Genomic DNA, 72089 nt, shown 5'->3' with positions numbered 1-72089 from the left:
CACTACAACATAGATCTCCCCATTCTCTCCCATGTCTGTTTAGTCAATGCATTCACATTCGACCCCAAATCCAAAATAACTTGATCCATTTCATATTATTCTATTTGTGTAGTGAGCCTCATCTCATGCCCTATTCTTGCCTTATGCTTAACAATTTTTCTGGCTACGTGTGGTCCTTCAAGAGAAATTTCTTTACTGGCACATTTATTTATCAACTCCTGTAATCCTTTCATGGATTTTCTATCGTGAAGCAGCTTCATACATGTCTCCAAAAACGTGGTAAGCATGGAGGGGTCCATTTCTTTAGACAATTGACCTTGACTTCCTGAGGTAGAGGCCTCAACAAAGATTTCTTTGCTTCCATGAGCATTTCTTTCACGCGCTCCAAATCAAACCCAATCTCCTTTTCTAGGGCTTTGCAGACCCACTCACTTTCTTCATGCTAATTTCCTTTATCCTCGCTAGTCGTCATTCTGCTTCGCAACACGATATTCATAGTGGGATCCTCGTCGCGAGGTTCAACCCTCATCATCTATAGGTTCTGGGTAGGCTTCTGAGGCTGCGCCCTCTTCTCCTACATTCAAGCTATCAATATAGGGCAGTCTTCTATCGTGTGATCAAACTGAGTATAGTATCGGCATGACAGGTGCGTTGGGATTGTACACTCACATGCGTAGTGTCTTGGCACTCCACAATTGTAACAAATGACTTGTCCCCGACCTCTCATAGGTCCTCCTCCTCCTCAGCCTCATCTACATCCTTGATATCCTCCGCGCACTCCCCCAGCACCTTGATCCAGAGGTCGAGTTTCTATTTTCATTCGATAAGCGGGCATTCTCTCCATCATTAACTCATAGTTACGATAGTTGCACTCATCTTGACCCCCCCTGATTTATAGAAGTTGCAGAAGATTTGCGGTGTCTGCACAAATTTCTGCAGCAAGTGGCAATTGTCTGTTACATGTTTCCCAGCTACCTGACAGATAGTGCACCACAGTGTGGAAGCTATACTTGGCCCTGCTTGAGCTTCCAACCTCAGAGGCATTGGCCCTCCTACTACAACATAATTCACAAAGACAACACAATGATCTTTATCATGCCCCTCACTTTTACACTTCAGGCACCAAACTTCTTCGCGCACCTCTGGCCGAGTTGCTCTATCCTTCTTCAAACTTTGAAACTCTAAGCAAAGATTCTGCAACTCCACATGAATCTATTGTACTCCCAAAGAAGTGTCTTGAGTCAGTGTCTCATGCAGTCTCATTGCAATTTCCAGGGCTTCCACCTGGGTCCCAATCTTTTGCTGTGATAAATCAACCCTTAGGGGAGGCAAGAGGGAAGCTACAAACCATTTGCAGTGTTTTCCATCCGTAAGATTCATGTTAGCTTCACGGATTTGGAATTTTAATCTTTGATCCAACTCCCAAGGTGTTTTTCCAGGCCTCATCATGATTTTCTTGAATCCAATGATTAATTATGATTCAAAATTGGGCCTATTGAATTCCTTATTCATCATAGTTTGAATGTTTGCTAATGGAGCTGTCGGGTTATCGGTACAATACTTAATGTACCATGTTAGCACGCGATCCTGTAGAGCTGTAACCAACATTTCTTTCTTCATCTGATCATTTGTAATATTCTGGGTTGTCCATATTGAATTCTCCATATTGAATGGTGGCGGTGTGGGTGAAGGTGTATGTTGTGGAGGTGAAGATGGAGGTGGTGTGGGCAGATGGGGTATTCACAGGAACCCTTGCCTTATTAACTGAACAACGGTCTGCAGTGAAGCTTGTGCTACTACTTCATCATCACTCAGAGGAGGCTCAATTAGCGGCCTATATTCAGGGCCTGTTCTCCCCCTATCCCTAAATAAATTTTCACTTAACATAGCTCCAAACATCAAGGTAATGGCATAACCCTCTTTTCACACAAGAGCATTTTAATCCAAATATTCAAAGATCTTAAATACTTACCTTGTAGTCCCTTGAATAAGCGTCACTCTGCTTCGTTGTAGCTGACTGAGGTATCGACCGCGAATTCTGTCACAAATCCTCCTATGACGTGATCAAGGCAGTGATTGACAATGCACGTGATCTTATCTTCAGAGGCTTCCAATCTCTGCACTAACTTTGAGATCCACACTATTGGACCATTAAGCCTCCACCTTCCCTGGTCGTCTGCCAAATAAACTATCCACTCATATAGCTCGATCGTGAAGGAGAAAAAGAAAATTTCATGTATCTCTGTGTACAGATACCTATCCAACCACTATTCTTTTGTCAGGCACGGATTTTTGTTTTCTTGCGCCGCGAATTCGTGGATCTTTCTATCCAACCACTCCTAAATTTATTTCTTAATTGGATTCTAGTGATGTGACATCACACATCTCTTTATGCAAATCCCGGTCCCGGCAAAGTAACCATTTGTTGGCTTAGTGGGTCCTGACCTAGGTTCAAAGTTATTTTTGCAAAATAAATCCCTACACTATTGGCCCTTTCAGCATCAACACGTGGAGCGCAGACTGAAGCCTCACCCGAGCAGTATGGGGGGATGCTGGAACCAAGTTTTCGAACCTAGACATGAGCATGATTTTTTTTTACACGCTAAACCTTTCTTTGTGCAGATCGATAAGCTTGTAGGGCTTATCGATATAACTTCCCTTAATCAAATTCTATACCTTCGCGATCGTTCACGACTGTCTTTCACAGACCTTAAACAAGTGAATCAACCACTTATGCACCTCTGTGATTACCCTTAATCCCGTATTCATGTAGATCAGTTTAAGTGTTTGATAACTTTAACATGCAACAAGATATTCTTCGCGCAAGTAGTTACTATTACTTGCATCCATATAACAATATAAATCATGTAAAATCGCATGTCAATACAGTATTAATTCATAAACCCATCATTCACCATAACATAATAGCACATTCATTCATAACAAAAGGAAATAGATAAACACGGGAATTTCTGGAATAATCTCTTTATTAATACTTCAATTCTGCTTACAGACTCAAGACCTCCCTGCGCACTCAGTTGTAGGGGTCCACACACTTAGCTATGAACTCTACTCTAGGCATCTGTGCACATAGCTGCATAGCCTCTCTTCTACTCTAATACTTCTTCACTTTTCTACCTACTGACCCATTACATTCATCTTCATCATCTTCCTTCCATGCCTTAGACTCTCTAAGACTCTCCTACTTATACAATCCCGTGGTCTGCGGACCATGGGTAGGTTTATAAAAGCCGACAAAACTTTCATAAAAGAAGGGTAAAACCCTTTATGACACTTTACTATCTACACGCTTTGCAACCACAACTTGCAAAGACTTTACATTCTTTACAACAAAACTTGGGCTTTTGCCCCAAAATTGACCCTAGGGGACTCTGTCACAACAGTTGGTCACCCTTGTGCCAAATAGTGATGCCTTGAGGAGAACTTAACTTAGAGATTATTTCACACATTCAAATTCAAATTACATTCTACAACCATAAGTGAAGTTCATTCTCCTTTGCATACACGGATGAAAAATTAGTGGTCAACCCTTCCATATTTGACCACTCATAATCACAAAAAATCATGGAGATATGCACAACACAAGGGAGTCGTTCTGTAATACCTTCAGACCCTCAACCCTCCCCTCTTTGGTGCTCTATTTTCCACACACAACCAGGACCATTCTCGTTTCCATCTAGCCCAAAGAAAATGTGTTGCAACACATTCATTTCCTGTCACATAAGTTGTCACTCACAACTCTTAACCAATCATAAGTTATGAACCTCTCTAGGTTTTATCACCAATCCTTTTTCCAAATAAACTTTTCTAATTGAGGAAAAGATATTTATGATAAGTAATAGGAGAGAGAAAAATTAGAAGCTTAAGAATGAAGAAGAAGAACCCTTTGATTGTTCCTCCCTATTATTTTTTATAATCACACCTTGATCCTTCATCTTCCCAAAATTTTAGCTTCTTTGGAAATCTAACCATCACATAAAACATAAATATTCACCAAATGTATATTTTTTTCTCTTAATCCAACTTTTCCTCCTGCCCAAGGCATCATAATCTGTTGGTCATCTCCTTTCTTTAACTCTAGCATTTTTACTTTAAAAACAAACATTACATCATATAATAAAGTTTGATATCATATCATCAATGATGGCACCCCAACATTATATGTTCTTAATTCTATTAAAAAAAAAATGGTAATGAAAGGGTTTTCACAGAGGCACCTTGATCTTGAGACTATAAAGAAAGGTTATTCCATCTCTAATAGGCATGGCTAGCTTCATCCATTAATAATCTCAGCGTATCCTCAAAATGGGATTGTGTTTCCTCTTGTTTATCCTTCCACATTAGGCCACTTATTGATATTCAAATAATATTTTATGTGTAGTCAATATGACCTCTTCATTAGCGACTTATACCCTAATTGAAAGAGGTGTATGTGGTTCTTCCTTCATATATTTCTTTACTTCATCTGCCCTCATTTCCTCTTGTCTAAGCCAACATGTTTGAGCCATGAGATGCACAAAACGTACATAATGATTGGGATCCAAAAAAAGGGATGTGATAGTACAAAATTATGAAGATAAAACTAACATATCTTTTCTTTCACCTCCATATTATTGGTTTGATATGCTTGAATGAATTCCTTGGGTGTTTGGATATTAAATTTCTTTTGTTGAGTTAGACTAGAGATTTTGTGTTTGTATCATTTCTCTTTGAGGACAAGTGCATATATTTTAATAGGTTTCCTATAACTCACAATATCCATGGATATGTGGGCCATTGTTCCCAAGGAGGTTTCCATGGTTCTAACCTTATAATCCTTGGAAGATATTATCCTTTTTTCTCTTTCCAACTCCCATATTGGAAATCGATGCTTTTTTCTAAGTTGCTCTCTTTTATCTACCTCTTGCAACCTTAGCACCACCATGTATTCTCTAAGCTACTACACTTCTACACTTGATCTTGAAGCTTTACCATATCTCCTACCCCTTGATCAATTTATATCCCTTTCCACTTATGAGACTCTATCTTGGCTTTCTCTATTTCCACCAGTGCATGAGGTAGAACATAGTCATGTTAGATTATTTATGTCGTTGAGGTTTTAGGTGTCCTTAACGGTTCTTGTTATGCCCTTGTATTTTTGTCTTCCTTGGGTATGTTCTCTTCACTACAAGATTCTAGATTCTCCTCTTCACTAGGAAGTGTTTCTACAAGCCTTGATGATTCTTCAAGGTTGACCATTGTAGGAGAGGGATCCACATTCTAATGGATAGTCTTAAATTGAGGTCTTATTCTCCTATGGATTTAGGGCCAAATTCTAAGAACTTATATTTTCTTCTATTATTTAGGAGTGTGCATAGCTTTACTAGAGTTACATCTACTTCCTTTTCTAACACTTCTAGTTTGATATTTTTCTTCTTTGGTGAAGACCCTAAACTATTGGGCTTCTCTTTCCCTCTGCCACTTGCTATGATACTTTTCTCTTTCATGTCTTATTGTGCTAATATAAAATCCCATTTGTGTTCCAGGTTATACAAGGTGTTGTATAAAATCAACTTGATGAGTCCACGATGATCCAAAACCTTATGTTTTCCTCCCTTCAAGATTAAGCTAATTTCATTCAATGATTACAACATGAAGTAAGGAAAATTGGGATTATTTGTTGGTTCAAAATGAGATAAGTGTCTTAGTTGACAAAGGATCCTAGAATAATAGGAATAAACCATATTGAGTATTCCCTCATATGAAATGTATTTCAAAAAATGATATGCTACCTCTTTCCAAGGTACAAGAAAACTTTCTCTTCTTACCCCATTCTTGTCTTTTGTGCAATCCTCATGGGAAAGAAAGAAAACTATTCTTGGATAGAGTTTCCTCTAGCATTTCTTTCTTGTCTGAAGTCATCTACATTGGGAGCCTGGATACCTTGCTAAATACTTCTTTGTTCACAAAAATTTCTAACCCTCTAACTATAGTCACATATTCCCAGTCTCTAATATTTTGAAGATTTAAAGAAAATTTCCTTGCAACATCATCAACATACCCTCTTAGCTTATGAAAAGACATCCAATGATTTCTCTAGAAACTTTTCACTACCTTTGGGTTTTGATAAATCCTAGAGTGTTATGTAGATTCCCTTCTGTTAAATACTACCATTGCTACAAAAATTTTGTAGTTTTTTCTTACAAAGATTTTACATTTAGAAAAATATCACCATACGAGATCTCTTGTAGGTGAAATTTGGTGCAAAGGATTTTTCTTTTTAAAAGAGAAATTAATCCTACACATTAAGGGTTACAAGTTTGGACAAGAGTATCACCACAAAAAATGATTAGCTTTTTTTGTAGTGAAAATGAGAAGGCAAATTTATAAATGAATATGGTAACAAATGTTATCCATGACAACTCACTAAAATTAATTTTAGTTTTATTAGTCAAGGTTCTCCACCACTGACCTTTTCATCTATCTGTTGTTTTTCTGAAATAGGTTGTTGTGCTTTACATTTGAAGATCAAAGAAGGAAGGATAGGTCTATTCTAACTGTTTTGGAGAAATTCCCATATTCTCTAAAACCCATCCCTTTCATCCTTTAATCTTACGATTCATTACTCATAAACCCAACTCTAGCCGTAATCCACTTTCTAACTCTAGTCGCATACTCATTCCTACTCTAACCAGATTCACCCGCATTCTAACTCTAGCTAAAACCCATATTCCATTTTCCTTTGTAAAACTCTAGCCGCATTCCATTTTGTTATAACACTAAACTCTAGCCGCAATCCATTATATATATATGTGTGTGTGTGTGTGTGTGTGTGTATAACCCACCACTCTTTTAAAGGTTGGGACCCGCAGGCCACGTTTCATATATCACATCAGCCCTTCCATTCCCTTCCCTTCCTTTATAACATCTTTGCCCATATACTCCCTCCGCTTGCAATTGCGATATTGTATATCGCAATATCACAAGCCTGATGTTGATCTCATATCATTACCACTCCGCCGATTATCCCTCTGCCACCGATTGCGATATCGCATATCGTAGACCCATCGTCGATGCGATATCGTAAGTCCTTCCCTCCGCTGATAAGTCCCGCTCTCTGATTGCGATATCGCAGAGTTATTTCCATCCCGCCGATATCGCAAAACCCGTTCGTCGATTGTGATATTGCATCACAATCCACCCTCTGCTGATTTCGATATTGCAAGACCTTCCTTTGTCCATCGATTGCGATAAGTATTCCACCCGCCGATTGCAATATCGTAATCAATGATCACACAATCTTAGTCCTGCTCCGCCAAAGGTTCTTCCCACCTACCAATTGCAATGTGCAATACCCTCCTTGAATGCAATTTTTTTATGTGTGGCATCCTATAAACCATCACGTCCGACTTATTGGAAATTCACTATTAAATCAGTGTTAAGGATTGTCCTCCTATGTTGATATTGCAATAACCACAAGCACAGATCAACACTTCATTATGATTCCACTCCATGAGATAGCAAGACTATTTCTTGGCTTTTCTTTAGCGGCATGATTATTAAACAGAGCAGAGAAAAGAGGCAATGATACACAAGGGTAGCATGGTTTTTAAACAGAGTAGAGAAAATAGGGCATGAGACACAGTGGGATAGTAATGGCACTCATAGCACACCTACCAGTAAGATAAACGCCCAGAAACAACACAACAAGATTCAAGGGGCCAGATGTATGGATTTCCATAGATATAGTGCCACACTACAACAATTTTCTTAATTATTGTAACAGTTCATACAGACTTCCATTTTGTATTCAAACTTTGTTATAACATAAATCCCTTAGAAAGCTCAGTGTTTTATTAATCGGATAGAATAGATCTCGTAGTGGTAGATTGGATCTAGCCCAAGTGGTAGATATGTAATGGGATACCTTTCTCTATAAATATGTAGAATTTCTAATTTTCATAGGGAGGATCAATGTGGGGAGAACTACTATTGTATATGTTTTTAGTTAATAGAAATACAGTTGTAGCAACTCTGTTTTGACCTGAGATTCATTTGGTTTCAGTCTCATCCTATCATGCTCCTTTCTTTCTTATTATTTTTCACAGCGTATTGATTACTTGGAATTCAATTTGTATTGTTCCAACTTCCTTTAATTTGTTGTGATTACTCTGAATGCCTTATGTTCAGTTTTTCTTAGTATCTTGATTACTTGGAATTCTATCAAACAACTCCAACTTCCTTCAATTTTCTGTCATTACTATGAATGTCCATTTCCACCTTAGTAAACCAAAGATATGTCAACTTCCATAAAACAATGTTGTTTTTTGTTGTTTTTACTGACTCCATGCCCAATGGTGGCTACCCTCACATTCTTTCACCTGAAATATCAAAATAGAAAACTAGAATTATCCATCTACATTCTAAAAAATATTGAGAGATCCCTCTCAGATTGGAAGGGCTAACTTCCAATCAAAACCTGGTTTGAAATAGTTACTCCGAGGTTGAAGGGTTGACAAAGCCCAACCCCACCAATCTGGTTGATAACATTTTGGTGCGTCTACTGGGAGCCGAAAAGATCCTTTTCGTCTCTTCTTTCTGATTCCTGAGGGTAACAGGAAATCAGAAGTTTCTGAAGGTTGTGATATTACCCTGGCGACTCCACTCTTAAAGGATATTGAAGATCAAAGCTTCATGGTGACTCCACTGCTTACATATCAGTAGCTTGAAGAAATTCTAAGATGAGTTCTACTGCAAGAAGAAATGTCAGGTATGCTCCTATGGATCGGTCTCACATCCATGGTTTTCCAAATCCTATGCCTTGTGTTGATTGGTTAACTCATCTTCCCATGTTCAAAGATGAAAAGGAAGATGATGCTGGTTTACATTTGGTTAAATTCCATATACATGTATGTAGACTGAGTGTTGAGTTTCTTGAGGATTGTCTCATGAAGATGTCTAAGACTACCCTTGAAGACAAATCTAGAATATGGTATGAAGGGTTGCCATCAGGAAGATTGTGTTCTCTTAAAGATTTCCATAGAATATTTTTTGAACATCATGGGAAGTCTCATCCTTCATCACCACTGTTTCAAGATTGTTGTAATGTTTGGAAAAGTTTCATTCAATATCGCAATAGTATGAATGATGATGTAGAACATACGGATGATGAGGAGTTGTTAGAGGCACTCTATGAATTTTCTTCTCAAGCTAGTTATCATGATTATCAAGAAGTTTTCCAATAAGAAAATGTCTCTTCTTTAGTTGAAGATGAAATGGATCAGCAATTTGACAGTCAAGTCATAGTTCATGAAATCCATGAAGATTTACAGCCCTGTCAATCTATATACAGTCAAAGGTATGATTCCTTTTCTGAGATTTTATGTCAAGAAGAAACTCCTCAAGATCAGGTTGTTGAAAGACATGCATGAAAATTATGAATAGTGAGGTAACATGTGAAGAAAGTTGTCTACCTAGACAAGAACTTATTTCCATTGAAGATCATAATGATGTTGTTTTGGTTGAAGTGCATGATAGTTCACTTTTAGGTAAACCTGAGTTACATGAAGAGTTGAATATACAGGTTTTACCTATTCTATTTGAGGATCATAAAAATGATATGGATGAAATGCATAAAGTTGTTTGTATAGGAGCTGTTAGTGTTTAGAATCAAGATGACATTCCTCAAGCAAAACTACCAAAGGTTATATCTGATTCATTTGCTAAGAAAAAGAGTAGTTTTGATACACACAATATGGATGTCATGTTTGAAGATGTTCAAGGATGCATGGATGTTTTTGTTGATTTACATGGAAGGGAAAAGAAATCTATTGTTTCCTTTTTATTTGATGATGCTCTTGAAATTGAAGACATAGGACAACATAGACCATCAATTATGAATGGATTCAGTCCTCATGGTATTATTCATCAAGAAAAGGTGATTTTTCATGATTATCAAGATCCTTTGGTAAGTCTATTACAGTCATTAGTGAAGGTGAAGTCTCTTCCATTTATCAGCTCAAGTGATGGATTCAATTTTTATTTTGAGTTGCCAATGGATGGTCCACTTGAATACAGTCAAGGAACCCTAGTGTTGAATCTACTCTTTGACTGGTTGTACTGGAGGTTTCATATTGCTTGAATTAAATAAGTGGATTTTCAGATGTTAGAGTAGGACATAAATAAGCTTGTTGTGCAATTATTTCCTTTAGCTTTAGGTTATAGTTTTCAGTTGTCAGATCTAGCTAGTTTGTAGTTTTCTTTTCAGTTTGGTGCAATGGGTTTGGATGTAGTCTTCAGAATGGGATCAACCCAATGGCTAGGAAATTGGTCTGTTGGTTCTTAGCTGCACCATAGGGGCACAACATCCCCATTGGAGCCAATGTTATCCATGATAACTCACTAAAATAAGTTTTAGTTTTATTAGTCAAGGTTCTCCACCACTGATCTTTGCCTCTATCTGTTGTTTTTCTGAAAGAGGTTGTTGTGATTTACATTTAAATATTAAAGAAGGAAGGATAGGTCTATTCTAACTATTTTGGAGAAATTCCCATATTCTCTAAAATCATCCCTTTCATCCTTTTTTTTTACCATTCATTTCTCATAAAACTAACTCTAGCCGTAATCCACTTTCTAACACTAGCCACATACTCATTCCTACTCTAACCACATTCACTCGCATTCTAACTCTAGCCAAAACCCATATTCCATTTTCCTTTGTAAAAATCTAGTTGCAAACCATTATCTATCTATATATATATAACCCACTGCCCTTTTAAAGGTTGGGACCCACAGGTCACGTTTCATATATTGCATTGGCCCTTCTCTTCCCTTCCCTTCCTTTATAACATCTCCGCTCATATACTCCCTTCACTTGTGATTGCAATATTGTATATGCAATATCGTAAGCCCGACACCGATCGCATATCATTACCACTCCACTGATTATCCCTCTACTGCAGATTGTGATATCGTAGACCCGTCGTCGATAAGTCTCGCTCTCCGATTGCGATATTGTAGAGTTCTTTCCATCCTGTTGATATCGCAAAACCCATCCACCGATTGCGATAAGTATTCCCCCCGCCGATTGCGATATCACAATCAATGATTGCACAGTCTTAGTCTTGCTTCACCAAATGTTCTTCCCTCCTGCCGATTACAATGTGCAAGACCCTCCTCGGATGCAATTTTTTATGTGTAGCATCCTATAAACCGTCACGTCCGGCTTATTGGAAATTCACTATTAAATTAGTGTTAAGGCTCCTCCTCCTTTGTTGTGATTGCGAAAACCACAAGCACGGATCAACAAATCAAATCAACACTTCATTTTTCTTGCACTCCACGAGACAACGATAGTATTTCTCAGATTTTCTTTAGTGGCATGGTTATTAAATAGAGCATAGAAAAGAGGAAGTGATACACAAGGGCAACATGGTTATTAAAAAGAGAGGAGAAAATGGGGCACAAGTCACAGTGGGACAGTAATAGAACTCATAGCATGCCAACCAGCAAGATAAATGCCCAGAAATAGTACAACAATATTCAAGGGGCCAGATGTATGGATTTCCATAGATATAATGCCACACCACAACAGTTTTCTTAATCATTGTAACACTTCATACAGATTTCCATTTTGTATTCAAAGTTTGTTATAACAAAAATCCCTTAGAAAGCTCAATGTTTTATTAATCGGATAAAACATCTCTCGTAATGGTAGATTGGATCTAGCCCAAGTGGTAGATATGTAATGGGAGGCCTTTCTCTATAAATATGTAGACTTTCGACTCTGCACAGGGAGGATCGATGTGGAGAGAACCACTGTTGTATATGTTTCTAGTTAATAGAAATATAGTTGTAACAACTCTATTTTTACCTAAGTTTCATTTGGTTTCAATCTCATCCTATCATGCTTCTTTCTTTCTTATTAGTTTTCACAGTGTATTGATTACTTGGAATTCAATGTTGTATTTCTCCAACTTCCTTTAATTTGTTGTGATTACTATGAATGCCTTATATTCAATTTTGCTTAGTATCTTGATTACTTGGAATTATGTCAAACAACTCCAACTTCCTTCAATTTGCTATCATTACTATGAATGTCCATTTCCACCTTAGTAAACCAAAGATGCCTCAGCTTCCATAAAATGTTGTTTTTTTTCGTTGACTGACTCCATGCCCAATGGTGGCTACCCTCACATTCTTTCACCTAAAATATCAAAATAGAAAACCAAAATTAGCCATCTGCATTCTAAAAAATATTGAGAGAGCCCTCTCAGATTGGAAGGGCTAAATTCCAATCAAAAGCTGGTTTGAAATAGTTACTCCGAGGTTGAAGGGTTGACATGACCCAACCCCCACCAATTCGGTTGATAACAAAAAAAATGAGAGTATGCTTTGAAAATATTGTCACAAAAAAATAGACTAACTTACTTCTTTGACACTCTATTTCCCCTCTAGAACATTTTTTCTTCCTTTTTTTCATTCATGTAGTGCTCCATATAGTTGTTATTGTCTCCCTATAGTGTGAATGTTTCCTTGTAGGACTAAAATCATTATAAGGTGCTTCTAATAATTCAAAGAAGAATCATTATTGTGCATGTGTCTTGAGTGAATGAGGAAATGGTGGTAAATTTTTAATTTGGATCAACATGCAATGATCATCATCTCAGTTGGATATTAATATCATGTTGTCAACATCTCAACAGCCATTTTTTGATGTCCACCTTTCACTTAATCTTAACTAATGCCATGGATGTTGATATTTATTTAGGGTGGCTCATTACTATGGTCAATTCCACTAATTGCAAGAATATTTTGGAATCAAATCCTATTATTCTCACCCACACCCAAAACACACACACACATGATTCAAGGCCCACCTCAGTGATATCATAATAGAAAGCATAATCTTTCTTTAAAAAAAAATTAATCACCAACACACCCTCGCCCAACAAATGTGATCAAGGCCCACCTTAGTGATATCATAATAGAAAGCATAGTTTTTTTTTGTTTTTTTTAAACACCATTATGTTATGATCCAACCTTTATAGTATACAATATATTGTTTCCATAAAATTAGGGGAGTTGAATGAAATGAAGAGATTCATGCATAAGGTGATACCATTGTCAATATTAGAGCATTAAAGGTTTAGAACTAGTTTTGAAACATATTGAAATTGTTGTTCTACACTTTTGTTGTAGAAGTTCGTACTACAAGGGATCCTATAGAGTTGTGATATTTGTAATTTTTATTGTTGTGTATTTTTTGGACTTGGTTAGTATCATGACCAAAATATGGTGTGATATAAGTGAAAAATGATTCAAGTTGTATTTTTTTTAGTTCCTTTAGGTTTCTTGAAGAGTTACATATTTTCCATAGAAAACACTATAGACATGTCCCGAACTGAATGATGGAACTCTTGGAGTTTAAGAAAATTGATAAAAATTAGTTGAAATGATAAGGTATGCTGATGGTTGAGATGTATAAGGAATAAAATGGTACAGTGGAATGTGATATAATGTTGATAATAACATTCTTGAAAATGAGATTTAATATATAGGTGATATGAAAGGATTTGTAAAAAAAGTGGAGGCTGAAGTGCATTATTTTATTATCACCAGGTTGGTTGGCGGCTAGTAATTCTGAGTTGTTGTCATCTGTACCAGGGTTGTGTTGTGGCGCTCAACTTGTTTATGATGCTTGTACCTTTTTGTTGATTGCTGTTGAAGTTGTTGTTGTTTCTTATGGCCATGAATTTCTTCCTTTGTATTGAAGTGCTTTGGAATTTTGCTGTGCAAGTTCTTATGAAGTGAAGGTACCTACATGTAATAAGAAAAAAATGTGTTTTTTTCTTCTTCTTCTTCTTTTTCTTCATCTTTTATTATATTTATCTTAAAGTGATAATTCCATTTTTGTTTTTCACCATTGTTGTCTTGTACCAAGCCCAAAAAAAATCTTAGGGATGAGCCACGTCGTAGCCTTCCATGTAGTGTGATATGCTCATGTTGCTTTTGTAAGTCTTTTGGGCCAATCCTTGTTTCTCATACTATCTATCTTTGTGAGGATCTTCTCCAACTCCTTATTGGTCACCTCAACTCGTCCACTAGTGTGTGGGTGGTAAGGAGTTGATTTTCTATGGTGAATGTGTTGTTTCACCATGAATTGATTAATGAGATTTGAAGTGAATTAGGTACCATGGTCAATAATTATTTCCCTTGGAAATTCAAATTTTTAAAATATTTTGTTTATAAAAAACTTTGTTTTGTTTCTTTTTTTGTTTTGTTTTTTTTTTTGGTATCTACTTTAACTACCTTGAACTAAGATGTATCTATTTTTCCCTAAATGAAATTCTATAAGTCCCATAAATTACACACTCTAGTTATTAAAATGTTTTAAAGAAAATTGTGTTTGCCATGGCATCTCACTTCTTTTAGTAGGTTTCCCCATCGTTTAACATTCATTACAATGATAAGTATATATATGGCCATCCTTATGTTGGGTAGGACAAAACTAACCAACCTACCAAATCTTGTAGGTTGCCTTTTTTTCACATAGTGTCCTCGACATGGCTCATCATGAAATTCATGGAAGATATCATTCACTTCATCCTCCCTCACACATCTTCTTAAGATCTAATCTAGTCCATGCTTGAATAGACATCCTACAATCCATGTGTAGGATGAAATTTTCCTAAATTTTTTTTACCTCTCCCTATATGGAAAACGGTAATGGAACTTCACTATTGTTAGATAATTATCTATGTCAAGAAACCATGGGGTATGTACTAATATGAAAAAGAGTCTTTCATCTAGAAGCTAATCATCTATCATATCTTTATCTATAGGATTTGTTAGCCTTGGTTAAAAATAATGAAACAATATTTTCGATTCTTTGCTTCAAAACTATGGTGAGATCAAATTGTTATAATAGTAGAAGCCATCTAATAATGATGGCATTAATATCAGGCTTCTTCATGAGATATTTAATGGTGCATGATCTATGTGCACAAATATGATGTAAAGCGTAACATAATGTCTTAATTTTTTAATAGCATAAATTTTTGCAAGGAGTTCTTTTTCAGTTACTCCATAGTTTAACTGTATTGGTCAAATTTTTGATGATATAGTAAATTGCATAAGGAATTTTATTTTCTTGTTATCTCAAAAATACTATTGTTTTATCTGAGGCATCAATATGGATATGGAAAGGAAGATTCTAATTGGATCCTTGTAAAATAAGTGTTGATGTAAGCTTTTTTTTATGCAATCAAAAACTTTTTGGAATTGTGGCATTCAATAAAATTTCATGTCCTTGGTTAACAAGGAAAACAAGAGAGGGGCCAATTTGATAAAATATTTTACAAATCTCCTATAGTAACTTGCTTGGCTACTGAAACCTTCGACATATTTTTTTTTCTGAGGAATGGGAAGATGTTTTATGATATTCACTTTGTTTGGTTCTACTTTAATTGCTTGTAAAATAAATGATGTCATAGGGCAACTCCTTCACTCATATGAAAATTCCATTTTTTATGATTAAGGGAAAGGTTCATTTCTTCACGCCTTTGAAGAACTTTATCAATATTAGCGAAGGTCTCCTGGAAGTAGTTTCCATAAGGTGTGAAGGAATCAATATAGAGTTACACAATGTCATGAGTGAGATATGAAAATATACTAGTATATCTCTTAGGAAAGTGGTAGGAGCATTGCATAGACCAAAGGGAAGAACCCTGTAGGCAAAGTTTCCCTAGAGATAGGTAAATATAGTTTCATTTGGTCTTCCAAACATATTTTCATTTATTTGTATCCACTACATCCACCTAAGAATTAAAAGTATTCATTTCTCACTAAGACATCTATTACTCAATCAATAAATGGAAAGGGAAAATGGTATGTCCTAGTGGATTTGTTAAGATCTTTATAATATAAACATACTCTAAATTTACCATTATTATTAGGGGAAATAACTAAGGGTGATACCCACTCAATATCAGAGATTGGGTAGATGAACTCAACATCTAAGAGTTTTTGTAGTTCTTCTTTGACAATATGTTTCACTCCAGGGTTCATCCTTCTTTGATATTGTTTGATAGGTTTGAAATATTCCTTAATGAAAACATGGTGGGTATAAATGGATGGATGGATTCCCTTCGTCTCCTTATAGTCCCATGTAAATAATACAACATAATTATTAAAAATAGTCAACTGCAATTTATATTCTTGATCAACAGTAAGGATTTTGTTTATTTTCATAGTTTGAGGGGAAGGTTTCTATGGTTTGGTGGTAGGTTTATTAGATTATATTGTGAGAAAATCTTCCTATAAATCCATTCCTTAATTAATATATAATTCAGGATATTTTTCATCATTTAGGCCACTTGATTCCACAAACAATAAGGTATATATTTTGCAAAAACTTATAATGAAGGTTTCTTCATCCTCCTACCTTTTACTTAAATATTTTTGAATTGTGCAAATGGGATATGTGGAGGTATAAATATGATATTCTTCTTCTTCCTCCACCTATATTATAAATGTTATTTTAGTTATGTTTGAGCATAATGGTAAAGTACAAGTTGCTTTTGGGACTCCCCTTTGGTGATAGTCATGTTGCCTACTCTAAAACTAATGTAAGAATTTATTATTGCCATCCAAGGCTCAACCAAAATGAGTGGATATCCATTAAATTTGGTTCTTGGTTGGAGTACTAAAAACCTAGTGGGATACTCCCAAGAATCAATGGAGATTATGACATATTCTAACATCACTTCGTGCTCCATTGTTGACGTATCAACAAGTTGAAGTACTATAATGGTTTGTTTTAATGAACCATGAAGGTCTAGTTTCAACATTGTTTCTTTAGTCATGAAATTTATTGTAACACCTATATCAAAAATGGTATTATTGATTGAGATTTGGTTGATGTGAGAATATACGTTAGGGCTTCCTCGATCCAAACACTTAAGAAAAATCAACCTGCCAAGCATAAGGTTTTCTAGTTGTCCTCTGACATTTACGGTATGAGTATCTTTCTCCTTCCTCCTAGGCCTTTTGAGATATTCCTACTTGATGTACTTGTTGTATACGGGAACATCCTTGATGGATTGTAAAAGGGAAATTTTGACACACAAGTTATTAATCTCTACTAGGAGTTTAATTTATTCTGGTGTATATATTTTCTTGGTGGTAAGATTTTAGGATAAGGTGGAATTTATGGAATATCAAGTTGTTGAAGAATGGTTCCCTCTCTTTGTTCTCCTAGATATTCTATAAGTCTATGGATAGGAGGATCATGTGACATATTTCCTAATCTCTTGGAAATCCAAGGAGTAGGTCTAATAGGAAGCGTCATTATTGTAAATAGCTATGACTTGCTTGTTGTTAGGATTAGGGGTAGTCTGTGTAGAAAGTTGAGGTTGTTTTGGAGAAGTAGCATTTTGAGTTATACTGACCTATTGAGGAAGAGGATGCATTAAAGTTAATGGTTGATTCATTGGGGTCTCCACTCTTGTGGATGGACGTTCCATTGTTCCATTAAGGGTTTTGATTCTAAAATGGTTGGTAAGGAGGATTAGTAGGCTAGCTTGGGCACTGACATTAGTTAGGCATATCCCAAGAAGGTGGATTAGGTTGATATGAAGGTTGGGATGGAATTTTTGCATTATAACTATGAACATTTGTGGAGCATTATGGTTCATAACTTGTTGGAATTACATTTTTGCTAATGGTATTTATTTATTAATGAAGTATAGTGATTCCCCACTTCCTTCTGCTCCTTGGTACATAGTCTTTAGACTTCAAAATGAAGGGAAATGGCCAGTTGAGTGAAGTTCTTCATAAGGATTACATTTTATATAGTATTAAGTGGGTATTAATTACAAGAGATCCTTCTTGTTAATTTTAAGACAAAATATAGCTAATTCCCTTTTACTTTTTTCTACTTCTTCTTTGCCCATAAATTATCCATCTCTAAAGCTAGTGAATGAAAAAAATTTCTTTCATACATTCTAACATTCCTTGTATCTTATTTTTTGTGATTGTAGAAGAAGAGGAGGAGGAATTTACCAAATCTTACAATTCTTTCCTTTTTTATTACTTTCTTAAGAGTGGTTTTGAAATTTTTTCTTGATGTCTCCATATTCCAATTGGTATATATCCCCATTTGACAGGAGCTTTAGTGTTTCCATGGGTTCTTCCCTGATTCCCCTAAAAAAAAATATGTTTGTATTCATCCAAATTACAATCGTGTGTCCTCTTGTAGGTCAGCTGAAATATTTCTTCATAAACCTCTAGGGATTCAATTTCCCCTTCGATCATTTTCGAAATCTTATATTTGGTATCTCTAGCTCTATAATAGTTCTTGTATTTGTTGTTGGGAGTTCTTTCATTTTCTCTCATTTAGAGATTCTATTATATTCCAAGCTTGCGAACAATCTTAGATTTGAATATTTCGATGTGGAGGGAAAGAGTTGTTGAATTTCCATGATCTTGGGTCTAGGATAGAATCTTAAAAACTTTGATGCTACCAAACTAAGAATATCAACAATACTACTTTGCACAATGGAATATAAACAACAGTAAATCACATATGTACAAAATATGGATAGCTTTTGATCCGAATGGAAAATGGCATCAACCCATGGTATTCATCCACCCATGTTATTGTAAGTGACATTCACCCATGGTATTTTCCCATGGTATTGTGACATCCACCCATGGTATTCATTCACCATGGAATTGCCCGTGGTATTGTAACTGAAAAATACTATAAGTAACAAGTTGCACTTTGTAAAAGGACAGTTTGTCCGCCACAATGTAGCTTTTACAGTTATTCTCTGTTTTAATAAAAAAATTCTTTGTGGTTTTTTTTTATTGGGAATTCTCCTCGTTTTCTTTTTCCATTTCAATTTTTTAGATCTTGGGGGCCTTCCCCCAAGATCTGGATCAGTCGTTTCAGAGAAGGTTATGATTCCATGGGAATGAGGGTTTGATGCATATTCAGTTTCAAATTTTGTAGAAATATTCAACAAACTTTAGGCATGTGCTACGTCCTCCACAAAGCATTTTCTTGGGCCAAGTGAGAAGAATTTTTCTTTTTTTGTTTTTTTGCAAGAATGTTTTTGGGCAACAAGTTTGTAGATCAGATATGAAATTTTTGGTGCAACATTTAAAAGAAAAATAATAGATCTAGATTTCTTGTGAAAGAAATACCCAAATTCAAAAAAAAAAATTGGCTGAATCGGAGTCCGGATGAGGGAGATATCATTGATTTAAAATCAACTATGTTGCAAAAATGTTTCTGATGACAATTTGTGGACGACGATTCTCCTATATATATTTTTTTTCAATTTTGGTGCCGAATTTCAGAAATGTGATTGTAGATCTGAGCTCCTCTAGAAAAATCTATCAATTTCAAAAAAAAGGGTCGAATAGGAGTTCGGATGTGGGAGATCTCGATGATTTAAAATCAATTATCTTTTCAGAACTTTTGTGACGACGGAAAAGTTGCAGTGGGAATATGATATTCTAGAGTGTCCAGATAAGGATTTACAACATGTGGGAAGATGCAAAATGGTCATTCTGTTTCCAAACACAGGTTATAATAAATATTATGAGTTATATTGACTGAGTTATGTCCATTTTAATTCTAGAGCAGCATTCGGAGTAGGTTCCCTTTGGAGATGTGCCCTCCCACCCCACTTTAGTAGGCACTTGCTTCACATTCATCAGTATTAGCATAGCATCATTTGACTTGGGTTCTTTGGATATGTTCCCTCCCTCCCCAGACTATGTAGGCACTTGATACTTCATCAACAACTAACATCAAGGTTATGGGTCAACTACACAAAATCCTTGTCATCAAAGTCCATTTGCTAGGCCACACACTGTTAGTATCACAGATAGTCACAAGCATTACAGGGTATCTCTATCCTTGGATTTTCATTTGTCATGGTTATGGGTCATCCACAAAATCACACTTCATCGAATTTCATTTGCTAGGCCGCACACTATCAGTATCACAGTTGGTCACAAGCATTACAGGGTATCTCTATCCTCGGATCTTCGTTCATCATGGTTATTGGTCATCCACAAACCCACATTTCATCGAAGTCCATTTGCTAGGCCACACACTATCAGTATCACAGTGGTCACAAGCATTACAGGTTATCTCTATCCTCAGATCTTCATTCATCATGGTTATGGGCTAACCACATAAAACCCTTCTCTTCAGTAGCTCTTCATATTCAACAAAGATTTCGCAGGAGGGAACTTCACGCAATGGGGACTATTGCTTCTTAAGGAGGGAGGAATGATCCGAATGGAAAATGGCATCAACCCATGGTATTCATCCACCCATGGAATTTACCCATGGTATTGTAAGTGGCATCCACCCATGGTATTCATCCACCCATGGTATTGTAAGTGACATCCACCCATGTATCCATTCACCCATGGTATTTGCCCATGGTATTGTGACATCTACCCATGGTATTCATTCACCCATGGAATTTTATTGTGGTATTGTAACTGAAAATACTATAAGTAACAAGTCACATTTTGAAAAGGACACTTTGTCTGCCACAATGTAGCTTTTATAGTTATTCTCCATTTTAATAAAAAAATTATTTGTGGCTTTGTTTATTGGGAGTTCTCCTCTTTTTCTTCTGGCATTTAAATTTTTTAGATCTTGGGGGCCTCCCCCCAAGATCTGGATCAACTTTTTACAATTTTCAACCCAACCTTCTTATATTAAACAACATATAATACAACAATTTAGGTCTCCTGTACCAGGGATAATGGCCCTCATACATCCACTAGTAAAAGATACAAAACGAGTTTTGGTGTCAATTCATCGAAAACTAATCTACCCTTAACAAGATACTCTAACCATCTGGATATCGCATGCTCTCTCAGACCCTCTCAATCATACCCTATACTTGCCTGATCCTTCGGCTCCCAATCTACAACTCCTGCCTCTATCAATGCTCCAAGTCCATCTGGTCACTAAACTTCGGCTATCCAATCTGCTCACTAGTTTATCGTTCGTCCATCAACGCATCAACACATCGAGATTCCTGTCGAGTTGTTCATAGCTCCACTTGTGAAAAACTCTCAATCTTCCCATTGCTACTCCTCAGCTAATCAGGGACTTCAGCCCACTATGGTCTTCCTACGCTCCTCTAATTAATACCAACATAGGTCACAGAGGGCTGCCACCTATCACTGCAAAATTTCCATCTCCCACAGTGAACATGGGCTAGGAGGACTTCCCATCATCTGATGTAGAAGTCCTTCTCCACACACACAAGTCTCAGGCTATTCAAAACTTCCCCTGGCTAATTGGACCCTTGAACTCAACAATTGCCACTCTAGAAACTACTTTTTTCCATCTAAGTGTTGGACACCAAGCTCCTACTTGGACACTATCACGCTATCCTCCAGTAGATCATAAATTCCGAATCACTATCCAAACTTGGTCCACTCTCATGCTGCCCTCCAATAGTCCACAAGTGACCAATCCTCATTGTAACATTTTCCTCTAGCTAAGGCATCTTGACACCTAGGAAACCCTCCTCTTAGCTGCCAACATACTCTAACTGTCCAACCCTTGGAAACCCATCCAACTAGCTATCAACTCTATCAAAACAAATACATTTGCATGTCCTTAAGGGTCGATGGCTTCCTTTTCATGGTTGCTGCTACTCAGTCATTGCTCAGTTGTTGTTACTCAATCACTGCTGCTTTTCAATTGTTGTTGCTACTCGATCGTTGCTACTACTCGACCGTCACTCATCTGTTGTTACTCAGTTTCTACTACTACTTGGTCGCTACTACTACTCGGCCACTACTGCTACTTGGTCGTCGTTCAGCTATTGTTACTCAGCTGTTGTTATTACTCGATTGTTGTTGTTAATCAATCGTCACTCAATTATTTTTACTCATCTGCTGCTGCTACTCGACTGTCACTCAACTGTTGTTACTCAGTCGTTGCTGCTACTTTCTTGTCCCTGCTACTCAGATGTATTTTATCAAGAGATAAACACACTTTTGGATGTGTTTCAAATCATCACAATCACCTCATATTTATACAAAATAGAAGGGATTCTTCCAATGTTATCGATGGGCTTGTCCAGTTGTCAAGGAGCCTTATTTACTCAAGCCAACCCTAACTCATATGGTGCAAATGCACTCCATAACTTCAAAAAATCATATCTCCATTTCTATAATTTAGAATTGGGTGATATTCATTGCATTGGATTCGTCTCGATGAGAGCTATCATCCTCATCCATCACATGTTGAAATGTACTTGTGGTTTTGGCCCAAATCACGATGGGTGCAAAACCCCAAGCTCGTGTTTCAAGCCCACAAGGCCACTTGTGGAGCTCCTTCCTTCAAACCCTCAATCCACAAGGCTTGGAGTACCTCCAAATATACAAAAATCAACACTCCCTCTTAGTGAGGGAGGTACTTCCAAGACTAGGAAGTAACCATCATCATCAGCGACACTATCCTACCTGGCATCCATCACTTCACATACCCTATAGAATGAATATGGAAATCTTGGTAGTGCCCCTATCTCATCACATCCAAACCTGAAGATTCCAAACATCCATAGGACTGCTCCCTCTAAGGCTAGAATCCCTCTAAGCCTACATGATCTCCACTGGCTTAGTCCTACAAGCACTCATCCTCTTGGATCAAATACCAATTGTGCAAATCCCTCTAATCTCGAATATGCAACACCATGATCTGATGAAGACTCTAGATTTCAAATTTGTAGTCCAATACATGAAGCCATCTCGATCAATCTGATCTCATCCAAGCCAAAGAAACCCTCGAGTTGTCCCAACCATCCATGGAAAATCAATGGAATTCCACGATCAACAATCTGCTCTACAACAAACTATTGTTCAACAGACTCAACACCAATCCACCAGAACTCCCAGCCAATCTTGCTTCCAAGCCAGTCAAGACCACATCCATGCCTTTAGTTGAAGTCTCTGCTCCATGATCTAGACACCCTCAACTCCCTCTGAGTTTCTTTGTTGTGCACACTCTAATTCACTGTCCATCAAAGTAGCTCAGACATGCTCTGATACAATGTTGAATTTCCACGATCTTCGGTCTAGGATAGAATCTTAAAATATCTAGTGCTACCAAACCAAGAATCTCAATGATACTACTTTTCAAAATGAAATATAAACATCAGTAAATCACATATGCATAAAATAACAGTATAGGGATCTCGTACCAGGATAATGGCCATCATACATCCACTAATACAAGATACAAAATAGGGTTTTGTGTCGGACCATCAAAAACCAATATACCCTCAACAAGATACTCTGACCATCAGGCTATCGCATGCTCTCTCAGCTCCTCTTGGTCATACCCTATACCTTCCCGGTCTTTCAGATCTCGATCTACAGCTCCTACCTCTACCAATGCTCCAAGTCCATATGACCACCGAACCTCAGCTATCCAACCTGCTTACTAGTTGATTGTTCGTCCATCAACACATCGAGACTCTTGTTGATTTGTTCACAGCTTCACTTATGAACAACTCTCAATCTACCCACTACTTCTCCTCAGCTACTCAGGGACTTCAACCCACTATGGTCTTTCTACACTGTTCCAATAAAGACCAACATAGGGCACGAAGGGCTTCCACCTATCACTACAAAATTTCCATCTCCCATAGTGAACATGGGCTAGGAGGATTGCCCATCATCTGCTGTAGAAGTCCTTCTCCACACACATAAGCCTCAAGCTGCTCAAAACTGCTCCTAGTTGATCAGACCCTTGAGCTCAACAACTGCCACTCTAGAAACTACTTTTGTCCATCTAAGTGTTTCACATCGGGATCCAACTTGGACATTATCAAGCTATCCTCCAGCAGACCATAAATTCCCAATCACTATCCATACTTGGTCCACTCTCACACTGCCTTCCAATAGTCCACGAGTTACCAATCCTCGTTATAGCATTTACCTCTGGCTAGGGCATGCTCATACATAGGAAACCCTCCTATTGGCTACCAACAAACTCTATCTCTCCAACCCTTAGACACCCATCCAACTAGAAATCAATTCTATCAAAAAACATACCTATGCAAGTCTTTAAGGGCTCGTGGCTTCCTTTGCATGGTTGTTGCTAAGTTGCTTCTACTCAGTGTCACTCAGCTACTGCTACTACTTGGTCATCGCTCAGTTGTTGTTACTCATCCGATGTTGCTACTCAGTCGTCACTCGGCTATTGTTACTTGGCATCTATTATTACTTGACTACTACTACTACTCGACCATCACTCAATTTTTGTTACTCAATTGTTGCTACTAATCGACCGTCGCTCAGCTGCTGCTACTCAACCACTGTTGTTACTTGGTCGCTGCTGCTACTCGCCCATCGCTGCTACTCGGATGTATTTTCTAAAGAGATAAACACACTTTTAGATGTGTTTCAAATGATGGAAATCACCTCCTATTTATACACAATAGAAGGGATTATTCCAACGTTCCCCATGGGCTTGTCCAGCTGTCAAGGAGGCTTATTTAACTCAAGTTGGCCTTAACTCATATGGTGCAAACCCACTCTATAACTTCAAAAATTCATATCTCCATTTCTAGAACTCAGAATCAGGTGATCTTTGTTACATCAGATTCATCTCGATGAGATATATCATCCTCATCCATCACATGTCGAAATGTGCTCATGGTTTTGGCGGATATCACGATGGGTGAAAAACCCCAAGCTCAGGTTTTAATCCCACAAGTCCACTTGCGGAGCTCCTTCCTCCAAACCCTCAATCCACAAGGCTTGGAGTACCTCCCAAGCTACAGAAATCAACACTCCCTCTTAGTGAGGGAGCTACTTCCAAGACTAGGAAGTAACCATCATCATTAGTGGCAATAGCCCATCTGGCATCCATCACTACACATACCCTGTAGAATGAATCCGAAAATCTTAGTAGTGCCTTTGCCTCATCACATCCAAACTTGAAGATCCAAAACTTCCATAAGGTTTATCCCTCTAAGACTAGGCTCCCTCTGAGCCTACATGATCTCCACTAGATCAGTCCTATAAGAACTCATCCTCCTGGATCAAATACCAATCGTGAAAATCCCTCCAATATTGGATATGCAACAACATCATCTAATAAAGAGTCTATCTTTCCAATCTATATGCCATCACATGAATCCATCTTGATCGACCTAATCTCGTCCAAGTGAAAGAAACCCTTGAGTTGTCCCAACCATCCATGGAAAATCAACAGAAGTTCATGATCAACAATTTGCCCTACAACAAACTATTGCTCACCAGGTTCACCACCAATCAACCAGAACTCCCAATCAATCTCGCTTCCAAGCCATTTAAGACCACATCTCCATATCTTCAGTTGAACCCTCTGCTCCATGATCTAGACACCCACAACTCACTTTGATTCATTGTCCCTCAAAGTAACTAAGACATTATTTGATACCATGTTTAATTTCCATGATCTTGGTTCTAGGATAGAATCTTAAAATCTGTGATGCTACCAAACCAAGAATCTCAATGATACTACTTTTCACAACGGAATATAAACAACAATAAATCACATATTCACAAAATATGGACAACTTTTTACAATTTTTCTACCCATCTTCATTATATTAAACAACATATAATACAACATTCTAGGGCTCATGTACCAGTGATAATATCCCTCATACATCCACTAGTACAAGATACAAAATGGGGTTTGATGACGATCCATCAAAAACCAATCTACCCTCAACAAGATACTCTGACCATCTGGCTGTCACATGTTCTCTCAACTCCTCTTAGTCATACCCTGTACCTACCCAGTCCTTCGGCTCCTAATCTGTGGCTCCTGCCTTTATCAATGCTCCAAGTAAATCTAACCATTAAGCCTCAGCTATCCAATCTACTCACTAGTTGATCATTCATCCATCAACATATCAACACATCAAGACTCTTGTTGATTTATTAACAGCTCCACTTGTGAACAAATCTCAATCTGCCCATTGCTTCTCCTCAGCTACTCGAGGACTTCAACCCACTACGGCCTTCCTACACTACTCCAATGAAGACCAACATAGGGCATGGAGGGATGTCACCTATCAATGCAAAATTTCCATCTCCCACAGTGAACACGGGCTAGAAGGATTTCCCATCATATCCTGTAGAAGTCCTTCTCCACACACACAAGTATTGGGCTACTCAAAACTGCTCTTGGTTGATGAGACCCTTGATCTCAACAACTACCACTATAGCAACTACTTTTGTCCATCTAACTGTTGCACACCGGGATCCAACTTGGACACTATCACGTTGTCCTCCAGCAAACCATAAATTCCTAATCACTATCCATGCTTGGTCCATTCTCACGCTGCACTCCAACAGTCCACAAGTGACCAATCCTCATTTTAGAATTTTCCTCTTGCTAGGGCATCCTCACATCTAGGAAACCCTCATCTTGGCTGCCAATAGACTCCAACTTTCCAACCCTTGGACATTGATCCAACTAGCAATCAACTCTTCCAAAACACATGCCTCTACAAGTCCTTAAGGGTTGATGGATTCCTTTGCATGGTTGCTGCTCAGCTACTGCTACTCAGTCATCGCTCAGTTGTTGTTATTCAGCCGCTGCTACTACTCAGACACTGCTACTACTTGACCACCACTGATACTCAACCTTTGCTACTACTCGGTTGTCGCTCAACTATTGTTACTTGGTCGTCGCTCAACAGATGTTACTCTGTCGCTGCTGCTACTAAGTCGTCGCTTAGCTACAGTTACTCAACCGTTGTTGTTACTGGATTGTTGCTACTACTCGACCATCACTCAATTTTTGTTACTTGGCCGTTGTTGCCACTCGATCGTCACTCTGTTGTTGTTATGCACTCGTTGCTGCTACTCATCCGTCGTAGCTACTCGGATGTATTTTCTCAAGAGATAAACACACTTTTGGATGTGTTTCAAATGATCACAATCACCTCATATTTATACATAATAGAAGGGGTTCTTCCAACATTATTCATGGGCTCTTCTAGTTGTCAAGGAGGCTTATTTAACTCAAGCCAACCTTAACTCAAATGGTGTGAACCCACTCCATAAATTAAAAAATTCATATCTCCATTTCTACAACTCGAAATCGGGTGATATTAATTGTGTCGGATTTGTGTCGATGAGTGCTATCATCTACATACATCACATGTCAAAATTTTCTCATGATTTTGGACCAAATCACAATGGGTACAAAACCCCAAGCTCACATTTCAAGTCGACAAGGCCAGTTTTGGAGCTCCTTCCTCCAAACCCTCGATCCACAAGGCTTGGAGTACTTCCCAAGCTAAAAAAATCAACACTCCCTCTCAGCAAGGGAGGTACTTCCAAGACTAGGAAGTAACCATCATCATCAGTGACACTAGCCCACCTGGCATCCATCACTACATATACCAGGTAGAATGAATCTGACAATCTCGGTAATGCCTCTGCCTCATCACATCCAAACCTAAAGATCCTAAACCTTCATAGGGTTGCTCCTCTGAGGCTAGACTCCCTTGGAGCCTACATGATCTCCACTGGCTCAGTCGTATAAGCATTCATCCTCCTCGATCAAATACCAATTGTGAAAATCCCTCCAATCTCAGATATGCAATGCCATGATCCAATGAATACTCTAGCTTTCCAATCTATAGTCCATCACATGAAGCCATCTCGATCAACTGGATCTTGTCCAAGCCAAAGAAACCCTTGAGTTGTACCAACCATCCATGGCAAATCAATGGAAGTCCATGATCAACAATCTTCCCTACAACAAACTGTTTTTCACCAGGCTCACCATCAATCAACCAAGACTCCTAGTCAATCTCACTTCCAAGTCAGTCAACAACACATCTCCATGTCTTCAGCTAAACCCTGTGCTCCATGATCTGGACCCACAACTCCCTCTGAGTTGCTTCGTTGTGCACACTCTGATTCATTTTCCTTCAAAGTATCTCATACATGATCTAATACATTGTTTAATTTCCAAAATCTTTGGTCTAGGATAGAATCTTAAAATCTCTTACGCTGCCAAAACAAGAATCTCAATGATACTACTTTGCATAGCAGAATATAAACAATAGTAAATCACATATGCACAAAATATGGACAAATTTTTATAATTTTCAACCCAACTTTGTTATATTAAAAAACATATAATACAACAATCTAGGGCTCTCGTACCAGGGATAATAGCCCTCATATATCCAGTAGTACAAGCTACAAAATGGGTTTTGGCGTCGGTCCATCGAAAACCAATCTACCCTCAAAAAGATACTCTGAACATCTGGCTATCGCATGCTCTCTCATCTCCTCTCATCTCCTACGACTCCTAATTTGCAACTTCTCCCTCTATCAATGCTCCAAGTCCATTTGACCATTGAACCTCAACTATCTAATCTACTCACTAGTTGATTGTTCATCCATCAATGCATCAACACATTGAGACTCTTATCGAGTTGTTCACAACTCCATTTGTAAACAAATCTCAATCTACCCACTGATGCTCCTTAGCTACTCATGGACTTCAACCCTCTATGGTCTTCTTGCATGACTCCAATGAAGACCAACATAGGGCACAAAGGGTTGCCACTTGTCACTACTAAATTTCTATCTCCCACAGTGAACACAGGCTAGGAGGATTGCCGATCATTTGTTGTAGAGTTCCTTCTCCACACACACAAGTCTCGGGCTACTCAAAACTTCTCTTGGTTGATCAAGCCCTTGAGCTCAACAACTACCACTCTAGCAACTACTTTTTTCCATCTAAGTGTTGCACACTAGGCTCGAACTTGGAAATTATCACGTTGCCCACAAGGTATCATACATGCCAAATGAAGGTAATATGACCAAGCTATGACCCCAGGAAGTTGGCTGACCAACTAACCCCAACGAGGCCCACAAACTCTTGGCATTCCATCTCCTGGAGTTATGGTTTTGGTTGTTTAGGGTTTCCCTTTGTTGTTCAATAATAAATAGACCATTGAGCCTCATTGTAAGACAGTTCAAAGGCATCTAGCCACTAGATTTGTTCTCAGAGATAAGCTACCATCGCCTCAGCTAGTTTATTTCCATTATTTTTGTAAGCATATTTCAGTATTATGATATTAATTAAATGAAGTGTTATTTCTACTGCATCTTAGTATTTATGGCTATATATGTAATTTGTTGCATTCCTGTTTAAATTTTGGATCAGCTTTATCAGACTGGACTACTCTTTCTTTGTGTTTCTTTGCATGTCACCAACAAGGTCAGGGTATAAGGAGTTAGGGCTCGATCTGGTTGAACCTTTGCAAGACCAGCCTCACAATCCCCGATGACCTCATATGTCAGAAGAAAAGAAAGATAAGGGGTAAGGAGATCCTATCAAAATATTTCTCAAGGAAGCCCTCGAGCGATAGAAGAACGTGATGATGGATAACTTTGCCCAGATCCTTTGACAACTACCCATAGGCGATGCATCTTCATCATCCCACCACTCTGGAGGTGCCACTCCTTTTAAGGTACAAGTTAACTTTGACATTCCCATATTTGAGGGCTAGATAGATGCAAATGTCATAGATAAATGGTTGAATTTGTTGGAAGGATATTTTTCAGTTCATGACTTTTCCAATCAGGAAAATATTACTTCTGCACTTCTTAAAGTCGCACCACATGTCAAGGACTGGTGGGAAACCTACTAAGAACAAAAGGAAAAGAGGGAATCCTTACTATTTTCAGTTGCAACCACTTGGGATTCTTTCTGAGATGCCATCAAGGAACAATACTACCCTATCGAGAGCTATGAAGATAAATACATAAAAAAGACCACGCTACAACATGGAAGGGACCAAGATATGTCAGAGTTCACAAATGTTTTCCATACCCTCTACACAAAATTGGGTATCAATGATTCTGAGTGGCATTTGGTACTCAAGTAACGCGGTTTCCTATACAAGTACATCCAAGATGAGATGGAGTTCCTGGACATTTCCTCGCTTAGCATGACATACCGATATGCTGTCAAGATTGTGCATGATTTTAAACAGAAGAAGCGAGACTTTGGATTTGGGAATCTGAAGTAAGGAAAAGGTGCCCCAAACCACAAAGAAAAGGCCAAAGCCAAGGCGGGGCGACCCAGGAGAACCTGCCAAAGTTGCAAGCAACGAACCTAAATACAAAGAAGGACACGGGAAAATGGTGTGAGTTCCATTAGAGCTCCACTCACAACACAAGTGAGTGTCAAGCCAAGCAATCACTAGTGGTCAAGCTGAAGGTTTCTGAATCAGATACATGTTCCAACTCTGAGTCAAAGCCCGATAAGGGGAATCATAAAGGGAATAATATCATTGACGCAGAGCCTAGTTTCATGTTGGCCACCACCAAGATCCAGAAGAATGAGCCTGAATATCCAAAGGAGGGGGAACGCCTCTTCCACTCATAGATGTGGGTGAAGGGTTCTTCATTGTAGTTCATTGTCGGCAACATGAGCCAAAATAACCTCATTTCAGTAAAGGTCGCGAAGCGGCTAGGCCTATCGATGACATCACATCCACAACCGTAGACCATCGGGTGGCTTCATCAAGGATGAGATATTTGTGTCAATCAGCAGTGTCACCTTCCCTATAGCATCAATCCCTTCACGGATGAGGTACTATGTGATTTTGATCCTCTTGAAGTTTGAGATGTATTATTAGGACAACCATACTTGTGGAAGTGACATGTTATATATGAGTCTAGACCTCGCTCTGTGATTATTATTTTGGGAAATAATTTGTACATGATACTAGAGGTAGCCCCGCCTACCACCATCTCTTTGATCACTGCAAAGCAATGCAGTAAGATCATTTCTCAGACCAGGAAATTATTTTTCCTTATGATTTTCCCTCAGGGAAAGAAGAAGGTTATGGACAAGACTTCCAGACAGGGTTCCTCCGCACAACAGCAGAAAATGGATAAGGTCGTGGAGGAGTACAGAGACATTTTTGCCTCACCTACAAGGGTACCTCTACATTTTCGGGTCAAGCACTCCATCGATCTGACCTCGGGTGTGCCGCTACCCAATGGACCGATCTATTGATGCTCTGTTCTAGAGAACGATGATATTAGGAGGCATATTAAAGATCTATTGTAGAAAGGGCACATCAGGCCAAGGTCATCACCCTGTGGGAGCTCGATTGTATTAGTACAGAAGAAGGATGGGATATAGAGACTCTGTATCAACTATCGAGAGCTAAAAATGATCATTTTCAGGAATAGGTACCCAATCCCACAGATTGAGGACCTTCTGGACCAGCTCAAGGGAACCCAATATTTCAACAAGATTGACTTGAAGTATGGTTATCACTAGGGGCCTATTGAACCCTTTGATGTGTGGAAGACTGCCTTTGAAACTAAGGAGGGTCTTTTCAAATGGTTGGTCATGAATTTCGGGTTGATAAATTCCCCCGCAACCTTCATGACATTGATGGATGACATATTGCGACCCTTCACAAATGCATTTGTGGTGGTGTGTTTAGATGACATCTTGATATTTAGCTAGAGTTGGGAAGAGCACCTCCACCATATTGAACAGGTCCTTCAAACCCTGCAACAACACAAGTTATGTGCTAATTTGGAGAAATGCATTTTTGGCGTGACCCAGGTTCAATATCTGGGGTACATCATTGATGAGCAGGGTGTGCATGTGGACCTAGCCAAGATACAAATCATTTGGAATTTTCTAGCCCCAACCACTCTAACAGAGCTCCGCATCTTTCTAGGTCTTGCCAATTTCTACTACAGGTTCATGTTGGGGTTCTCTCATATCACTTGGCCTTTAAGTCAAGTTACCAAGGGTGGAGCGAAAGAAATTTTTTTTTGGTCCAAAACCCAACAAAAGGCATTTTATGAGTTGAATCATCGCCTCTGCTCTGCACCAAAGCTCACATTACTAGACCTACAACAAGTATTTGAGATTGAGACATATGCCTCCGACTATGCTATTGATGCAGTTCTTACTCAATAGGGGTATCTAATGGCTTACCACAATCATACACTTTCAGATACATTCCAAAAGTATCCCACTTATGACAAAGAAATGTATTCAAATGTGCAGGCCTACCTTCAATGGAAGCATTACATTATGGGGAAGGAAACGATCATCCACACCAACCACCAACACTTGCAATTCATATAGACACAAAGGAAGTTGTAGGATGATCTCCATAAAAAATGGTCCACATACCTGCAATAATTCCATTTGAAAATTAAGTAAAATAAGGGTATCACAAATAATGCTTCAAATTACTTCAGCCTACAACCAGTCATGGCACTGATCACTGTGCTTGACTCTTGTGGGAACGAGACTTCGAGGTGGCTGCATCTTTACAAGAGCAATTTAGAATTCAACAACACATACCAAAAACTCCTGGAAGGTAAGAAAGTTCAAAATTTTCACCTCCAGGATGCACTGTTATGCCACCTGGGACACATCTATGTCCCTTCAAGCAAGTGTGCCAATATTTTTTTGGAGGTGCACTACAGTTGGGTCGTTGGATGTTTTGCAGTAGAGAAAATAGTAGCAGTACTATAGAACTATTTTTATTGGCCAAACCTTCGTCAAGATGTTGGGAGGTACATTAAATCCTACACTGCCTACACCATTTATAAACCAACAATCAAGAAGCAAGGCCTATATACTCCTATTCCTACTCCTAGTCGACCTTGGGAATCAATCTCCATGAATTACATTTCAGGCCTTCCTTCCTCTAAACACAACAATAACTGAATTTTCATGGTTGTTAGCAGATTCTCTAAGATGGCCATTATGTGACCTGTAAGAAGAGTATCACAAAAGAAGCCACTGCTAATCTCTTTTTTGAGCAAGTGTGGGTACACTTCAGGATCTTACAATCCATTATCTCAAATCATGATAGTAGATTCCTGAGTGCATTTTGATAAAGTCTCTGGTCGATGCTGGATACCAAACTTACTAAGTCCACAATTTTCCATCCCCAAACTAATGTCCAAACATAGGTCATCAACAGGATGATCGTACACATTCTGCACATGTACAACTCGACGCATCCACGCACATGGGATCAAAGCCTCCCATATGTCCAACACAACTACAATATATCTCTCCACAACTCAATGGACCATATCCCCTTTCAGGGAGGGCTAGGATTTCAACCGTTATGTCCCACTGATGTGGCCATACAATGTGCAGCTGCTCAGGCATATTCGTCTCACGTCCAGTCTAAATCCAACAAGGCTCACAACTTCATTGAGTGCATTCAAAACATCTTCCAGCAGGTCCATGATATATTGGACTGCGCCAATGCTAAGTACAAGTAGTGCCATGATAAACATCAGGTTTCACACAAGTTCCAAGTGGGAGACAAATTTTGGCTATATTTGCAGAAGGAGCGCCTCATTGGATCCCACCACAAGCTTCGCCCACTCTGATATGGGCCATACACCATCATCAAGGCTACAGGGGATAATTCCTTCGAGATCAACATTCCACCATTCCTTTGTCTGCACCCAGTGTTCAATGTAGATTTCCTCGGCCATACTTCCCATCATTATTGGACAATTTTGACACTGCAAAACAACTCACACCAACAGAGTTGAACCCAGACTGCATGGAATAGGCCAAAAATGATCAGATAATGGATACACAGATCAAGAACACTCACCAGCAGAGGATCCAACTATATCAACTTGTCAAAGTAAGACAACTCCTTCACCAGGCCAAGTGGTTCATGAGGGACCAAGTTCAATAGAAATTTCCTCACCTCATGGAGGCTCTACATGCAATGGGGACCATTTATTCCTAAGGAGAGAGGACTGATATAGGCAGATATTGGTGGCCACCCGCCTATTCCACCTATACCTCCAGTCAGTTTCATTTGTTTCCTTGTTTATTTCAACATTTTCTATTTTTAATAGTTTTTCGGGTCCTAAGCTTCTGGAGTAGTTTTGGCCCTCTAAAAAAACTTTTTTTGAGTTTTTCAATAAGCACTTATGCTTATTGTCCTACCAAAAATCCTATATTACTCGAAGATACCTTTCCAACAAGGTATTGTATGCACCAATTATAGATAATATGACAAAGTTACGACCCTGGGAATTTGGCTACCCAACTAACACCAATGACGCCCACAAACCCTTAGTGTTCCATCTCCTAGGGTTAGGGTTTTAGTTGTTTAGGGGTTTCCCTTGTTGTTCAATAATAAATAAGCCCTTGAGCCTCATTGTAACACAGTTCAGAGGCATGTATCCACCACATCTCTTCTCAGAGATAAGCTACGATCGCCTGAGCTAGTTTATTTCAATTCTTTTTGTAAGCAAATTTCAGTATTCTTATATTAATGTAATGAAGTGTTATTTATGTTGCATCTTTGTATTTATGGTTCTATATATAATTCGTTGCATTCCTGTTTAAATTTTGGATCAAGTAGACCATAAACGCCCAATCACTATCCACACTTGGTCCACTCTCACACTGCCCTCCAACAGTCCACGAGTGACCAATCCTCATTGTACCATCTGCCTCTGTCTAGGGCATCCTCACACCTACGAAACCCCCCTCTTGGCTTCCAACAAAATCCAACTATCCAACCCTTGGCCACCCATCAAACTAGCAATCAACTCTATCAAAACACATACCTCTGCAAGTCCTTAAGGGTTGATTGCTTCCTTTGCATGGTTGTTGCTCAATTGTTGCTACTTGTTCATCACTTAACTGTTGTTACTCATCCACTGCTACTACTCATCTATTGTTGCTACTCAGCTGCTACTGCTACTCGACCATTGCTGCCACTCGGCCATTGGTGTTACTCAGCTGTTGTTACTCGACTGTTGCTGCTACTACTCGGTCGTTGCTCAGTTGTTGTTACTCGATCAATGTTGTTACTTGACTGCTACTGCTACTCGACCATCACTCAGCTACTGTTACTCAGATGTTGTTGCTACTCAGTTGTCACTCAACTACTATTACTCGGCTTTTTTTGCTACTTGGATGAATTTTCTCAAGAGATAAACACACTTTTGGATGTGTTTCAAATGATCACAATCACCTCCTATTTATACACAATAGAAGGGATTCTTCCAACATTATCCACAATCTTGTCCAGTTGTCAAGGAGGCTTTTTTAACTCATTCTGACGTTAACTCATATGGTGCAAACCCAATCCATAACTTCAAAAAATCATATCTCCATTTATATAACTCAGAATTAGGTGATTTTCATTGCGTCGGATTCGTCTCGGCGAGAGCTATCATCCTCATCCATCGCATGTCAAACTTTGCTCATGTTTTTGGCCCAAATCATGATGAAAAAACCCCAAGCTCGAGTTTCAAGCCCACAAGGACACTTGTGTAGCTCCTTCCTCCAAACCCTTGATCCACAAGGCTTGGAGTACCTCCCAAGCTACAAAAATCAACAAGAGTTTGAGCTTATGTTCATTATTTGTGTATTCATAAGTATTACATATAACAACAAATTCAAAGAAGAATATATCAAAGTCTTCATTGGCTAATCCACAGAATTGAGGGAAAGTAGATGGGTTTATGTTTTTCATCTTTGATTCCTCATTAATCTCCTTGATAGGAAATTTAAAAACCTCTTATTTCTCCCCATATTTATCCATGGTATAATGGATGGAGCTTCTTCTCCAGCTTATAGGTTCTCAAATTTTTTTGGCTTGCCTCTCCCAAAATTTTGTAAGGTATTTTGTTTCTTTTGGAGAGGAGGGATCACAATTAACTTGTTGTTTTTTATTTCTAATTATTGGTTTAGAGGTGGGCATTTTATGTGAAAATTTCTTTGATTTATCTCTAAGTTGAAGCATACATGTTGTCAAAGAAAACTAGAAATGTTGATATCTATTCTTTTTTCTATTTTTTTAATTTTAATATCTATGAAAGAAAAATTGTGAATAATTGTTTTATGCCCCTTATCGTTTAAGGAAGAAATAATATTTTAACACCTCCCCAACAATGATGCCAAAAGGTGATGGTATTTTAAAATGTAGAAAGATTGCTACCTCTCTTCAACTCTTTGTGTTAACCATTAAACTAGCGTCGTACAAACTTGTGAGATGTTGTGCTTTATATGTGCACGATACACCATTATTTCTTCCCTTATGGTACTATATATGCATGGAAATCTCTCTTGGTGTTTTATATGACACCCTAGGTCTTTGTCTATCTGCTCAATAAAGGGGAAAACTATTGAATCAAAACAAGTTACTATTAATGTTGAAAATGGAAATTAGCTATGGTATTATTTATTAAAAATCAAAGGAATGCTTAAAAGTGAAACCTTACCCTAATTATTACTAGTCATCCAACCCTAAAAAACACAATTCATTGCAAGAAAGAAAATGTAAACAAGTGTTGTCTACTATGTTGCAAAAACTACAATGTTGAGCTAAGTTGCAGCAAATAGGAAATCAATACTTGAAGCAAAACAAAAATGCTAGCTACTTCTTAATCCCCTAAATAGTATCATTTCTTGATGTCAACATTATATCATGAAGAAACATGCATTTCTAACTAAAAACGACGAAACAATAAAAAAATATGTACTATTTTATAAGAACAATTACATGCCTATAGGAAGTTTCGCAATCCTATAGGAAATCTACACAAGAAATTTCAAAATGTTGGGAAAGTGAGAAAAATGCCACTTAGATCATGGTAACTAATGAAATGGATTGAATATATATGAATAAAGCATATATACTATAAGGAAATATGTTGCATGATTAAACTTCTCTTCTATAAGAAACAACTAGCTATTGTGTTGGTTACTTTCTACACAATGAAGTGCTAAGAAATGACACAATTAAGATAGAGACATGAACAACATAAGATACAAAAGGTCATTTAAATATCTTTGGTGGGCCCTCCCCAAGGTGCTCATAGGCCTAAGCTAATAAATACTAACCACCTGAGTATAAAAGGTTTTCATTAAGATGTTAAAACAAAACTTACCTAAACTTGTTGAAATTAAAATAGCTTGAGATCTGTTATCACATTTTTTAGTTTTTTTTTTTAAGTGCTAAAAATGGGAGTGTCAGAGTGAATTTTTAATAAACATCATTAAAATGTTGGCAACAGGAGTGTCAGTGTTATTATAGTTTTGAAAATTTAAAATTATGCTGACATCTAGGGTATCAGCATAAAATGAAGAAATTTTAATTTTTGTCTTATACTGCGCTAACATAATCAACGTCAGCAAAAGAGAAATCATGGATCAAACATGCTTTGGGGAGTCATATGGTAAGATCACGTGATACATGGTTGGATTCTGCTATCAAGAGGTATGTGGGTTTAAAAATTTATGATCGCATGATACTATTTTTTCAAATCGGTTGTCAATTCGTTATAATGATGAGCATCTTGACATGTTTTGGAATAAGTTACCCCATATAGAAATTACTTGTATTACGTATGATTGAAATTTTATTATCTTATGCTAAATGCGGATGGTTTGTTAAGTGTTCCCCAAATATCCAGGATCAAATCACTATCCCTTTCCTGTGATTTCACTTGGCTATGACAAACATGGGAAAGAGCGAAAAATTGAATAGGAATGAACCCAAGGTTCTCGACCTACTCGAAGTGTATCTTGAAATCCAGCAACAGTTTCGGGTAGCAAAATGGGAGGAATTTTTTAATCAATGTGAAGGTTACCATGACGAGGTTTCTAGAGCGTTTTTTGAAGGCTTTGATGGTTAATAGGTGTTTGTTGGAGGAATTACCTTTTAGGTGACAGAGGAGCTAATTGTCGAAGTCACGGGATTGCCTAAAGATGGAGAGAGAGCATTCAGACGTCATGTCTTAGTTGACATTGATGTACCCTTCTTTATGAAAGATGAGTTTAAAGAAATGAATTAGAGATTAGGAGTGCAGAGGTCCTGGATAAAGGTTTAATGAAACTATCCCCTATGAATCACCTAGACATATTTTACCTGTGAAGGACGCTACAACCAGGTCAATATTTATCACTTCTAATTTTTGGCTCACGTAGCAGGTCAGTTGAGAGTTAATACCCCTTATTTTCTATTAGAAATCCTAAAGCACATGTCTACTAGAGTCAGAGAAAGATAAAATGCATCCTCCAACTTTATATTTCATAAGGGTCTAATAAAACTATTAATTGAAAGCCAATTAAGGAAAGTTGGGAGGACTTGGGAGCCTTTTTTGTTTTAGGGGGGTTTGAACCTTATCCTGCAAAACCAAAAAGGGGTAGGAAGAAGTTCAATAAAAAGAAACTTAGACAAACAAAAAACCCTGAAGTAGGGACTTCATCTCGTGGAAACTCCTCTACACAAACAAGGAGTTAGAAAAAAGGTAGAAATAGTTACTCTTCTTGTTCCTCAATTATCCAGGGTTTATACTAAGAAAGGTGATAGGATAAAGGAAGAGAAGGAGACCCCTCCTCCCACTCAATTCCTACCTATAGACAAAAAACAGACAAAGAAAGCTAAGGGAAAATTGATTCAACCCAAAGCTGAACAAACACTAGTAGAGAAGGAAACCACCTTGGAAGAAATTTTTAAAGGTGGAAACAAACCCCACACCAGGCCATGAAACAAACTAATACTAAACATCAAATTGAAATGGAAGGTTGATCTAGCCAAGGAGATCATAATTGTAGAATAAGACTCCTTAGAAAACTACAAGCACAAAAATATCAAAGAAAGAAAAGGACTTAAAGAAGGAGGTTACTCTTGAAGGTAAAAAGAGTAAGAGACAAAAGGAGGAAAAATGTGGATATTCTACTGGAGACAACTAGCACACTTAGCTAGTTGATTTTTTGACCACACAATTTTGATCACTCACTGTCAAGGTGAAATTTTGATCTATAGACCGACAACCCACCTATCAATGATTTTACAGTAGTAAAGGTAAATGGGTGCTGACAATTTCATTTTCAACGCGTTTTTTGCAAGAAGCTTAGATAAACGCACTGACAATCATCCCGTCAGCGAAATTGTCATATTCCGGCTTCAAAGGGATAAAAATGGGACTGTCAACGCTATCATATTAGGAAGCCTAGAAGAAGGAGTTGATCAACAAAATATGTTTTTGGAGAGGTGACAAAGCACGAATTCCAGCAAAGGAGGTAGAAGACTAGTCACCATTTTGATCCTATTTTCCAGCCAGATTGTAGCACATTGTTACGATTTAGATACATATAGGATTGGAAAATTTTTACATTCATGTATTTGATATGTACTTTGTTATTTTTAGACTATGTAATTAAGAATATGCTAGAAATATGTTTTGAGCTGTAGTCTTTTCTATAAAGATGAGTTCTGAAGAATGAAAAAGGGTTGGAAACTTATTGCATAACCTTGGTATAGTGTGTATACATTTTGGCATTAATATAAATTATTGTAAACAGTGTTATTTGTTCATATTTACATAGATTCCTGTGTGATGGGTTTTCTGCCTGTTTTCTAGTGCATGTCATTGATTTTGTCTCATAATTTGATCCATATGTCTTCTACGTTTTGGAAATTGAGTTATTAAATCTTAATTACGTTTATGAGCTCAGATTTACCATTTCCAAAGTGTTATATGTTTTTGACTTAAATATCTTTAACATAATTCACCTAGTTGTTATGTTTGCAATCTCTATTTCTATCTGCTTCTATCATAGTTGAATAAAGAGTTGTCTAAGAAATTTGCCACTACCCTTCCTCTCTAGTTTGTTCATATAACCTTTAACTAGTTGTTTGTTTCCAAAAAGACTCCATGCCCAATCATTTTACTTTTCCTTTCCAAACCCATTTTGTATAATCCAATCAGATCTAGTCGATGTGTTGAGTACATAACCAGTCAAATTTGACTGAGTTATAGAAGGGACCCCCCTTCAAATTTAAAGGGTTAGCTTTCAATTAAAAATATTGGTTCGATTTTACCTTAGAGTTTTTCCTGCAGTCAGGGTTTTCTCTGAATGATAACAATATATTCAAAAGTTATAGAAAAAAATTACAACCAAGTTCTAACTCCTGGGACTAATCCTTGATTCCCTTCTTATACACCAAGGTAGGGAGCAATCCCTTTGATGGGTGGACTAGTTCCCTCCAAAATCCCAAAATTGTAGGTCCTATGTTATATGATTTATTCCATTTGAATAGAATTAGGCTCCATGCTAGTCGAGTTGCTTACAAGTAGCTTTAAACAACCTTGGGAAGAGTGGACCTCCTAAGAGGGGAAATATCCTTGAATTTCCTCCATATTTTTGGTTAAAAGTTCATTCAAAAAATGTTTCCATGTCAACACTTATTGCACACAAAGGTTAAGTAAACCATAGGCATGACTAACTCTTTCAAGCAATTCTACTCTACTCATGATACTGATGCAAAAATTACGTACATCGAAACAAGGTCAAATTATGTGAAATTAGGAAAAAATGGCACTATGGATGGGCATGAAGGATATTTATTGTAGGGGGGCGTCAATGGTCTTTTATATTGAAATAGAACATGTACTTGTAATCACATTCATTGGTAGTTTGCTCGCATCATTAATAATGCTAGTTTCCCTATTTAGTAGTAGTTACCTTTTTCTTGCATTGAAAAATATTAAAAATGAGAAGGAAGTGGTGTGCCAACAATCATATCTATTTATAGAACTAATACTCACCTCGAATAAAATGAAATATGGTCGTTGATTATCTATACCAAGTCCTTATTTTCAATGCCAGCCACAATATTTTGAATAGAAAGGTGACCATCATAGGCACCATGTGTAGAGCAAGAGTGAGTTTTAAGAATTGTACCTTTTTCAAACCCAAATCTTAAAACTTGAGATTTGTTGAAATCAAGATTTATGGAAATATGGGATGTGAATGTTGTATTATTCGATCTCATATTGAAATAACTTGTTCTTCTAATGTTTATAGTGATGATTAGAAATGAATTTGAGGTGGAATTTTGATGATACCCATAGTTATTACAAAACACACCCCATAGCATATGCTCAACACTACAACCTAACATATTTGTCAGACTAGGAGGTAACTCCTCAAATCAAGACTCTGTTATTCATTTAGGTTGTTCATTATTATATACAAGAGGGAGTCACTATTTGGTTCATCTCCCGATGAATCTCTATCTTATCTATTATTTATTTACATTAATTACAGTTGTACACCAAATCCCTCTTATTAGGTGTCAACATTCCCCCCCTTAATCTGAAGGGATGTTGGTGAGTCCAAGCATCATTATGAATCTTTCAAGCTTTTCTCTTCCAAGTTTTTTGGTGAAGATGTCTGCAATTTTCTCATTAGTGGAACAATGGCTGAGATGGATTGTTTTGGCCTCAACATGATGTCGAATTAGATGATATTTAGTATTGATGTGCTTTGTTCAATCATGGAACTTTGGGTTCTTGGCCAACTTTATTGCAGAGGTATTGTCAATCATGACTGGAGTTGATTGTACTTGTTTTACCTGCAAATCTTCAAGAATTTTCCTGAGCCACACAATTTCTTTTTTTGCCTCAGTTGTTGCCACATAGTCTGCCTCTGTTGTGGAATCTGCTGGAACTGATTGTTTGCGTGATCTCTAGGAGACAGCTCCTGATCCAAGACTCATAGCATAACCTGAAGTAGATACCCCAGTTTCTTTGTCTCCATCGAAGTCTAAATCAGAGTATCAAATCAAGCTAAAGTGGCCCACCTGTGTATACTTGATTCCAAAGTCTTGAGTTCCCTTCAAGTACTTTAGAACTCTTTTTGCAGAAAACCAATGTCCCTCACAAGGCTTTTGCATAAATCTGGAGAGGATTCCAATAGCAAACGAAATGTCTGGTCTGGTAGTAGTTAGGTAGTGGAGACTTTCTACAAGATGTCTATACTTTGTTGCATCCTCAAATTCTTTTCCTTTAATGGATGTGAGCTTTAAGTTTTGTTCCATCGGAGTAGTTAGAGGATTGCATTCAGTCATGCCAAACCTGTTCAACAGATCTCCAATGTATTTCTTTTGAGAAAGGAATATGGAATTCGGATGTTGAGTTACTTCAATACCAAGATAGTAATGAACATAGCCCAAATCAGTCATTTCGAAACCTTTCTTCATTTCCTTCTTTATGGATGCAATGTAGCTTTCATTGATCCCTGTCATCAAAAGATCATCTACATATACCACAAGATATATAACTGTTTTGCCAACTTTCTTGACAAACAAAGTTGCATGATCAAGATCATAATCTTTGAAATTGAGTTTCAGAAGATGCTCAGTCAGTTTTTCATACTAGGCTCATGGTGCTTGTTTGAGGCCATACAAGGATTTCACAAGTTTTCATACTTTATGTTCATGTCCTTTCATAACAAATCCTTCAGGTTGGGACATAAAAACATTTTCTTTAAGATCTCCATTCAAGAAAGCAGTTTTTACATCCATTTGATGGACTTTCCAACCGTTCTAAGTTTCTAGGGCAAAGAGTGTCCGGATGGTAGCCCATTTTGCTGTGGGGGAAAAAGTCTCCTCATAATTGACCCCTTCCTTCTATGCAAAACCTTTTGCCACAAGCCTGGATTTGTTCTTGTCAAGTGAGCCATCAAATTTATACTTGTTTTTGTAGACCCACTTGTAGCAAATTGGTTTAGCTCCTAATGAAGGATCAACCAGCTTCCAAGTGCCATTTTTTATCAGGGCATCATACTCATTTTGCATCACTTCTTTCCATTCATCATGAGAAGTAGCTTCTTTGAAGGAAGTTGGTTTAAAACCTGTAGACAAATTCAATTCACAATCATAAGAAACATCCATATTAACAGGTGAATCAAATTCATCTACATCACCTCCATTTTTCCGGTTTGAATTTCTAGTTCCTATCTTTCCAACCTCATCAGGATGAACAATTTCAAGTGTCTTTGTGAGCCACTTTGGGGGACCTTTCTCAGATGGTCCAGGCTACTTCGTTGATTGAGTTGGGACTGAATCAAGATTGAGTCTCCCAATTTAGTCAATCACATCACTCAAAGTATCATTCATTGTTGGAGTTTCATGTAGGGGAGAAAGTGCTTCAGAAGAAGATTCCACAGGTTGATCTAGTATAGGAATCCCCCTTCAAGATGTGGAATCTGATTATCAAATTCCTGAAATGATTTTGAATTTGTGAATCTATCCAAGTGATTAAGTTGCCTTTCAACAACATTTTCAATTTTGGATTATTGAAGAAAGATTACATCTCTAGATACAACAAACTTTTTGTTGACTTCATCATAGAGATAGTATGCTTTGGAGGTGTTTGAATACCCCAGGAAGATACACTTACGACTTCTTGCACCAAGTTTGTTTCTATGTACCTTTGGTATCAAGGCATAACAGGTGGAACCAAAGACCCTGAGATGCTTTACCGAAGGAATGTGCCCATACCACATTTCATAAGGAGTCTTGTTTCTGATAGCATTAGATGGACATCTATTCTTTATATATATAGCACATAGAACTGCATCAGCCCAAAACATCATTTTTACATTTTTGAAGAACAGCATGGAGCGTACCATATTTAAGATTGTCATATTCATTCTTTCAGCTACACCGTTCTGTTGGAGATTATAAGGCACAATTGTTTGATGTTTGATCCCATGTTGGCGAAGATAGTTGTCAAGTTCATTTGAAGTGTATTCTTTTCCATTATCAATGTGAATAGACCCAATATGAGATTGTGCATAATTTTCAATCCATGCATGAAAGTTCCTGAATGTTTGAAAAGCATCAAATTTGTTCTTTAATAAATAAACCCAACACATTCTAGTGTAGTCATCAATAAATGTCATCATATATTTATTTCCATTTGTAGAAGAGACAGGAATTGGACCACATAAATATGAATGAATGAGTTAGTTTTCTATGTGCTCTGGAGTGTGAATCACGAAAGCATTGTTTGTAATTTTTTCCTAGAATGCAAGCATCACATTGCTTAAGCTTCCTAGGAATTGTAGGCAAACCAGAAACACCATTTTTATTCAACAAGTAGGGGCTATCATAGTTCAAATGCCCAAATCTAGCATGCCATAATAAACTTGATGGAAGTGTACCTTCTTCATAATGATAATTGTATGAGAAATGTTGTGCATGAGTAGAGGTACCCTGTATCTTGAGAAGCCTTTCTTATTCTATCCCTGTCATGACAAGTGAGTGGTCAGATGCTTTTCTAACCTCAAGCTTGCCATCAAACATATGAATGGAGTGACCTTGCTGGCAGATGTGGACCAAGGACAACAAGTTTCTCCTCAGCTGTGGGAGGTATAGAAAATGATGCAGAAGAAAGTCTGGAAGACTAAGAAATTTAAGCCTGATTGTGCCAAGCCCTGATGGCTTGAGTTTTGATTGGTTTGCAAAGTATACTGCTCCATCAACATTGTTAGTAAATTCTTTAGAAAAATCTTTTCTATGAGTCATGTGGCAAGTCACTCCTGAATCAAGCAACCAATCATTTTTTGAAGAAGCAAGTGAAGCATTGAATAAGTCTTCATTTACTCCAATATTACATTGTGCCACAACATAATGAGCGGATTCATGTGCTTTACCTTTGTCTGTGTCATTAGTTTTACCTTTGGGCTGGTTTCTTTGCTGCTAAATTTTGTCCCAAGGTAACTTGCATGTGAATGCATCATGTGATCCATTTCTTTTACAGCATATGTAGTGCAAATCTAACTTTTCTCCTTGAGAGTGTTTGCCTCCCTTGCCTCTGAAATATCTTCCTCTTCCTCTGGAAGAATCTTGGGCAAGATTCTTTTCTTTATGAGCAAGGCACACAACCTCTTCAGAAGATTCAAGGGCTATCTTCTTTCCAAAAGCTTTCTCTCTTTTAGCAAATGTTTTCACAAGGGAGTCAAAGGTAATATCTTTGAGATTTCCATTTTCTTGCAATGACTCAAAATAATTGGAGTAAGTAGGATGAAGTGCCTTGAGAAAAGCGATTAGAGGAATATCCAATTCAACCTTAGTGACTTTGATATCATGCATTATAGATTTTACTTCGGATGCAAGAGAAAGAGGATCATTATTTTGTAATTCAAGGGTGAAGAGTTTAATCATGAGTTGAACAACTTCAAGTGTCGAGTGTGAGTCATAGAGTTCCTTCATATTTTGTAAGGCTTCGAATGCATTTGAAAATGGCAAAATTTGTCGACTCACCTCTTCACTCACTGATGCTGCAATCAATGCATAGGATTTGCTGTTCTTATTTTCCAAAAAGGTGAGCTCTTTGTTTGAGGTAGGCTGGACTGGTGCTTTGTCTCCTTCTCCAACACACACTCCTTTCCATAGCTCATTAAAAATGAGAGTGTGTTGGATTTTCCGTGACCATGCAGGATAGTTCTCCTTTCCATTAAGAACTATTCCCACAATAGATATAATTGAATGCATTGTAAAATCTGAATATCAGAGTCTGACTGTAGTTGTAGTTCTTTTGTTGCTTTGTATGGCAGAGATCAATGACGGATATGAGCGGAGGAGGTGAGCAAAGGAGATGAATGGAGGAGGGCCGTTGATGGTAAGTGATCAGTGGTTATCGTAAGAAAACACGTTGGGGCGTTAACCAAGACTAAGGGCGGTTTTAAAGCGATAAGTGGGATTTCGGGCGGATAAAAAATGGTAAGTGGTATAGAGAGTGGAGCGCTCGATTCCACTAAGGTTGACACGTAGTGACTAGGGGAGAGAGGAACACCGTTCATTTCGGGTGGGTAACTCTCGTGCAACTAATGCACCTGAAATCACTATAAACCATCGGATCTAGAGGTTATGATCAACGGTGGAGATTAAAAGGCACTTTTCTGGCAGGTAACCGCCATGCAAATGGTCCCTAGAAATCAATGTCAGCCATTGAATCTGGAGGTTGAGATCAACGGTGGAGAACAAGCCAGATAAAGTGAAACCTTGGAAACTGTGTCCAAGCGGGTTTAATGAAGGGTATGATCGCAAACATGTAGCGGTATTGATCGGGGCAAGAGATTTGCGATATGCGATTAAAAAAACAGACTTGACGATATTTATATATATAGGTTTATAACACTTGAGATCCGACTCAAGGGAATACGAAAACTGATATATGTGAATACGAAAAAGGATATATGGTTCTTCAATGCGAAAGGGTATATATACCATACTCAGAGCAAGAGGAAATCCAAGTCATTACAGCACATTCGGCTTCAACAGCTAGCTCCAATGCAACGCACTTCAACAAATGTATTAAATGATAAATGAGATTTCGCAGGAATTTGACAGAGATGTTAGCCTGCAAAAGATGCAAAACAAAGGAAAAACAGAATAGGAGTTACAAATTAAAAAGGAAGCCAAAAAATGGTGCCTGCTCTAATACCATGTCAAACCACGAGGTAACTCCTCAAATCAAAACTCTGTTATTCATTCAGGCTGTTCATTATTATATACAAGAGGGAGTGACTATTCGATTCATCTCCTGATGACTCTCTATCTTCTCTATTATTTATTTACATTAATCACAGCTGTACACCCAATCCCTCTAATTAGGTGTCAACAATATCCTTCAATTCAAGGGTTGTCTTTTGGGTCTTAGGTCATTCTTTCTCAATATGGTGATTGACTAGCTAATAGATATGGCAACATCCAGGATATCAACAACAAAGTCATTACATAGGGTTATATTATTGAGGTATTAACTAGAGTTATTCCCATTCATTTTTTAAATGGTTGTATTCCTTTTTAGTAGGTTTGATCAACCCTTTAGAGATTATGTATGCTTTACCAATTTTAAAGGATGTAATTGTATTATTTGCATATTAAAACATGCAATGTGTATCTAATGATTTTCCTTATTAATAACATCAAAGTTAAAGACATACCTGACTTCCTTGGAATTCATGAAACTATGTAGATCGTGCTTTGAACTAATTCTAACTTTCATTATCCATGAATGCATGTATGAATTCATAGATTGATGGGTATTAATTCTAGGGGGAAGTTATTTGTTTCTAATGGTTGCATTGTAGAATGGCATATACTTATGCTCTTTTCTATATCACTAATAATGATTACTTTTAGAGTTATCATTTGCATAATAATAACTATAAAAGGCTTGCAAAATAGACCAAATCATAGTAGTTAGTAATGAGGTACTAATAAAATATTTAGGAGTGTGAAGCATGCTTAATGTTTCTTTATGAGAATGCATACTTGTTGTATTGAGTAGATCAAGAAGTGATCCATTTTCATTTTTTCCTAACATGAAATAATCCATAAAGGTTGAAGAAAATATGATTGCATAGCAGTACTTCCATGAAAGAGGTGAACAAGATGTCTTTTAATTTAACTTTATTTTAAGTCTAGAATTTACGAAATAGGCACGAAGTCTTCTTTACCATTTTGAATCCTTGTAAAAGACTTCTCTATTAAGATTGATGACATTTTTGTGAACAAAACTCTCTATCAAATCACTAATAACTTATTTTTCACCCCATAACAATCGTGATTTCTTTATCCTAAGAATATAAGAATATAGGAAAAGAAAAAAAATAAAATTTATAGCTACCACTCCCTTGTTATAGTTGGAAAAGAGTTTGTGACATACTAGGGCCAATTAAAGCTTTGAAACTTGGCTTTTAACTACCTTAAAACTTTTGGTTTGGCATAACAACTTCAAACATTTCAATTCACTATTATGCATTATATATCTCAAACAAGTCTCATGAGTCATATATTATTTATGAGAAAAATATGTTTTATGGTCCATAATAGTTATCTAAAATCCTGAAGATTGAAATATTTGACCATAAACATCCAAGTCCATACATTTTCTATATTGTTGATGTAGTCATATTAACCACATTGAAAAACATAGAGTGGTTCACGAAATCATGTTAATCACATTGTAAAAGATTTATTATATAAAATTCTCAAAGATTGGAATCTTTGATTATCACATCCAAGTTTAAATCATGTCAACCACATTGAGAAACATGTAGTGGTTGATGAAATCATGTTAACCACATTGTGGAAGATTTTTGGTTGATGAAATAGCATTTAAAAAAAGACAAGTCACATCATAACTTTTAATATATTATTTTTATTTTTAATTAAAAAATGTTAAAAATAAATGAAAGTCAAACTATTATAATTGCTCATGGAGGTAGTGATTAACTATGACAAGCGAAGAATGATGTACCAAATACGCAATTTTCACATATAAAAAAGCAGGAAGAAGTGGGTGGAATAATTTATGGCCAGAGCGTTAGTGATTTCATTGTCAATCTGCGTGGGATTTGTGATTTTAGTATTGGTGGGTGATATGATTAATTATGAGTATAGGATAAGGCCTAGTTAATATTATATAATATTTGACTATTTCAGATATCTATTTATCAAATTAGAGAGGGTTTCTTTTATATATATATATTTAATGATACTCGACTATTTTTTTACACGTAACAAATAAAGTAAGGCTACATGTGTCACATTTGATTATCAACTCTATAAAATGTCATAGTTCATGAATTTTTTTCACATTTGATTATCAACTTTATAAAATGGTATAGTTGATGAATTTTTTTCTCATAAAAAAATTCCATTTCATGATTTATAGATATTAATATTGTGTTAAATTAAATTTAATAGATTTTTTCATTTGTGTGAAGAGTATTTTTAGTAAATTTATTAGTGTAAATTGGTGCACTTCAATTAATGGGATTTTTATTTTTCTATATTTCTCATAGATTTTATTGATATATTAGTGTATTTTATAATTTGTAAATGACATGTTTATGGTTATCTATCTCACCAACAAAGAAAGTAATTTCAATGTATTTTCTGAATTTAAGTTTCTGTAATCCATAATGAATTACAAAAAGTCTTTCGATAGAAATCACATAGCAAAATATTTTGGCCGACATGTTTCGAACCAACCAGTGTGGTTCATCATCGGTGTGGTCCTCATGATGAACCACACTGGTTGGTTCGAAACGCATTGGCCAAAATAGTTTGTTATGTGATTTCTACCGAAAGACTTTTTGCAATTTCAATGTACGTATAATTAAAAATTTGATTATCAATGTCAAAATCACACATCACGAAAATGGTTTCTTCGCCATGATAAAACACACTATTCAACTCTCTTTATAATGCTTTGTTTTTGGACTTGGTTTATCAGTTATGGTAGATAAACTAAAGCCCAACAAATATAAGCAATTACACCTTGTCAATGTCAAAAATGAATGGAAAATTTTTGTTCACAAATGAATATGCCAATAAATAAGACATTATTTGCTCAATACAACTCAGATGAGATTTATGCTATGTTCATTCAATTACTAATAACCATATGAATTCAAGAAATAAAATCAATAATTCAAGAAATAAAATCAATGGCTTTGTAGCTCAATTGGCCCCAAACTAAAATCTTATTCCACTATGAAATATGCCCAATAATTAAGAGAACTATATGTTACTACCCTTTCCTCAACATTGAAGCTTTCCCAAAGCATTACCTGAGCAAAAATGCGTTTATGAATGAGTGAACTGATAAAATGTCCAAGATGAGAATGACTTGAATATGTAAAGGAGATGATGAAAGGTGTTATTGCACACCATTTATCCTTTCATGACTCGATATGTGGTTGGAAAGGAGTTCCACACTCGTTGTAGGTGTTCATCAAACATTTGATTAAAGTTTAAAAGTGGGACACTTAGCAATTTTCCCAAGCAAATCATGATAAAAGTGAAATGTTCCCATGGTTTAAATCATTATCCAAAATTTGTGAACTTTATCAGTTTTTACTCAATCCAAACAACAATGAAGATAATAAATGAAAGAGCTTATGCATTCGTCAAATTTTACTAACACTCAAATAATTTGTTGCAGCATATGGTTTAACCTAAATTCAAATCCAACGATTAATTCATGAATCTAATGATCAATTCAATACTCAATTTCAAGTGTCCAATTGACTAAAAAAATCTATGGGTGTATGGCTCTGGGTCTATACCAAAATAACCCTAGGGTTGTTGGCTAAACAATGAAGAAAACATAACATTTAATGGAAGACCATATCAATATGGTGAATATATATATGAGATCAACATAACAAACGCATAAGAATGGCATGGTAGACGATCAATAGTTTTCATAGCTAAAATATTGTATGGTAATTACATTTATCAATGCTATAACTATTAAAGAAACATTAAGGGTATTATTTTCAAGGTAAAGGGATGATAATTTCGTTAGCTTCAAAACCTTAGCTTGGGAAATGAATTTATGGGTATCAAAGGCTCTAATTCTATGGATTTAATAAGGTACCTTCATTAGTCAAACTAATGGGTAAATGAAGAGAGGAAAATTAAAGGCTATTATAAGCCTTTAAATGAAAAATTTTAAACTAGGCACAATGACATGAGCAATGGCTCCCTTAATTCCTTCATCAACCTTTAGAGGAATCATATTTTGATTGGGAGGAATTGTTTCTTTTTACATTGGATTTTATATGGTCCATTTACACTAATATGTAGTAACCCAAACCCATATTAAAATCTCTATTTTCAAATCTAGGAAAAAGAGGTTGCAAAGAGTGAATTAGGGAAATGTTTTAATGGAAGTAGCCAACAAATTATTTATATAGATGTAGAGAATTTTATACCACTGTTGGTAAGGGAAAATCATAGGAGTCATAGAGGAATAGGAAGAGGAAGTAATGAGTTATTTATAATATTCAAGGTAATGATAAGGATTCTCTATATTTCAAACACAAGGTGAGGTAAGTACCAATGGAGGAGATATATTCAATATATTTTAGATCAAATGAGTTGGATATGTAGGTTTAACATCCACAACCCAATGTACTTTTAGACAAGTTTTGGTGGATAATTATAGGGATCAATATTTCTTCCCTAGGGAAAAGACACACTATGGAGTTTTTGATGTTGACAAAATAAATAAATATAGACTTAGGGTATGGAACACATGGGGCATCACATCATTTGAGAACATTCATGGGGCTACCAATGAGATTGTGTTAAATGGGAAAGATGATACATCAACATTCAAGGTAGTTAATATTTGATATTCTAATAAGGAGAAGTGTGTCAATCAATATCCCATGTATGCTAATGCAAGAATAATGGTATAAATAGTTAGGTGTTGAGTAGCAAACCAAAAGCACCTTCAAAATCAAAACTCTACTTCGTTGAAGACCCAAGTCCTTATCTATAAGGAAAATTTTCTTAAAGAACAATTATTTTATAAAGGGATTTTATGAGAAAGATACCATAAAGAAAGGATAGTGGATGATATGGATTGGATCATTATATTATTTTCCATCTATGAGTATACCTTCAGAGTGGAAAAATTGGATGAAATTGCTTTTGGGGTAATTTAACAATAGATCCTAGTTTGGAGAATTATGACGTGAAGATTTTTGGAGCCATTTGAAGCATCAAACAACAATTTTTGGGTTTAAAACTTTTCCATTTTAGTGCCATACCCTGGGAAATTAATTTACAATTAGATATATTTATAAAGGTGTAAGAATCATTGCAATAATATTTTGTATGCAAAACTTATTCCTCTTGCAAGTTGACATACTATGTTAATCACCATGGTACAATAGGATTCCACATTAACCATTACTCATGCAAATGGGGTTATCTATGTATAGAATTTCAATAAGAATATAGCATGTCAAAAATCATAACTTTAGTTATGGGTTGAAGGAGTCAAATCTTATTCCTAGTTGGCTATCATACTATGTTAAATATTGGGTTGCTAGGAGGACTAGCAGTTCCATTCTAGACTATTGTATTTTGTTCCTTAGTTGAGCAAAGCAAATGGGAGTGGGAAGTTAGAGACTAGAACAAAGGAGGTTTAGGTTACATAGTAGCCTTACAAGCCACATGTCTCAAATAACTCCATAGAGAGTGACTCTCCCTTCGTACTTGGCATATTTCCATACTAGATAAAAGAGACTAGAGTAGCCTCATTTTCTAGTTGGGTTTTCTCCAGTCAGGGTTTTCCATGGAAAAACTTATGTCTATTATGGATGTGTGTGTGTGTGTGCGTGTTTGTTATCTATTTCTCACATTTTAGCTATTTTATTCATTTAAGTATAAAATCAGTTATTAAAGAATTCGAGATCTAAAGGAAAATTGACCTTCATAGCATAGATTTTAGTTATTGTTATCATATATGTTATGATGAACTATTCTAGTGGAATATCCGCGATAATTTACAAATCAATAGATATGGGAGTTATTGAGAGGTTTTTAATTTTTAATGAGTTCAACAATGCAATTCAAAAGGTAGATGGAGTTTAGGAATATAGGTAAGAGTTTGGAAAAAAAAAAAAAAGAGGAAGTGATCCAATTTTCACTAGGGAAGAGCCAAATTGGTGTTGGGAAAGGATATCTAGATAAATTTGATAAGAAAAAAAAGTATAAGAGAGAGATGTTCGTAGGGAATTTTTATAGTAGAATAATGTTGAAAAAGGATGGGCCCATTAAATGCTTTCCCCAAGCATGATGAAATTTTCAAGAATATAACACTCATAAAAAAACCATGTTTGTTTGGGTGGAACATGATTGATACACACAGTGAACACCTTGGCCAAGTTTTTAAATATGTGTTTAACAAAGTGATGGGCCTCTACCTAGTAATAAACTCCAGGTCTCTTTCCTTATGAATGAACTTGATGATACTTTAGTTGATTCTTTCTCCAAGAGATCAATTTACTAAGATATTTTTATATATTGGGAGAAGGTCGAGCATGAATAACTCCCAAGTGGTCATATAAAATCCACAATGGTATCCATCAAGGTTAGCTTCTATAACATCAATCATAAGAGAATGTTCATATGTTCACTTTTATTCTTTATAAACCATGCACAACATCACATATAAACACGTATATGCGCTCCCCATCTCTCTTACACAAGGCCTCAAGTTTGAAAAACCATTTTGTAATGCTTAGTGAATTCCTTATGAATACCTAATCAATTGGTGTTGCAATTGTTAAGCCCTATATAAGCCCCATGTTTACCCTAAAACCCCTTGCTAATCCCTATATATTGAGTTATTATGTTTCTATTCTTATATCGTTATGTAGGCTATAAACTTTCATGGTCCCATTTTTTTATAATTGTATCATTTGTCTCCTATATACCAAGCAGAGCTAGCCTTAGGGTCATAAAATATTGTCTTATGCATTTTATTCATTGTAAAAGGTGGTTTCTCCCTCGAAAATTACTCTAAATATTCATTTCTTATCATTTTTAAGGTGCAAGGTTGATATCTTTTGGTATAAGAGCTTATGATCCTAGGGTTTTACTGCTTCAAATATGTCAACTTGGAATTTATCTATAACAAGTTTTCTGTGATGCTTCGGATGGTGAAATTTGGAACATGTCGAGGGGGAATCTAGGGGAACATCTAGTAAAAATTTTGTATCTTGGTTTGCTACACTTTTGGAAGTATGATTTGAGGAAGTTAGAGTTCCTAAATGATCCTAAAATTGGTTTCAAACATGTTAGTTTGGAATTTTCACTATAATTTTTTTCGAAGATGTTTCAAACCATGAAATTCTCAGGGGAAATCACTAGGTAACCGTGATAAAACTTTTGGACTTTGGTTCACTATATTTTCAAAAAATTTCTTTAAGCAATTTAGGATTCTTGAATGCTTCCAAAATCAATTTCAAACATGTTAGTTTGGCATTTCATTATAACTTATTTTCAAGGATGTTTCAAATCGTGAAATTTTGAGAAAACATAGGAGATATATATTGATGCTTGTAGTAGAAAACGTAGACTTTGGTTCACTATAATTTCAAAGATATGCCCTGTGGAAGTGATGGTTTCTGAATGGTCCTTTAATCAATTTCAAATAAGTTAGTTTGGTATTTCTGCTATAATTGTTTTGGGGACTTTTCAGACTGAGAAATTTTTAGAGATCGTAGGAGACATATAGAAGTACCTTAGGTAAAATTTCATTATAAAATTTGAAAAATTGGACACATGGCACCCTAGACAATTTTTCTCTTAGGAAGAGGGAAAGAATAAAAAACTTTTGGGAAAGTTACCCTAACTTTCGCTTGACACATAAAATTCTAGTCAAACATGTGGAATTACATAGAAGACATATAAAGATTTTAAGCAAAGTCTTTTGGTATAAATCATATACGAGAATTTTTTGGCTGACACGTTTCGAACCAACAAGTGTGGTTCATTGTCAAGACCAGATGAAGAGGCAGACCATGGCCTTTGCCATGGTCTGCCTCTTCATTTGGTCCTGACGATCAACCACTTGTTGGTTTGAAACGCGTCGGCCAAAAACAAAAAAAATTCTCTTATGTGATTTCTACTGAAAGACTTTGCTTAATTCATTATGGATCATAGAAGCTTGAATACATATAAAGATGTTACAAAATAAAATTATATATTCAGAAGGGCTCAAATTTTAGAGATACATCAAGAGGAAGGTTAGTCATTTAGATATTCTCCAAGGTTCTAAAGGTATGTGACTTACAAGTAGCATAAATTTTGATTAGAAGATAGACTTTTTTAGGTGTCCGGAAATTGTGATAAATAAGAGTACTATTATTATTTTCTCAATTGGCTCCAAAGAAATATCCAAATACTACTACAAAAATTAAAACTCATGAAGGATCATTAAGGACTTATAAAGAAAGTGAAAACTTAGAATTTATATTCTTCGATTTAGAGAATAAATGTAATGAAATGGATGGTTGTATGTTGAAAAAGTTGGATTTATTAGGTTCCCAAGAAAACCTTAAAAGAGAAATTATGTATGAAATGAAAAGAATATGAATGAAAATAAGGAAGAAATGATGGATGAAATGGAAAAGAAGATGAATGAAAATAAGGAATAAATACAAAAATATAATTACAAACCATTATGATACATGGAGGAATATCCATAGATTCAAAGATTTGAGTCGACATTTCGGAACCTCTATCCAAATCCATCCTTAAGACATGAGTGAAAGTGAAGCGAACATAGATAAATAAATAGTGAGTGTAGAGAATTTGAAGTGTTAATAAAATTTCCTAAACTGGGCTGACAAACTAACAAAATGAATAATAAATTAATATAAAAGAATTAAACCGTTCTATTAAAGGATATCCCAATAAAGGATATGGAGATCCAAGGAAATCATGAACATAAGGAGAAGCATGGTTTTGAGATTCAATCACATATGAGGAGTATTTTATCACAATTGAAGAGAACAAATATTGAATCAAAGAACCATAATCATGAATTTTCAATCCAAGATTCACATCATCAAGGTTTCAAGTCAATACCAAGGAATTATTACATTTTGAAGATCAATATGAGGAAGTTTCATGATAACAATCCTATAACATAGATATTGTAGATGTAGAAATATTTTGATCTACATCAAGTGGCATCCTTACAAAAGGTAAATATTGCATCCTTTTTAAGAATAAAACCAACATGTATGGTATCAATGGATTTGTGAAAATAAAAAGGAATTTGTTATAACTTGGTCCATTTTTATAGAGAAATTGATATCATGTTATGGGGATATTAAGAGAAATACATCCTTTAATAAATTGGTAAATATTTGAAAAGAAAAGGTATAATTATAGAGCATAATCAAGAATTAAAAAAGTTGAGTCCTAGGGTAAAGAAAATTTCAGATAATAATTTGCTATACCTCTTTATGGGAACTTTAAAGGAAAGGATCAAACATGGGTGTGTCTCTTTGAACCTAAATCCATATACCATGGTATCAATCTAGAAAGGAATGTTGAGTGCAAAAGTATGGATACTAGAAAATTGGTCATCAATAATTATATAGAACATCATGCTCCCTCTCCTAACTTCACTCAACCAACAAGGTTGACACCTAAACAAATGGAAGAAACAAGAACAAAAGGACTATGTTTCAATTGTGATAGCAATTACAACAAGGGATATAATGTGGTGATAATAAATTATTCTACATAGACTTTGAAGATGATGAAGATCAATAATTGAAACCATCACAATATATATAACTAGAAGAGACTCATCCAACAATACCATGTCATGCATTGTGCTGAGACCTAGTATTGCACCAAGAGTGTTGTAACTTCTAGAGGCTCTTCAACTTTACTTTATCAACCCACGGTTTCATACAAACTTAGAGATGACAGTGCTATGTACATAATGAATGCATCATTCTACTCATGCCACCCTCACCTGAGTCACTTGATCATTAGGGTTCCAAACCATTCCTCTACTGAACTGAAAGGAGTCTAACTATTGAAAGAAAAATGTAAAGGCTATTGTTGGCTTGTAGGGACCTGACCCAGGTTTAGAGGTGACTTAGCCAAGCAAATCCCGGTACTACTGGCCCTTTCGGCAATAGTCCGCAGAGCACAGACTGAGGTCTCACCTGAAGTAGTATGGGAGGGTGCTAGGACCAGGTTTCTGCACCCTGGGGATGTCTGATGAGCTTCTGGCGGTCTGTGGTTTGACCCTACGGGCATGTCGCTATGCGCATCTATCAGTCCCTCGCAACCTATGATGCTACCTTCGCGCAGCCCTACTCGAGGCGCGAGCCATGTTATTTCCCAAGTTCCTCACTATTAACCTGTTATTACTTGATTACTTAACTTATCTATGTAATTCTAGAGATAATTAATAGTGTGTCTAGCATTCATATAAGTGCATGCGATAAATAAATTTAAACAGTATGAATGTATAGATTGCAATATACAAGCAGATACACAAAAATTAGAATCAACTTCTCTTTATTATTCTTCGTTCAAGGTTACAGACTCGACACTGCCTTGCGCACTCAGCTGCAAGGGTCTGCGCACTCAGCTGCAGACTCTACTAGGCCTTTGCACACTCAACTGCAGAGCCTCTTCCTACTACTACGACCCAATACACTTAGACTCTTACTCTATGCTCTGTCTCTTATCTTCTCATCCACTCCTTAGCTCTCTTTACAACTTAGAGCCTCTCTCTATTTATATAATCCCATGGTTTGGGGACCATGGGTAGGCCGACATGACATTCCATTACATTACAAAACTTAGGGTGGACAACCCTATCACTCAATCTATACTTCACGCTCCGCGCCCGTAATTCGCGGAGTCTTATAATACATTTGACCAAAACTTGGGCTTTGAGCCCCAAAACATGCTATGGGGGGATCCGATGCCCAACAAGCCCCCAACACAAACATCATGACTCACCCTCGAGTCACTTTGTCAGCGTGGTGATCTTGGCACAGAGTCCCTCCAACTCTTCCTGAACGGCCTGAATGTCGGCGATGCACGGAGCTGATGCCTACTGTACCTACTGTATTCTTGCTTCTGAATCATCTATGTATGAATTGTGTCCTTACATCTGTACCGACATCCACTGCGTATGTTTATAGTCCCGCGCCCTTTTCCGGCTCCTTGGGTCACGAAGATTGTACTTCGGCCAGTTAGTTAGATAGCCGACCCACCCATGTAGGGCTTCAAGTGGCTGCCGCTTACTTTCCCTGGGAAGGCTTCTCCATTTAGTTTGACTAGCTAGACCACGCTTCCTTGTGTGACCTCCTTAACCATGTATGGTCCTAGCCAGTGCATTCTAAATTTTCCCCGAAATTTTTCAAACTTACTATCATACAACAGCACTAAGTCATTTACCTTGAAGGTGCGCAACTTGATATTGTGGTCGTGCCAGGCCTTTTCACGTTGATTTTGTACCTGCTGAAGAAATCCATCGAGAAACCATTCTTCCTCGAGTTCTTCTAATTGCACGATCCTTTCTTCCAAGGCTTCGCGGTCCATCATGCCTGTGAGTGTTGCTATTTGCAGACTTGGTACGATGTATTCAATCGGCATGACAGCTTCCGTGCATAGACTAATAGGAAAGGTGTTTGTCCCGTTAATTTCTTGCACATTGTCCTGTAAACCCATAATACGACAAGTATGCATAGGTCCCAGTCGTTCCACTGCGCGTTACATACTTTGGTCAGCACAGTCTCCAGTATTTTGTTGAATGCCTCTACTATCCCATTAGCTTGTGGGTGCTGTTAGAGTTGGTCTTTACATCCCTCCGTTAGAGATCATTTCTCTTTATTGCATTTCATTTTTAGGTGTCTCGCTCGTTTCACTCAGTTGCATTCCGCTAGGGGCATGCCATAATCTGACGGAAGGGTTTGGTCATTCATCACCCCTCATGCTTTGCACTGCTGGCTCAGGTCTATTCATCAAAATCAAGTTTTCGTGTCTTTTGATCAGCAAGAGTTATTTTCAGTCACTAGGTCTAGGGTTTCACAAATTGTGTCTTCACAATGTCCAATAAAGCCAGCAGGCCAGAGGGAGGTTCTTAAAAAGTTGTCATTCAAAGATTTTCATCATCATATGGATGGATTATGACTCTTCTTCAAAACTCTGTTTTGAAGAAAAGTCGACATTTCGTTTTTGTAAATTTTTAAAAGTTTTTTCAGTTGTTGAATTCTTCAGACGCAACCCTAGTTGCCTTTTCCAAATTCTATGTCAGCTATCCCTGCAAAAAATAACCGAAAGATTCATCATTCAAGCTAAAATTAAAGAGGAAACAAAAAGATAGAGTTTGTATTACTTGTGAAAAAGTGCCAAAGTGTAAACATTACAAAAATGGGTTTGAGAAAAGAAAAATCAAAATCCATGGCTATATGAGAGATTTTCCATTTTGAGAAATTCATTTGCATGCCAAGAAGCAAAGAGTAAACTATTCAAAGCAAGTTTGGTGCGTAAGAGTGAAATTGGGTGAAGTTGGATGAAGCCAAGTCAACGCGACGCATAGAGCAGGTGGCACAGTGCACTGGAGAGGCGCGACGCACTGGGAGGAGAAACAAAGTGTAAATTTCCTCAGACGTGGTGCACTGGGACGGCGCAACGCGTTGGGTATGCGGCGCGGTGCATATAGTCCAAAGCCCGAAAACGTTTGAAATTTCTCCAAATTGCCATTTATTTGCGTGGATTTGCCAGAATTTGAACACATCACTAAAAGAGCAGTTCAGCACAGTTTTCCTACACCAACATATTTTTCTCCAAGGCAGTTTGAAAAACAGCAGTCATGGCATCTGAGCATTCATCAGATTATGAAATGGAAACCCAAAGTGACTCCCCCATGGAGAAACATGCACCCCGAAGGCCTCATAGAGGAGGTAGACATATCAGAGAAGAACCAATCACCCTCACTGAATTACAGGCCTGCCCTCTTTCCATGTTTTGTTTCCAGCATTAGTCTTGCTATGAGTTTTGTCAAAAGGTGGCTAATGTTCAATTTCATCATGAGTTGGCTCGTCTATTTGTGCTGCATTTACATGGAGATCAAGCTACCTTAGCCGGTGTCACCTTCACACTTACACCAGAATCTGTCTCACTAGCAACCGGCATACCAAACATTGGTGAACCATGGACCAAGAGGAAGAAGATTGACCGGCAGCATTATGAGTCATACATTAAAACCAGTTTCTTGAGGCAGCTCAAGAGAGTGTTTCCATTCCGATATCTGAAAGATGAATATGCTCCACTAATGAAATTGATCATGAAGTATTTTAGCTGTGAGGGACAGTTCTCTCGTTTATATGCTTATCACATCAGGTTGCTCATGCATTTCACCAGGGTACGGATGATGAACATTTCGTATTTCTTTTGCTGAAACATAGAGAGGATGACCACCCTTGTGAAACACAAAACCCCTTAGCAGCAACTTAACAATGTTTATCATTTTGCTCTTATTAAGATTTTGGTGGTTCATCAACTTGGATTACAGGGCATCACTTGGGATGATTTCATCTCTCATGACTTCTTTAGAGCTTCACAGGGTTTATCAACATAGAAAATTTTAGGGGCGAATGTTCGCTCTTTGGCGAAATTAAGGGGTTTTAAATTTTTAGTGGGCAAATATTTTGTATCATAGTACATTTTTACAAATCACCTCAAATAGCCCACCTTATTTTAAGGGAGAGGGTAAAAAAGGTAAATTTAGCCCTTGAAATTAGGAGTTACAACCTTCCATTCGCCCATTTTGAAGAATAGGTTTTATTTAAGTGAATCCTATGGGCCAAAGGCCCAAATACCATATTTATAAAAGATATATGGTAAATTAATAAAAATATAAAGAAATGAGAGGTATGGTAAATAAATAAAATATTTTTTATATTTACTCCATAAGTCACCTTATATACATGCAAGGGTGTAAACAAATAAAAATATAAGTAAAGTGGAGGTATGGTAAATAAATAAAACATCCTTTTGTGGTACCTATAAACTCAAAAGGTATGGAATGTCAACACATCAAATAAATAAATATCAAGATAACCTGACGTAGAAGACGAGCATGGTAAAAAACATCTTTTTGTACTTACTCAAAAGGTATGGTAAATAAATAAAAATATAAATAGACTAGACGCATGGTAAATAAATAAAACCTCTTTTTATATTTAGTCCATAACCCTCGTTCTATTTATGAAGGCTCAAGAAAGAGGTTTTATTTAAGTGAATCCTATGGGCCAAATACCATATTTGTAAAAGAGGTATGGTAAACAAATATTTTTTTTTTTTTATATATTTACTCCATAAGTCACCTTATATTTATGAACACTCAAAAAATGCTTTATATTTAGGTGAAACCTATGGGCAAAATACTATGGAACAAATACAATGGATTAGATTGTTATTAATACCATACAAAAAAAACATTATTAACCCTAATACTAATATTAATAAAAATAAAAATGGCACATGGTATTGACCCATGGTATTCACCAAAATGGCACATGGTATTGACCCATGGTATTCACTTGGAATGGCCATATATTGAATGGTATTAACCAACATAGCCTATTTACTTGGATCTACTAAAACAACAGAGATCCATCAAATACTTGATATACAAACCCATAGAGTAAAAAATATTTGATCCAATCAAGAGTAAAAATGGATGTTGTAATTTAATGTATGTTAAACATTTTAGCTTGGTTAAAATAAAAAATAAAATAAAAATCAACTATTAATTTTATTAATTTTTATTAATTGGTCAAAGATGTTCAATTTGAATTTAAGCACGTGAAATTCTACATTTCAATTGTTAAACCTGCTCAAAACACCATCAAAACAGGTTAAAAATACCTATTTCATGGATAAAAATGAATAAAACTAATGTTTATTGATCAATGTGCAAGAAATAAACATAAAAACAAGTTTTACCATTCATTTTTACCCTTTCACTTTTACCCTTTGATTTTGGTGCTCTAGAGCAGTTTTTACCTCGAAGTTCACTAGCTAATTGCAGAGAATTCAGTGGACCGTTCCTTGTGCCGTCCAGACCAAGTAGGAACTATCTCTATTCTCTTTCATTTCATTCCATTTATTTTCAATTTTAAGCAAAATTTTGAGTTTTTGAGGACCCTAGGGTTTCATTTTTTAACTCTGGATTAGCGCACCCTTTCAGTATCAAAAGGTGCACTACATTGCACACACCCAGAAGACTGTATGCATTGCAGTGCACTGCCTCTAAGGGAGGGGTGCACTGGGCGCAAAAACCAAATTTACACAGTTGTTTTCTCCCAAATTTTCCTATACTTTGTGCAAAAAATGGATCCTAGTTTATCTAATGGTTGCATTGCAGACATTCATTGGATCAAAATCATGATTATATGGAGAGAACGAGAGCATGAAGAACAAGATATGATTGCCCTAAATAATCAGGGTATGGTTGAGGCCCTAAGGAATTGTGGGTTACTCAAGTATTTTCGATTATCTAGCATGCGGCAACAAATTGAGCTTTTACAGTGTCTTGTTCGTTCTTGGGATCCTACCGATTAGGCCTTTCACATCAAGGAAAAAGTGATCCCTTTTACCATCGATGATATATACTTTCCAACTAAACTGTCAAGGCGGGGTGCCCCCATCTCACTATTAGGATTTACCAGAGGAGGTGAATCAGTGAGACTATATATGACAGTTTTGTCGAGAAGGAGCTCAACCTAGCATAGATGGAAAGATCAACATCATGGATGTCAGTGATTTACCGTTGAGGATGATCCTCTTTACCCTTGCCAAACTAGATGGCAGTTCAACACTACACTTGGCAAACAAATCATACATGCAATATGCTTTAGAGTGCTTAGAGCAAAAAGAGTTCAATTGGTGTGAGACAGTTCTTTCATCCATTAAAGAACAACTGATCAAGGTGAAAAATGGAAAGAAATTTTCTTTTGGCTATGGGCCAATCCTGATTTCTTTTGCCCTGGAGAGAATACCACTTATGCAGCGACAACTCATTTCACTGGGAGTACTTGGACCTAGAGATCCACAGATGCAAAGATGGGTAGATCTTATGGCTAGATATGCTAGTCAGTCATTGATCTCATTTACCCCTACATTCTTTGAGTGGTTTGATCAACAGGATATGGCCTTCACAGAATATCCATATTCAGCAATGGATTTCCGTGGTGATCCAGATCTGATGTTACCAGTTGGAGCACAGTGGAGTGCTATAGGTAAATTATTTGACCAAAGTGTTTTTAATTTTAAAGTTTCTATGTTTTTTTGTGTTTTTTTATTATCTCCAAGACTAAACAAAAAAAAAATTCAATGTATGCAGATGTTGGACCTGTTCGACCTGTGGGACACCAACGAGAGGCAGGTGGGCCAACACAGAGACCTGTTGGGAGAGCAGTTTTCCGAGACTTATATTTATCCGAGACATTGGCTGAGCTACAGGACCACATAGAGCATTTGACCCTAGGCATTCGGATGTCTGGAGTGAGGAGTTTCCTATGCAACTGCAGCGCCACACCATCGGTGTGCCGAGTTGTTGGATGAGACTCTTATGTATGATAGCATAGGATATGACCTGTTATCATGAGCAACACTAGTCTACTTATATTTTTTTGCATACATTTTGAGTTTTTGGGTCAGATGACCAATTTTTGTCTTGGACACAAACTATTTATAAAAACTTTTAACACAATCATCTGTTTTACTTTTAGAGTTTTATTATGGTTAAGTGATGTGATCCTATTCAATTGATGATGTGAATTGAAAATATTTACTTTACATATGTTGCAAATGTCTATTTAACACATAATTTGCTACAGAATCAGTTAATGTGTTTAGATCTTTGGAAATATGATGATATTGAATAAACTCAAAATACATTTCCAAAATACAAACTCTAAGGAACATGTGATGAATTGCTAGTTTTCAGACGGTATAAACACAGTAAGTTGTAGTACAACGAGTTGTGAGTCTAGCCTAATGATGATTCGGTGTATGCCAAGTGAAATGGCATCAGGGAGGAGTTCAATCAACGCACTATACTTAGTGATATTGTTTGTCAATCGTCCAATACATATCCCTTTAAAACTCACTAACTCGCTACTTGGAGAGAAAATGAACCATGTTGCAGAGGATAAATTATACGTACTACGACTAAACCCATCGGCGTAACCAACAAATGGTTTCAAAAAGTTCGACATCTGCAACAAATGCAAAGTGGATTACTTAACCAAATAAGAACTCTAAAAGAAACACACACACACATGCAATCAAAGCATATATACAGTGAGTTTTACTACACTTAACTAAGCATAGTAACATTTAAGATACAGCCCATTTCAGGGCTGCGAAAATGGAATCCCATCATAGTCTACTAACTCGTAGGAACCTTTCATCAAAACACGCTTAACAATGTAAGGGCCCATCCAAAGTGGTTCAAATTTTCCTGCGCCAAGTTTATCAGACTCCTAATCATAAAGCAAGACCAGGTCACCTTCTGATAAGACACGAGGCTTGACATTTTTATCATATTGCACCTTAATACATTTTTTGTGTGCTTCGTTAGCCAATGCAGCATCACGACGAGTTTCATCCAGATGGATTAACTTTAAGAAACATGCTTCTTATTCAGAAGTGTCGAGTAGCAGGTCAATCGTGAGTTTGAGAGACGAGATTTCACATTGGATTGGTAAGATTGCTTCCAAACCATACACCAATTGAAAGGGTGTAAATCCATTCGCATTTCTCACCGAGGTTCGATATTCGCACAGAGCCGAGCACAGGATTAAATGCCAATTTCTTTTATGAACTCCAATCATTCTTTAAAACATGCACTTAAGGACTTTGTTGATAGCCTCAACTTGTCCATTAGCTTGTGGGTAGTATGGAGTAGAACTATCATGTGACAGTTGGTGGGCTCCAGTATTGTAGCGATAATGCTACAACTCCTGGAGCTTCCTTCTCTAATTTTATCAACCCGGTAGTTCGTAACAAACTTGGAAGCGACGGTGCTGTATGCACAAGTACTAGCTCTTGTCGCAGCTGTCACTTGGTCAGTTGGCACAAGTCCGCTAGGGCTCAAGCCAACTTCTATATGTTCTCAAAAGAAGCTTTCTAAATGATGAACGAAGACTATCTGAAAGGAAATTAACCTACTTTGCAAGAATGAACCAAAAGCCAACCAAACATGGAAACCCTAGTAAACCCTAATTTGACTAGCTTAATCCTTACAATGCAACGATGAGAATGCAACTTCTAACAATGATGCCATTACTTCTAGTGATATGAGATGCATGAATTTAAACTACTTCCATTGAGGAAAACATGTTTTTATATTTTTGCTTAAGTGGTTGGAGTTATTATGATTTTGTTTCTGATTGGGTTTTGACTGTGCAGGGGTAGTTCGAAGGGAAAAAAAGCTTGGGAAAGGTCAGGAGGGCTAGGAGAGGTTCCAGGGGATCCAAAACATCATTCCACAGAAGTCCACAACGTTCAGGTGCTCGGCAACCGAGTTTGCAGGCTTCTACAGGATGTCTGCAGGGGATCCTACAGGAAGCTTGGGATTTCTACAGGAAGTCTGCTAACTTCTACAGGATGTGCTATAGTTGGAGTTTTGGGTGATGGAGGAGTCGAGGAGCTGTATGGGTGGATAGGTAGGATGAAAAGGGAGCTTGTGATGGCTCAGGGATAGAGATATGAGATGGAGAAAGAGTGGGTACAGTTGGTTGGTGAGTAGAAGGGTGGAAGCAACGAAAGGTTAAAAAGATGGAGCTACATGAAAAGTAGAAGGGTTGGAAGGCAAACGAGCTGAACAGAGGATGGGTAGGTGACTTGGGCGCAGTTGAGAAGAAGAATAAGATAACAGAGTGATGCAACGCAGTGTAAAGGAAACAAATCTGCACAAAACCGAGAATTCATTCACCTATTCTAACTATGTTATTAAACCAACGAACAGCAATGTAAGCTTCAGAGAAAAATCGTGCATGGTGTTGGAATGAAAAAGTATTGCTCCAGATCAGAATGCATGGACGGTTCTATGACTGAAATGATTGTGTTGCAGCTTGCATGAACGTATAAGACTGTGTTTTTTTGGTGGTTGGTACGGTCTACACCCCAATCTCTAAACAGAGATGGCAGTGAGTGCACAGTCAACCTTTTCTTGGAGCTCTAATGAATGCTAATCCTCCTACTCTAATCTAAGCTATTGAAAGCACTTTAACCATGAACTAATCCTACTCAATCACATTAAAGAAATTAAATCAGCAGACTATGTTTTTCAAATGCATGTCAAAGCAAAGAAATGAAGTGCTAAAAGGAAAGACAAGTAACAATACAAGGAAAAGGAGGTCTATTGCTCTCAGGTTGGGCCCTAACCTGAGAGCTATAGCTCCCTTAAAAACTTAGAATTGAATCCAAAGCTGCCTGCCTTTATTGAATAATCTTGAGTCTAACATCATGCCAAAACTGGCTTACAAAAAGAAAAAAACCGAGCTGGAGCTCGTGCTTAGAAATTGCAACAGTAGTTCAAAAGTTCAAAAAGCTCCTATCAAAGGCTACGGCCTTATTATTTATACATGATGAGGACCACGCTGGCTTCGTCAATTAGTGGAGCTTGGCTGTCCAACTGAAAGTTAAACTGCTGTTCCTGTAGAATCTGTTGGCTGCCTTTAAGCTCGGTGGGGAGAGCTGTTGGAGCTCGGAGTTAGGGTGGAAATCACGAGGAAGGTCATCAAGACTGTGGACAACCTCCCTAAAAACCCGCAATGCCACCTTGGCTGTCTCCTTGTCTCCATTTGCGTGGTCTTTTGCTCCCTTTAATGCCAAAAAACCTGAAATCATCATGTATTAGCCACATAGATATAATGCCTGCCCTTCTTCCTACAAATAACACGAATATACCAAGAAATGAATGCATAAGTGATAAAAGATGAAGGGTTGAGCAAGGTAAGTAGGCCAAATGAGCCCAAATTGTTACCAAAAATTGGGGCTCATCATCACCCCCCAGCTAAAATATTTGCTCATCCTTGAGCAATTTTGCTCCAGCTCCTTGTCCTTGGCCGAGAACTAGGCTCCGGAATACGCTCTTTCTTTCCTACCTTTGGTGGCTCTGCCTGTTCTGCCCTTGGTGGCGATGAGGGTGCCGTTCCTTCCCTCTTCTCTGTTTTCTTGACCTTGGGCTGGGCTTTTGAAGCCGATTGGTCTAACCTTCCTTTCCAAGTAGTTGTTTTTGGGCTCCCCCTCTCGTAGGTGACCGATATCTTCGAGGGGGACTTCTCACTGGGTGAAGTAGGGGCATCCCCTGTAGTGATTTGGCTGCTGGATGGAGGCTGTGGCTTGCCCGTCTTTATTCTGTCACTTCTTCGAGCTTTAAAGTATAGAGGGGTCTCCCTCTTTCTCTTCTCTTTTGGCTTAGGTGGCATGCTGAGGGCGGCCAGCACAGCTGCTGCCTCCCTTGCTAGAATGTCCGCCTTCTTCTCCTTGGGCTTCACTTTTTCAGGGCTTCCTGTAGAAGACCCTGTTTTAGTCAATTTCGGGCTTCCTGTAGAAGACCCTTTTTCTGTTTTCGGGCTTCCTGTAGAAGCCTGTTTCTGCTTTCCTGTAGACACAGGTGTCACCACCTTGGCTTGCTTTGCTGCATGAGTTTTGCTTTTTGGTTTGGTTGCGGGTGCTGATGAGGTACTTTTGCTGGTGTGGACCTTCTCAGCTTTGTCCGTTCTGCCTTGCAACCTTTTCTCTCTTGCTGACAAGATGGGTGTGTCACCTTTTTCTTTGTCATCCTTTTTCTCGTGCTTCCTCCTTTGTTCTTTCTTCTGCACTGTGGTCGGGGTCTTCTGGCCTGTTTCTTTCTTTCCCGCGGCCACTGATTCTTTTTCCTCACTGCTGGAGGAACCACTTTCTTCAGTCAACATCCTTATGTCTCCATCTCTTGTCAAATTTCTGAATGCTTCCCATGAGAGGGGAACCTTGTATGAATGAAGCGCATCCTCCACGAGAAGTTTGATCAATCCATGGTGGGCTACCTGGTCGGGTATGCCTTCTTTTAACTTTGTGGCACACTCAATTAGAGACTGTAGCAGGAAATAAGGGATGCTCAGTTTGTTTTCTACAGGAAGATCAATCTGGTGCCTTAATTCAGTGAGCAACCGAAAGTGATACCCGTACACAATGCTAAAACGGCCTTCACAGGTTATATACTTCATGATCTGCAGGCTAACTTCATTCCATGGTGGCAGCAAACTGGTTCTACGCACCCCATTTTTGTCCTCCGAGAATTCCTCCTCTGGGGGAAAGAATTCTTTCTTGGCCTGCTGGCTCAACTTCCTTTCTTCCTTATCCCATGGCAAACCCATTGGGAGTTCAGTAATTCGACTGATATATTGCGGGGTGAGCTTGAGGCTTAGGCCCCTGAAGTTCACGGTGGCCAATGTTTTGGATTTCGGCCTCAAAGCTTGTAAAAACTCTTCTGCCACTTCGTCGTCATAACCCTGCAATTTGTCACAGAAGGATATCCATTGCACTCGTGTGAAGAGCTCCACTACCTCAAGATTTTCCCTTAACTTTGTTGAATCAGTGGGTTCCCGTCGAATAAACCCACCCGGCATGATAAAAATTGTTGCTTTAACTAGAGGTGGCAAATGTAGAGGAAATTTGGTCTACTAAGACAGAGCGTAGAATTACGCTTCTGTCATGCACATAATCCACGAAGCTTATCTCTGAGGACCTTAACACAGCTTAATTACACTGACATCCTGTAGAATGACAGTTTATGCACAGCAGACAACAATTGCAACAATTTCCTACGACCAGACTGTGGACGACGATTCTGCCACCTTCAAAATCCAATTGCATGGAGAGTTCAGGTTTACCTTTTTATCTGCCACCTTTTTACGTGAGGAACCCGCCTTCCTGTAGAAACAGCTTTCCTGTAGGAGCAGCGCGCGATTTCTGGGAAAGACTGCAGTCGGTCTGCGCTCTCGGTGTTGCTTCACAGGCGTTCTGATAGCCAAAGGCTCGACGTATCGAACTGCAGAGGGATCCGGATGATCACTCGAGTTCCAAACGGTGAATGATAAATGCATGGGGCAATCTAGCCGATTAGATTTGAATCGGCGGAATCCGTGGCGCGGGGGTGAGCTGTCCCCGCCGGACCGTTGGATGACGTCGTTCCATCATTTGTCTGCGAGTTCACTTACTGCCGCATCATCCCCCAGCAGATCCGCCGCCGTCTCTTCTGCTAAATACGTTTTTTCCCGACGGGATTGCTCTCACGTGTGTGCTGCCCATTCCTTTTGTCACGGCCGCCACCCAAACATCCGACTGGACCATTAACCGGTCGACGTGGCCAGTCAACTGGCCATACAGCCGCTCAACCCATTCACTTCACACTTTGCAAACAATTCAAAGTAAAATTCATGCAATCTGACGGAAGAAAGGGTCGAGACACTTACCTGCGCGGCTGCAACGCGATTTTTCGGTTTTTGGACGATGATGAGTGGATCTATCTGCCACTGATGAATTTGCACAGGCCCGGAGGTTCATGTTTACAGGCTGCCGACGATGGATTTGATGCTTGGCTACATGCGTCCACGTTTTCGTTGCATATGGCCAGCGCTGTGATTGGTGTACACCCTAGCGGGCTTAACTGTTACAGGACTCCCACAGGATGTCTTGTTATCGTTCTTCCTCCTCGGGTGCATGCTGCACGACGAAGGATTTGGCCTCACGATCCCGCTTCCAGAGCTCATGGATGACTGGGATGGATATGGTATGAGATCTCAGCGCTTTTTTCCATTTAAAATTGCTTTCTCTTTGATACTCAACGATCTGCTTTGCTAGTGCAGGTAACTTCATTGCATGTCGACAAGGATGGTAGAACGAGGTGACAACAGTGTGCAAGGGTGACAACAATAGCTTGCATGCGTCCGAACCGATCCTTAGTCGTTAGATCCCCTCATAGAATGGATTCTGGGCCGTCCCGAACTTCTACAGGAAGTTTCCTGTAGAAATACAGAGCTTCCTGTAGAAAGTTTGCGTTTCCTGTAGAAAGTCTGCACCTTCCTGTAGAAAATCTGCATCTTCCTATAGAAAACTCAAGCCGTGATGAAATTGTGCACATACCTTGGAGAAAAGGAGTATTCTTGGAGGAGGTGCTGGTGAGGTCTCCTGACAGCATGATAAGTATCCTTAGCTTTGAGTTGAGAGGCTTCCTCTCCTCCATAGAACACCTGCAACCTGCATGCAATTTCACATTATGAACTTGCTGTCCTTGCCTTTTTTCATTGTTTTTTTTTTTTCTTTTTTCTCTTTTTTTTTTTTTTTTGAAAAACAACTAGGGCGCCTCATGGAGGTTTTCACCCTAATTGCCTGCCTTGGGCGCCTCCAAGGGAGGTTTTCACCCAAAGATCTTATTGCCTTTTTATTTTCTTTTCTTTCCAACCCATTGACCGCCTCATGGAGGTTTTCAATCAATGAGCCAATCTAAGGCGCCTCCGAGGAGGTTTTCACCTTAGATTTTTATTTTCTTCTTATTTTCATTTTTTTCTCTTTTTTCCTTTTTTTTTCTACCCTACCCTACTTGAAAAACAAAATCATTTTCAAGTATAAGAATACTTCCAATGGAGCCATGTGCACATCAAGATTAGAGACAAGATGATGTGAAGGCTCGGAATGCATGCTTTGACAACTATCCAAATTTCAGAGACAAAATGATCTGACTTTGAAAGTACAAAACATAGCTGAGGAGGAGAGTACTGCTGCAACTTAGTGACTGTCTGGAACCATGTCTCAATATAGCTTTGATATCCTTGGTCCTTTTGCTGATCTGGATCATTCTTCATGTCACCTTCTATCATGACCTTCTGATCTTCCTCTTTTTGTTGATCTTTCTCTTGAATACATGGAAGATTTGATGGTAACCATGAGGGAACTCTCTCGATCTCTGATTCTGATCTCTTCTCTTCATCAAGTGCAGCCCATGGTTCTTTGATCTCCTCTTTGGAATCTTCTTTTGCTTTTGGTCCTTCAATGTTGTCAATATAATCTCTGCTTTGCAACACTCTTCCTGAGCTTTGGTGAAGATCATTGGGCTCAAGAGGAGTTGTTTGGATATGTTGTGCCTCATATTTGCAATGGGGTTGAGCTGCTCCATTGTGTGGTTTTGGAAATGGTATGGGTAGTTGAGTGGGGATGTATGATTGAGATGGAGATGGATGGCATTGTGGTTGGGTAGGCATTTGGGGTTGCCTTGGTGGAGGAGGAGGCGATGGTTCTGGATGAGCAGGTGGTGGAGGAAAATGAGCGGGATGAGAGTTGTACTGGGGCCTCCACCCCTGATGAGGTGCATTCCATTGAGGCTGTGGCTGAGCATAAGAGTGAAACGAATGAGCAACTGGTTGGGCATAATATGGATCTGTGAAGGAGCAAGGAGGAGGTGTGAACCAGTAAGGATGAGCAGGGGGACCCCAAGAAGGCATGAAAGTGGCTTGGTAGGGGTCATAATAGGTCTCAGGTGTCCCTTGTAGTTCCTGCTGGTAAGCTCTAGGTCCATGCGGCCTCCTTTGGTTCATATAATAGAGTGATTTAGTGGCTCCTTTGGCTCTCTGGTATGCAGCTTTGATTCTGGGCAAAGAAGGGCACTGATTCGTAGGATGGTATTCTTCACAGACAAAACACACTTCTAGGGAGTGAATTGGACATCCGTTCCTAGGATGCTTTCTAGTGCACCTGGGACAAAAGATGACCAAAGCCTTCTTGGCTTCCTCTTGCTTCTTTTGGATCCACAGGGTATCCAATTGCATGGCAAGAAACTGCCTCATATCACTCTTGAAATCTTCCATATGATTTTCAAATTCATATTTGGACAAGGGACTTCTCCCAACACTTCTGCTTGTAGCCATTTGCTCCAGAGGAATGTTTTCTTCTTCTTCTCCCCTAGAGGTTCTTTAAATATGCCTTGATGTCCATCCAGGGGTTCTTCTTAGTCACAGCCATCAAAGAAGAGAGAAGGTTGGCTGTGTGAAGCAATGGGGGGTGTTGTGCAATCATTTTTCTAACTTATCTCTACTCCTACAAGGCATGAAATGAAATATTTTTGGTTGATTTTTTCATTTTTCTTCTTGTACCTGCAAAACTAAAATGGATTGAACTACAACTAACTATCTTGCTAAAATGAAAATGCGAAATTGAAATGAAAGCAGGAAAGGACTAATCTATTTTGCTCAAATGAAATTGCAGGAATGAAATGCTAGGCTACGCTTGCGAAATTGAAATGCTAATCTACGCTTGCAGAAATGAAATTGCGGAATTGAAATGCTAATCTATGAAAGCTGCTAATCTACTTTTGCATAAATGAAATTGCATAATGGAAATGAAATAAACTACTTAGCAGAAGATTGTAGTGGAAAATAGAAGAAAAGCAACAATCACTAATACTCTGATGCTTCCCCGGCAACGGCGCCAAAAAGATGGTGGGCTCCAGTATTGTAGCAATAATGCTACAACTCCTGGAGCTTCCTTCTCTAATTTTATCAACCCGGTAGTTCGTAACAAACTTGGAAGCGACGGTGCTGTATGCACAAGTACTAGCTCTTGTCGCAGCTGTCACTTGGTCAATTGGCACAAGTCCGCTAGGGCTCAAGCCAACTTCTATATGTTCTCAGAAGAAGCTTTCTAAATGATGAACGAAGACTATCTGAAAGGAAATTAACCTACTTTGCAAGAATGAACCAAAAACCAACCAAACAAGGAAACCCTAGTAAACCCTAATCTGACTAGCTTAAT

Source organism: Pinus tabuliformis, chromosome 5_1 (genome assembly GCF_031772625.1).
Source record: "Pinus tabuliformis cultivar Carrire ecotype Pingquan chromosome 5_1, CPIR1, whole genome shotgun sequence".
NCBI classification, from domain to species: domain Eukaryota; kingdom Viridiplantae; phylum Streptophyta; class Pinopsida; order Pinales; family Pinaceae; genus Pinus; species Pinus tabuliformis.
Note: the sequence above shows the minus strand (reverse complement) of the source record.